The sequence below is a fragment of the Apodemus sylvaticus genome, chromosome 7 (assembly GCF_947179515.1).
Source record: "Apodemus sylvaticus chromosome 7, mApoSyl1.1, whole genome shotgun sequence".
NCBI lineage: Eukaryota > Metazoa > Chordata > Mammalia > Rodentia > Muridae > Apodemus > Apodemus sylvaticus.
The window spans coordinates 89272531-89344619 of record NC_067478.1 but is presented as its reverse complement, the minus strand read 5'-3'; the positions used below and the strand labels follow the sequence as shown (position 1 = coordinate 89344619).

The window sequence follows — 72089 nt, the reverse complement described above, 5'->3', positions numbered from 1 at the left end:
CACTAGCTGAGACTCCTAGCAGGAGGAGATATGGAGACTGAAATGGCCTCCTCCTGTAGCCAGGTGGGACTTCTAGTGTGTGTGTGGTGGGGGGGTGAGTACCCACAAAATCTTTGACCAAAAATTTGTCCTGCCTACAAGATTTACAAAGATAAAGAGAACACAGTGATCGAGAGAACAGCCAACCAATGACTGGCCCAACTTAAAACCCATCCCATGTGAGAGATTCAACCCTAGCACTATTAATGATACTCTGCTATGCTTGTAGACATGAGCCTAGCATAACTGTCTCCTGAGAGGCTTCATCCAGCAGCATATGGAAACAGATACAGAGACAGACCCACATCCAAACATCAATTAGAGCTTGGAGGAATCCTGAGGATGAGTGGGAAGTAGGATTGAGCAAGTAGGTGGGGTCAAAGACAACACAAGACCTACAGAGTCAAATAACCTGGGACCATGGGAGCTCATAGAAACTGAACTACCAACCAAAGAATATGCAGATGCTAGGTGTAGGCCAACTACATATTTGTAGCAGATGGACAGCTTGGTCTTCATACTAATTCTCTACCAATTGAAGCATGGCCATCTCTGTCACCTGCCATTGAGTCCATTTCTCACAGTTGGACTGCCTGGTTGGGCCCCAGTGGGAGAAGATGCACTCAGCCCTGCTGAAACTTGATATGTTATGGCAGGGTGGTGCCCAAGAGGCTTTTCCACTTCTCTGGATAGAGTGAAAGGGCATAATGGGGAAGAGGGATTTGTAAGGGTGGGACTGGGAGGAAAGGGGACAGTGATGGGGATAAAGTAAATAAATAAATTTACAAAAATAAAATATGAAATGTGTTTCTTCTCTCATTTAATATATTCCATCTGCTCTTCCCCTTTCCTCACTCCTCTCAGAAGGCCCTTTCTGTCTTCCCTCTCCCCTAGATCCATTCTTCTTCCACTCCCTCTTCCAAAAAGAGCTGGTCTCCAAGAGATGACACCAAAATGGAACAAAACAAGACAACGGTGCAACAATTCTATAAATGTCATCTTCAGGCTGGGCAAGACAACCCAACAGGAGGAAAAGAGACCAAAGAGTAGCAGAGATCACCCATTCCCACTGTTAGGAGTTCCACAAAGACCCTAAGTGTAAGTGGAAGCTTATGGTTTCTTTGGAAAGTCAGTCATGCCATCAGATTGCGTTTGCCAGGGCACATATGTGAGGGTGTGTTTTCCTGAAAGTGACCCAGGTAAAAGTATGTTTTGCTAAAGAAGACATATGAAGGAACATTTCATTGCAGTGGACACAGGTGAAAAGATATTTTTTCTAAAGCAAGCATGTGAAAGGACATATGATGAATTCTTTACTAATGACACTTATGTATTGTTTTTGTCTTACACTGAATAGCTGAACTCTGTCATAATTCCATGGAGGGAAATGCACCAAAAACCTTCTTATGGTGCTCTGGTAGCTTTTTGCCACTTCCAAGAACTTAGACCAACTGACAGGGTGATATCAGCTGATACAGATTCACATGCTGAGGCAAGAGCCATGCTGAAGCAAGACCGTCTCATGGAGGACATGTGATGTTTGGACTCAGTGGAGAATGATGAGGGGATTGCATAGCTAGCTTTGCAACACTTCATGGTCTCACATCTTAGCTGATCTTCACATCATTGAGAGAGGTATGGCAAAGAAATTCTTCTGGCTTAATGGATCCTGCTGATTCATGCCAATTCACTGTTCCTGCTAGGTCTGATTCATATTCATTCACTGATTCATATTTGATATCACAACACTACTGAACTGGACTGCTGTCATATTCATGAAGTGTTTATGAGTACATCGAGCAGCTTCTGCTGACTTCTGTGAACGTCTACTTTCCTGACTGTCCAGATGATATTTGTTTCAAAGAATAATTTCTAAACAGATCCATTTTATTTTTCACTAGAGGTAGGTTTTTGCCTACCTCTAGTTGGTGATGGGCAAAAAGGGAGGTGTGAGAATTTAAGTACCTTTTCATGACCTTGTAGGTCTGAGTTGTTGAGGTTTATTCATTTGTTTTTTCATTTGTTTGTTTTTGTTTATTTGTTTTGCTATATTGCTCATACACAACCATGCCCCACTGCTTCCTATTGTTTTCCCTTTCAGTTACTTTTGCAGAAGCCTACCCATTTCTTTAGCTTCCTGTTGTTAAGAACCTAATTAAGGTTAAATTAGGGCTCAGTGCGAATGTCTTCCACTAACTTGTCATTATACATGTATATATTGTGCAATGTTTAAATAAAGCTAAATATATCTAAAGCTTCAAATAGTTATCATTTATAATAAAATTTTTAAAGTATTTTCCTTTAGATCAGTCATAATTATTTGTAATCACCCTACTCTATAAGTAAACACCAAAATCCTTGCTTGTAACTCTGTATCTATTGGATAACCTCTTCCCATCTAACCATATACTTTTGCCTCTAATAAACAATATTCTAACTAGAGTTCCTATAAAGTCAAATGAATGAAATCCTGTGGTGTTCAGTTTCCACAATAAAAAAAAATCTTCCTATACATCCTAAATAAACAATGAAAATTTTAAATGTGGTAAGTACCAGGCATGGTACATTAAAGCTGAAACTCTAGCATAGACATGTACAGTCATGTAAACAAATGTCACAGAAATCATGGTGAGCTTGGCATGTAGAGGCAGACATATCTCTAAGAATTCAAGGCCAGCCTGGTATAAAAAGTGAGTTGCAGAACAGCCAGGGATGTTACACAGAGAAACTCTGTCTCAGAGAGAGAGAGACAGAGAGAGAGAGAGAGAGACAGACAGACAGACAGACACAGACACAGAGACACAGAGAAGACAGAGACAGGGACACAGAGACAGAGACACAGAGAGATACAAAGACAGGCACAGAGACTCAGAGACTCAGAGATAGAGAGAGGTCATAATGGGCTTACACAGATGAGGTTGGGGATGGATACCAGAGACAAAACAGTTTCTTAATATGTGTCAGGACCTGAGCTCATGTCCCAGCATAAAAAAATAAATCAGACTGCTAGATAAGGAATGAACATGGGAATCTACTTCTATTGAAGCAGAAATATTATTTACTGTAACTTTCAATCTATGAACATTTTCTTCACCAAAGAATTATACCTTTTGTTACATGTAAAGGTTAATTTACATAACTTACATTTTCCTAAATTATGAAGTAGGATCATGTGAAATGTGTGATGTCCTCAAAATGAAAAAAATTTAGAATGTTCAAAGTGGCTGTAATCTTTTTCTAGCATTGGTTATACATAAAACCTTCCCTCTTTATTGATTATTAAAAATCTGATTATTTTTATTTTATTTCATTTCATTGTTTTTTATTTCATTTTGTAGCCTAACTATTTATACTTATTAGGCCTCACAACCTCTCTACCAGACAATGATAAATCATGCAGATAGGATTATATAAGTTCCTGTAGCAAACTGGTTTATTTAATCAGTGCATTGGCCTTCTGGTTATAGACCCATCTCCCATAGAGCTCGGCTGAGTCAACTGATAGATATTATATTCTACTGTCCTAATGATGTTGTCATTTTTAAAAATGGCATTCTGCTGTGAATCAGCTTAATAGGCTGAGCTGCTGTCAACTCTGTTCCCAAGAGAACAAGTTCCTGTCTGTGTGCAGATAGAATGAGAATTCTAATGCTATAGGGTGAGATCAGAGCCTAGTATGTGACTACTGAACTCATGCTCACAGCCTTTGTAATAGTCTTTCAGACCTCACCTAAGAAAGACTAACCTAGCTATGGTATACTATTACTTACCCTAATAGATCTGGGAGAAACAAAGGCTGTACTCTCTATAGTGAAGTGGTTTCCAATGCAAGTCTTTCAAATCCAGGTCCTAGATACTTTTATTTCTGACTTTTAAGTAAAGTAACTCAAAATAAAGCTGGTCATGCAGAGGAGAGAACATGGGTGAGCCTTCCTGCAGGTCTGAAAACTCTCACTTTATATTCTGCTTCATACTATGCATGTAATTTTGTGAATAATATTACTGCGCTTTCACCATTACTACTTTTTTGTTTCTTTCTTTCTGCTGATGTTCTTTTCTTTAACACAGGATCTCACTGTTTAGGCCACAGTGCTTTGAATTTTAGACTTGAATAGGACTTCGGCCTCTGAATACTGTAATTAAATCTCTAAACTTCTGTGCCTACTAGCCAAAAAATACTCTGTATTTTTACAAAATAAAAAGTATTTTTGTTTGTCTGTTTATTGATGTGCATGTGTGCTTGCATGTATGTGTCCATGAGCATGTGTGCATGTTTGTGTGTATGTGTGGGTGAGTGTGCATGCACATGTGTGTGCACACACATTGCTTTCAGGAATCAGTTATCTCCTACTATATGGAGGAAGGATCTCTCTTGATGCTCTACTCCTGGGCTGCATACTTCAGGTTAACTGTCCATGAACTTCCAGGCAATCATATTCTCTCTTCCTCCCATTTCACCACCATAGGAATGATGAACTATAGATGCAGGCTGTCACCTGCAAGACTCCATTGGAGAGAATTAATTTTCCATTTGAACGCATTTGTCAATTGGAGACAGATTTTAAGTAAGGGATGGCGGTTCATGTCTTGTTTCCATCTGTACATGACTTAGACCTGTACAAGCTCTGTGTTTTCTTTTGTGCATGCATGTTTATTTTTAATTAATTTTTCATGCATTATATTTTTATCATGTTTTTCTCCCTCTCCAATTCCTCCTAGAACCTTCCAGAAAGTTTTCCCAAACCAATATGGAGCTGTGTTAGGCCACTATTTGAGAACTTCTATATAATTTCCTTTCCAGCTATTTTGAAAGACCATCTATATTTAGGGAAGACTAATATTTGGTAGTAAGTCTGGAATCAAGCTTCCCTTTCTCCTAATTTACTAACACTTCTTAAGCTAAAATAATGACAATGACAATAACAACAATAATAAGTATTATTATTATTATTTTATTATTATAACAAAAATAATAATAGGAGATTAAACTTCTTTCAGCAGTGCCCTGTTGCCAGGCTATAGCATCCTGAACATCACTGAGCATTTCCTATGCTGAAGAAAGTAAACTGTTCTGGTTGCTTATTGGCTGCTAGGATTGCGATTTCCTGTTATCAGTTAGATGTTCCCATCATTTGCCTTGTTATATACTACCCTATTTTCTCTTCCTTTACTCATTTGTGGGAGTCTTTATATTTCTACATACTGATTCTTCTTATGTACATAAGGTTCAGTTGATTCCCAGTTAATATTTTGTCATTTATGCATGATGGATTTTGTTATACCTATATTTTATTTATGCGTGATAGACTCTTGTATACCTATATTTTACTCCTCTTCTTTAATAATTTATTTGAGGTCATTATGGTCATTTAATTTTTTATATTATAATCATTATAAACAGCAGTGAGAAAATGATTAATGGTACAGTTCAGTGAGTTTGGGTAACTATATTTACCTAAGAACCCAGCCTGTCTATCCATCACAGAGCAGACAGGCAAGTTTGCTCCATGGACCAAGTCTAACTCAAAGAGAGTTTGGTACTATTCATGAGCAAAAAAGTCTTTATGCATTTCAAATATTTTAATTGAGAAAAATAAAATAAACATTAAATTTAAATTTTGATGTTCATAAATAGAATTTTGCCCAATACAATCACACACCTTCATTACAATAGCATTTTAAGCTATTGTCTCTAATCATTGACAATTGAATAACTGCAACAGAGACCTTGTGATCTATTCAAACTCTATATGGTTCTTTATGGAACAATGTCAGCCAATACCCAATATACACCCTAGGAAGTCTTTCTGTGTTTTAAAAAGAAATAGAGATAGATAGATAGATAGATAGATAGATAGATAGATAGATAGATAGACAGACAGATAGAGAGAGAGAGAGAGAGAGAGAGAGAGAGAGAGAGAGAGAGAGAGAAGGAGAGAGAGAGAGAGATTCCACAGAGACAAACACTATGAATATCATTTTAATAAACAGTCATTCTTGAAATAAGCTGCATCAAATTTAATGTGCAGATGGTTCTTTTGATAAGACCAAACCTTAACAAGATTTTCAAAGTACAAAATGCCATGTATTGAAAATGCATTTAATATCCCTATATAACAGAATGGCAATATCTAGTCTGGCTGTTCTTAAACATGCTCTGAAATTTTGAATTAATTTGTACTGAATAGAAAATTGTCTAACACCAGGATTATTTTATATTAAAACATTAAACATATCAAGGAAGTGATTGCATTCCCTGTGCATGTGAAGCAGAGAGCAGCACTGATCGATTGTCAACTGTTTGCACTGTGATCATGTGGCTGACTGGGAGCTCTAGCTAACTGCTGCTGCCTAGCAACAAAGAATGTTGTAACGTTATTAGCTGAGGGGGATATAAAATTCATTATTTGAAATAAAATTTCTAGTAAATTAACATTACCTTTGAGCCATCAAAAAGTAAAAATATTTTAAGTCAAATTATCAGAGAACCTCTCTTATGTGTATGGTTGATTTGATTGACAAGAAGGTCAAAGGCATTTTTTATCTGTTGTGGGTTTATTCTTCTCTGTTTTTTATTACAAGTGCAACCACAGTAGACAAGTTTGTACTTTTATTTGTATGGGGCCTAAGTCATTTTATACTCTGATGCATAATTCTCAAGAGGTGTCACTGCTATAAGATCTCTCTATTGAATTTTTCATTTTCTTCCCGAATGTATAATGTGCTCTCCTTGTGATTAAGAATAGCCTCTTTTAAGGAAGGAGGAGTGGCCCCTGGTTCTGGAAAGACTCAGTGAAACAGTATTCAGCAAAACCAGAACGGGGAAGTGGGAAGGGGTGGGTGGGAGGACAGGGGAAGAGAAGGGGGCTTACGGGACTTTCGGGGAGTGGGGGGGCTAGAAAAGGGGAAATCATTTGAAATGTAAATAAATTATATCGAATAAAAAAAATTAAAAAAAATAAATAAATAAAAAAGAATAGCCTCTTTTTTCATGACCACTGATGTTGAGAATAGATTGACTTGTTAATCCCCGCATACTATTAATTTTAAAAAGTATTGTATTCCTACTTTGTGGTCTTTCATAGTACATTGCATTAATTACTTGCAATAAATGGCAGAAATCCTTTATCAGACATTTTTGTTCTGTGTTTGGGTATACATAGTCAATTTTCTTAGCCATATCATATCTTGTGTTTTAAAGATGAAGTCTTTTGATGATTAAATCTAAAAAGATCATACCTACCATTTTCCTTATATTCTTCTCAATAAAAAATTGTCTTCCACCCAGACACAGAAATATTTCCTCCTAATTTTTCTGTAGTTGATTTCTATAGAGTACATGCATACGTGTGTGTGTGTGTGTGTGTGTGTGTGTGTGTGTATGTGTGTGTGTGTGTGTGTGTGTGTGTGTTGTAAAAGAGTGGGGTCAAGTTCAGCTATTGAAGGCAGAAATCCATCCAATCCGTTCCAAGGACTGAAATGTCTTCTCATACTATGAATGCATTGTACTTCCCCATTTAAATACATTCTTTAAATTTTGTCAAGGATGTTCTAGAATTTTCAATGAAAAGATTTTATCTGTATATTTGTTAAAATTCATTTTTATGATGGAGGAGTTAAGTTGTGGACTTAAGCAGCTGAAAGGGATTTGCAGCCCCATAGGAAGAACAACAATATCAACCAAGCAGATGTCCCAGAGCTCCCAGGGACAAAACCACCAACCAAAGAGTACACATGGAGGATCCATGGCTCTAGCTGCATATGTAGCAGAGGATGGCTTTATCTGGCATCAGTGGGAGGGGAGGTCCTTGGTCCTGTGAATACTCAATGCCCCAGCATAAGAGGAGGCTACTACAGTGAGGCAAGAGTGGGCAGGTGGGTGGGGAAGCACCCTTATAGAAGCAGGAGGAGTGGGGGGATAGTGGATTTGTGGAAGGAAAACTGGGAAAGGGGATAACATTTGAAATATGAATAAAATAACCAATAAATATTTTAAAATTTATTTTTAGGTACTCTGCGGTTTTGATGATGTCTTGGCGTCTTTTCGTATTTGCTGTGATAGCAGATTTAACCAAAACAATTTAAGAGAGAAAGGATTTTTTTCTATCTCACAATTGAAGGGACAATCATTGTAGGCAAATCAATGCGGCAGGAGCCTAAGGAAGCTGATCACAAAGTATTCCTTATCAGAAACACAGCAATAGGGAGTAAGTGCTTTTATCAGCTCAATTTCTCTATTGTGAACAACCGCAACACCCCCATCCTAACTCAGAGAAAGGACCAGGCAGATAAAATGGTATAACCAAGATAACCCCATAAGCATGCCCAAAGACCCATTTCTCAGATATTTCTAGATTATATCAAGATGGCAGGTGACACTAGCCTTCACAGATGTTTTTGTGTTGTGCTTAATTGTATTTCCTTTACAGTTTTGTTGCATATTGAGAATTTAGCTCAAATCATTGGTAAATTCATGGATTAAATTAAGTAGATTTGGTGGGGATAACTTTCAGTGTTTCATGTGAACAACAATGGCAATTATAAAATAGGATAATATTTATGCTTATTTTTCCCTTACTCTTCATCATCTAAAATCCCTAGTATCATATTGAATATGATTAGAAAAGTATATATGATTGCTTTGATGTACTCATAAAATAACTTCAATGTTTCCTCATTAAGTATAATGCCAGTAGCTAGTATTTTTATCCTTCCTTTAATTGAAAAAATTCATTTTTTGTTTAGTTAAAGTGTGGGCCATGAATGGGGGTGGTAGATTGGATACTACCTGGACTATGTCTGTTCAAACACCATTATGTATTTTTACATTTTTATTCTGTTGAGATCAATATTTTGAATATTTACAAACATTAAATTGAACCAATATACATCTTATGTCATAATGGCATATAGCATCCTTTGAGTATTGAAGGATTTGCTGGTATTTTGTTTAAAGATTTGCTTTTAAGTCTGTAAAATACACCAACCTGCAACGGATTTTTCAGCAAGATCTTTGTTTTTAGGTCTGATTACATAATCTCAACTGTTCCTTAATTCTCTTTCTTTAAATACTTAATTTGATATTTGGCATTACTGCTTCTTTTAATGATTAAAAGAACATATAAAGCCATTTATGGTAGGATATTGTTATATATTGTTATCTGCATTTCAAGTTGTTTATGAGAATAAAGCTATAAATTCACACTTTTCACTACATTTTGTATATAGTGTCATTATGGAAAAGCTCAATTTTCTTACATTAACATCTTAGTTACTGGACATTTAAAACTTACTAGAATCTGAAATTTCTCCTCACTTAGGCTGGGTTTCACAGGACAGAGTGCTCACAGTCTGGAAAATAAACTAAAAATATTCTCGTTTCTTCTACACTGCTACAGACAAGAGACATGTCTCATTTGTGAGTATATAGATGGAGATGTAGTGCACCATGGAGAGGCAGTATATGTGGGGAAGAAGGCAAAAATCTGTATTCAAACAGTTGAGTATTGCACTGATAAATCTAGTAAAATATATATAAGACATTCAGAAACAAAAGGACACTTTTTGTTTTTGCATCATTTTTACAGGGTAAAATTTCTGCCTAATTTACTCATAAATTCATTCAAACTTCTAAGAGACATTTATTTTTGAAAATGCAAAAGTACCAGAAAATGTAAAAGTGCTGAGGAGTTGGGCAAACAGCTCATTAGGGAAAGTCTTTGAATAAGAAGGGTCACAAGCATGAAGACCAGGGTTGGAGCTGCTCAAAGCAACTCATAAAATCCAAGTGAATCTAGTGGCCATCTTGTAAGAGCACCTTGCTGGGAACGGAGACAGGAATCCTCAGAGTAGGCTGGCTAGCTACACTAGCAAGCTCCCAGTTCAGTCAGAGATTCTGTCTCAGTACAAAAGCTCTAAATACCCAATATACAATTCACAGACCATATGAAGCTCAAGAAGAAGGAAGACCAAAGTGTGGGTGCTTTGTTTCCTCTGAAAAGAGGAACAAAATACAGAAGCTAAAATGGAGATAAAGTGTGGAGCAGAGACTGAAGGAAAGGCCATCCAGAGACTGTCCCACATGGGGATTCATCCCATAATCAGTCACCAAACTCCGACACTATTGTGGATGCCAAGAAATACTTGCCTAAAGGAGTCTGCAATGATTGTCTTCTGAGAGGTCCTGCCAGAGCCTTACAAATACACGGGCAGATGCTTATAGTTAACCATTGGACTGAGCGTGGAGTCCCCAATGGAAGAATTAGAGAAAGGACTAAAGGAACTGAAGGGGTTTGCAATCCCATAGGAAAAAGAACAGTATCAACCAAGCAGACCCACCAAAGCTCCCAGGGGCTAAGCCATCAACCAAGGAGTACACATGGCTCCAGCTGCATATGTAGCAGAGGGTTGCCTTCCCAGGAATCAATGGGAGGATAGATCCTTGATCATATGAAGGCTCAATAGATGCCCCAGTGTAGGGGTATGGAGGGTAGGGAGGTGGAAGTGAGGTGGGTGGAAGAACACCCTCATAGAAGCAGGGGGAGAGAGGATGGGATGGGGTTTTCTAGGGAGGGAAACCAGGAAAGGGGATAATGTTTGAAATGTAAATAAAGAATATATCCAATAAAAATAAATAAAAATAAAAACTGTATTATAAAAAGAAAAAAGTATACTGCATTTGAGGAAGACATTGAACTTCAACCATGAGCCATCATGATATGGCATACACGTGTATGTTCACCTGTAGACATACATTCATATACATATCTGTTAAACCACATACACATATACACATCATACCTTACATATGCAAATAATCTGAATGATAGGTATTGAGTAATTAAAAATATATAAAGAAAATGCCATATCAGAATCAAGATAAACAAAAATAAGTCTACATAGTGGTGTCAATTTACATCAGTTAAGGTCCTCATCAAGTCCATCTGATGACACTATACATGCAGGACCATGATTGAATCTCAGTGTTAATTATGTTGGACAAAGAAACCAAGAAAAGGTTACATACTTAAATACCATAAAATTTCAAAATTTGAAAAATTCCAATTTGCCAAGACAAAAGTGGATTTAATGTTGCTTAGGAATGCAGTGAAGAATAGTTGATAGAAAGGATTGCAAATTACTTGATGAACATCATTGACAGGGAGACATGTTTGTTTCCTTATTTGGAAAATGACTTCAGGGGCAAAACTGAGTCACAATAACCTAAGAGGCATTCTAAATGTACTGTTTGCTGTTTAACAGTGACATACTCAAAAAAACTGTTAAAATTTTGGTGAAGACATGAACAAGAAACTCAAAATAGTTTAGAAGATTAGCAAAGAACAGCGCAAAAGTTCACATTTAGGTCTGAAATGAAAACCACATGTACATGCATTCATTCCATAGGCATACATTTAAGTGAATTATTTAAACCCTAGGATACATCATTTAACCATAGAAAGGAAGTAGGCCACATTTTCTTTCTCATTACACATAATATTTCAAAGTATAAAGTTGACTGAAAATAAAAATGAGATACTCCCCAAATTTGGAAGTAGTGAAGTGGGGCTAAAATGAAGAAAACTTAAAAAACTAAAGACAGGACGGAGCTTAGGTACCACTACTGAGGCCTCTGGTAGGAGCCTTCAGATCCCTGCTTCGAGTACCAGAACAGCCTGGGCTCCAACACCACATCTCCAGGTCCTGCAAGAGGCAAGACGGGCCTCCGGGAGGCTGACTGGGAGGAGTCTGTCTGCTCTGGTGCGTCCAGCAGGCCCCTGCAGGAGCCTTCAGGTCTCTGCTTCCAGATCTGAACAGCCTGGGCCACAGCACTCGGTCTCCAGGAAGTGCAAGAGGCCTGGTGTGCACCTGGAAGCAGACTAGGAGCGCACAGCTTGCTCCAGCACGGAGCTTAGGTTCCAGTCCTGAGGCCTCTGGCAGAAGCCTTCAGATCTCCGCTTCGGGATCCAGAACAGCCTGGACTGCAACGCCACATTTCCAGGTACTGCAAGAGGCAAGAGGGGCATCCTGGAGGCCAGCTGGGAGGAGTCAGTGTGCTCTGGTGAGTCCAGCAGGCCCCAGCAGGAGCCTTCAGGAGCCTGCTTCGGGATCTGAACATCCTGGGCCACAGCACCCTGACTCCAGGCAGTGCAGGAGGTCAGCTGTGCACCACAGGCCAGCTGGGAAGTGGCAGCTTGCATTGGTGAGTCCAGCATTGACAACACCAACTAACACCAGTGAGAACTAGATGGCAAAAGGCAAACGCAGGAACGTCACTAACAGAAATCAAGGCAATATGGCAGCAACTGAACCCAATTCTCCTTTAACAGCATGTCCTGGATACCCCATCACACCAGTAAAACAAGATTTGGATTTAAAATCACTGGTCATGATGCTGGTACAGGAACACATGAAGGACATACTTAAAGAAATTCAGGAGAAAATGGATCAAAATCAGAAGCCCTTACAAGGGAAACACAAAAATCATTGAAAGAAATTCAGGAGAATACAAAAGCTAATAAGGAGGAAACGCAAAAATCACTTAAAGAAATACAGGAGAACTTTAGTCAACAGGCTGAGGTCATGAAAGAGGAAACACAAAAAGTTCTTAAAGAATTATAGGAAATCACAAACAAGCAAGTGATGGAGCTAAGCAAAACCATCCAGGATCTAAAATCAGAAGTAGAAACAACTAAAAAAAACTCAAAGGGAGGCAACTTTGGAGATAGAAAACCTGGGGAAGGGGTTCCAGTCCTGAGGCCTCCAGTGAGAGCCCTCAGATCTCTCCACTTCCAGATCCAGAACAGCCTGGGTGGCAACGCCACATCTCCAGGTCCTGCAAGAGGGAAGAGGGGCTTCCGGGAGACTGGCTGGGAGGAGTCAGTGTGCTCTGGTGAATCCAGCAGGCCCCTGCGGGAGCTTTCAGGTGTCTGCTTCTGGAGCTAAACAGCCTGGGCCACAGCACTCGGTCTCCAGGAAGTGCAGGAGACCTGGTGTGCACCGGAGGCAGACTGCGAGCGCACAGCTTGCTCTGGTGGCACAGAGCTTAGGTTCCAGCCCTGAGGCCTCTTGTGGGAGCCCTCAGATCTCTCCGCTTCCAGATCCAGATCACCCTGGGCGGCAATGCCACATCTCCAGGTCCTGCAAGAGGCAAGAGGGGCTTCCGGGAGGCCGACTGAGAGGAGTCAGTGTGCTCTGGTGAATCCAGCAGGCCCAGAGCCTTCAGGTGTCTGCTTCAGGATCTGAAGAGCCTGGGCAACAGCACCCTGTCTCCAGGCATTGCAGGAGGTGAGCTGTGCACCAGGGGCCAGCTGGGAAGAAGCAGCTTGCACTGGTGAGTCCAGCATAGACAAGACCAACTAACACCAGTGAGAACTAGATGGCAAGAGGCAAACGCAGGAACGTCACTAACAGAAATCAAGGCAATATGGCAACATCTGAACCCAATTCTCCTGTAGCAGCATGTCCTGGATACCCCATCACACCAGTAAAACAAGATTTGGATTTAAAATCACTGGTCATGATGCTGGCACAAGAACACATGAAGGACATACTTAAAGAAATTCAGGAGAAAATGGATCAAAAGTTAGAAGCCCTTGCAAAGGAAAGACAAAAATCATTGAAAGAAATTCCAGAGAATACAAAAGCCAATAAGGAGGAAACGCAAAAAACACTTAAAGAAACACAGGAGAACTTTGGTCAAAAGGCTGAGGTCATGAAAGAGGAAACACAAAAAGTTCTTAAAGAATTACAGGAAAGCACAAACAAACAAGTGAAGGAGCTAAGCAAAACCATCCAGGATCTAAAATCAGAAGTAGAAACAACTAAGAGAATTCAAAGGGAGACAACTTTGGAGATAGAAAACCTTGGGAAGAAATCAGGAGACATAGATGCAAATATCAACAACAGAATACAAGAGATAGAAGAAAGAATCTCAGATGCTGAAGATACCATAGAAACCATGGACTCAACAGTTAAAGAAAATGCAAAATGCAAAAAGCTTGTAACCCAAAATATCCAGGAAATCCGGGACACAATGAAAAGACCAAACCTAAGGATTATAGGCATAGATGAGAGTGAAGATTTACAACTTAAAGGGCCTGCAAATATATATTCAATAAAATTATGGAAGAAAACTTCCCTAACCTAAAGAGAGAGATGCCCATGAATAAACAAGAAGCCTACAGAACTCAAACAGACTGGACCAGAACAGAAATACCTCCCGTCACATAATAATCAAAACACCAAATGTACTAAACAGAGAAAGAATATTAAAGGCAGTAAGAGAAAAAGGCCAAGTAACATATAAAGGAAGACCTATCAGAATCACACCAGACTTCTCACCTGAGACTATGAAGGCAAGAAGATTCTGGGCAGATCTCATGCAGACTCTAAGAGAACACAAATGCCAGCCAAAACTACTATACCCAGCAAAACTCTCAATCACCATAGATGGAGAAACTAAGATATTCCATGACAAAACCAAGTTTACCCAATATCTATCCACAAACCCAGACCTACAAAGGATAATAGGAGGAAAACACCAATACAAGGAGGGAAACTTCACCCTGGAAAAAGCAAGATAGTAACCTTTCATCAAACCCAAAAGAAGTTAACCAATCAAATTTAAAAAATAATGTCAAAAATGACAAGAAGTAACAATCACTATTCCTTAATATCACCTAATATCAATGGACTCAATGCCCCAATAAAAAGACATAGGCTAACCGACTGGATATATAAACAGGACCCTACATTTTGCTGCATACGGGAAACACACCTCAGGGTCAAAGACAAACATTACCTTAGAGTAAAAGGCTGGAAGACAATTTTACAAGCAAATGGTGTCAGGAAACAAGCTGGAGTAGGCATTTTAATATCAGATAAAATTGACTTTCAACCCAAAGTCATCAAAACAGACTCTAAGGGATACTTCTTGCTGGTCAAAGGCAAAATACAACAAGAAGAACTCTCAATCCTGAACATCTATGCTCCAAATGCAAGGGCACCCTAATTCATAAAAGAAACTTTATTCAAGCTCAAAGCACACATTGCACCTAACACAATGATTGTGGGTGACTTCAACACTGCACTTTCCTCAATGGACTGATCAGGAAAACAGAAACTGAACAGGGTCACAATAAAACTAATTGAAGCTTTGGACGAATTAGATTTAATAGATATATATAGAACATTCTATCCTAAAGCAAAAGAATATACCTTTTTCTCAGCACCTCATGGTACCTTCTCCAAAATAGACCATATAATTGGTCACAAGACAGACCTCAACAAATATAAGATCGAACTAATCCCATGCCTCCTATCAGATCACTACGGAGTAAAAGTGGTCTTCAATAGCAACAAAAACAGCAGAAAACCCACATACATATGGAAACTGAACAATATTCTACTCAATGATACCTTGGTCAAGGAAGAAATAAAGAAAGAAATTAAAGACTTTTTAGAACACAATGAAAATGAAGACACAACATACCCAAATCTATGGGACACAATGAAAGCAGTGCTAAGAGGAAAACTCATAGCCCTGAGTGCCTCCAAAAAGAAAATGGAGAGAGCATACACTAACAGCTTAATGACACACCTGAAAGCCCTGTAACAAAAAGAAACTATTTCACCCAGGAGGAATAGAAGGCAGGAAATCATTAAACTCAGGGCCGAAATCATCAAACTCAGGGCCGAAATCAATCAAGTGGAAACAAAGAGAACCATACAAAGAATCAACAAAACCAGGAGCTGGTTCTTTGAGAAAATCAACAAGATAGATAAACCCTTAACCAGACTAACCAAAGGACATAGAGACAGTATCCAGATTAACAAACTTAGAAATGAAAAGGCAGATATAACAACAGAAACTGAGGAAATTCAAAAAATCATTAGATCCTACTACAAAAGCCTATACTCAACACAACTAGAGAATCTGGAGGAAACGGACAGTTTCCTAGACAGATATCCGACACCAAAACTAAATCAGGATCAAATAGACCAACTAAACAGTCCCATAACACCTGAAGAAATAAAAAGGGCCATAGAAAGTCTCCCAACAAAAAAAAAAAGCACGGGACCAGATGGCTTCAGTGCAGAGTTCTATCAGACCTTCATAGAAGACCTAACACCAATACTCTTCAAACTATTCCACAAAATAGAAACAGAAGGAACTCAACCCAACTCATTCTATGAAGCCACAATTACGCTGATACCAAAACCACACAAAGATCCAACAAAGAAAGAGAACTTCAGGCCAATTTCTCTTATGAATATTGATGCAAAAATACTTAATAAAATTCTTGCCAACCAAATCCAAGAACACATCAAAACGATCATCCACCATGATCACGTAAGCTTCATCCCAGGGATGCAGGGATGGTCCAATATAAGGAAATCCATCAATGCTATCCACTGCATAAACAAACTCAAAGAAAAAACCATATGATCATCTCATTAAATGCAGAAAAACCATTTGACAAAATCCAGCATCCTTTCATGCTAAAAGTCTTGGAAAGAACAGGAATTCAAGGCCCATACCTAAACATCATTAAAGCAATATACAGCAAACCAGTAGCCAACATCAAACTAAATGGAGAGAAACTTGAATCAGTCCCACTAAAATCAGGGACTAGACAAGGCTTTCCTCTCCCTCCATATCTTTTCAATATAGTACTTGAAGTTCTAGCTAGAGCAATTAGACAACATAAGGAGGTCAAGGGGATACAAATTGAAAAGGAAGAAGTCAAATTATCACTATTTGCAGATGACATGATATTCTACTTAAGTGACCCGAAAACCTCCACCAGAGAACTCCTACAGCTGATAAACAAGTTCAGCAAAGTGGCTGGTTATAAAATCAACTCAAGGAAATCAGTTGCCTTCCTATACTCAAAGGATAAGCAGGCTGAGAAAGAAGTTAGGGAAATGACACCCTTCAAAATAGCCTCAAACAATATAAAGTATCTTGGTGTGATTCTAACCAAAAAAGTGAAAGATCTATATGACAAGAACGTTAGGTCTCTGAAGAAGAAAATTGAAGAAGACCTCAGAACATGGAAAAATCTGCCATGCTCGTGGATTGGCAGGACTAATATAGTTAAAATGGTCATCTTGCCAAAAGCGATCTACAGATTCAATGCAATCCCCCATCAAAATCCCAACTCAGTTCTTCACAGAGTTAGAAAAAGCAATTCTCAAATTCATCTGGAATAACAAAAAACCCAGGATAGCTAAAACTATTCTCAACAACAAAAGAAATTCTTGGGGAATCAGTATCCCTGACTTCAAGCAATACTACAGAGCAATAGTATTAAAAACTGCGTGGTATTAGCACAGTGACAGACAAGTGGACCAATGGAACAGAATTGAAGATCCAGAAATGAACCCACATACCTATGGTCACTTGATCTTCGACAAAGGAGCCAAAAACATCCAGTGAAAAAAAGATAGCCTTTTCAACAAATAGTGCTGGATCAATTGGAGGTCAGCATGCAGAAGAATGGGAATTGATCCATTCTTATCTCCATGTACTAAACTTCACTCCAAATGGATCAAGGACCTCCATGTAAAACCAGCCACACTGAAACTAATAGAAAAGAAACTGGGGAAGACCCTTGAGGATATGGGCACAGGGGACAAGTTCCTGAACAGATCACCAATAGCTGATGCTCTAAGATCAAAAATTGACAAGTGGGACCTCATAAAATTACAAAGTTTCTGTAAGGCAAAGGACACTGTTAAAAGGACAAAACGGCAACCATCAAATTGGGAAAGGTTATTCACCAACCCCATATCTGATAGAGGGCTAATATCCAATATATACAAAGAACTCAAGAAGTTAGACCCCAGGGAATCAAATAACCCTATTAAAAAATGGGGTACAGATCTAAACAAAGAATTTTCACCTGATGAAATTCAGATGGCCGAAAGGCACCTTAAGAAGTGCTCAACATCATTAGTCATTAGGGAAATGCAGATCAAAACAACCCTGAGATTTCACCTTACACCAGTCAGAATGGCTAAGGTCAAAAACTCAGGAGACAGCAGGTGTTGGTAAGGATGTGGAGAAAGAGGAACACCCCTCCACTGCTGGTGGGGCTGTAAGATGGTACAACCACTGTGGAAATCAGTCTGGAGGTTCCTCAGAAAACTGGACATGAGACTTCCAGAAGACCCTGCTATACCTCTCCTGGGCATATACCCAAAGGATTCCCCGGCATGCAATAAAGACACATGCTCCATTATGTTCATAGCAGCCTTATTTATAATAGCCAGAAGCTGGAAAGAACCCAGATGCCCCTCAAAGGAGGAATGGATACAGAAAATGTGGTATATTTACACAATGGTATACTACTCAGCAATTAGAAACAATGAATTCACAAAATTTTTAGGCAAATGGTTTGTTCTGGAAAATATCATCCTAAGTGAGGTAACCCAGTCACAAAAGAATACACATGGAATGCAATCTCTGATAGGTGGATATTAATTAGCCCAGAAGCCCTGAATACCCAAGGCACAAATCGCATGACAAATGACTCCCATGAAGAAGTATGGAGAAGGTCCTGATCCTGGAAAGGATTGATCTGTCATTGGAGGGGAATATAAGGACAGAGAAAAAAAGGAGGGAGGTGATTGGAGAATGGATGGAGAGAAGAAGGTTTATGGGACATATGGGGAGGGTGTATCTGGTAAAGGGGAAATCATTTGGAATGTAAACAAAGAATATAGAAAATAAAAATATTTAAAAAAATATTACCAGAGGACCTAGCTATTCCACTCCTGCGCATATATCTAGAAGATGCTCCCACAGTTAACAAGGACACATGCTCCACTATATTCATAGCAGCCTTATTTATAATAGCCAGAAGCTGGAATGAACACAGATATCCCTCAATAGAGAAATAGATACAGAGAATGCAGTGTATTTAAACAATGGATTACTACTCAGCTATTAAAAACAATGAATTCATGAAATTCTTAGGGAAATGGATGGAACTAGAAAATATCATCCTTACTGAAATAACCTAATCACAAAAAACCACACATGGTATATACTCCCTGATAAGTGGATATTACTCCAGAAGCTTAGAATACTCAAGATATAATTCAAAGACCACATGAAGCTTAAGGAAGACCAAAGTGTGGATGCTTTGATCCTTCTTAGATAGGGTGCAAAATACCCATCGGAGGAAATACAGAGACAAAGTGTGGGGCAGAGACTGAAGGAAAGACCATCCAGAGACTGCCCCACTTGAGGATCCATCCCATATACAGTTACCAAACCCAGACACTATTGTGGATGCCAAGAAGTGCTTGCTGACAGGTGCCTGATATAGCTGTTTCCCAAGAGGCCCTGCCAGTGCCTGACAAATACAGAGGTGGATGCTCTCTGCCAACTATTGGACTGAGCACAGGGTCCCCAACAGAGCAACTAGAGAAAGGACCCAAGGTGCTGAAGGGGTTTACAGCCCCACAAGAGGAACAACAATATAAACCAACCAGTGCCCCGCAGAGCTCTCAGGGACTTAACCACCAACCAAAGAGTACACATGGAGGGACCCATGACTCTAGCCACATGGGTAGCAGAAGATGGCCTGATCGAACACCAATGAGAGGAGAGGCCCTTGGACCCACCCATGAAGGCTCATTGCCCCAGGGTAAGGAATGCCAGGTCAGGGAAGTTGCAGTGGGTGGGTTAGTGAGCAGGGGGAGGGGGAATGGGATTGAGAGGTTTTGGAGGGGAAACAAGGAAAGGGAATAGCATTTGAAATGTAAACAATGAAAATATCTAATATATATATATATATATAATTTTTGAAAAGTGGGGAGAGGGGTATGTTTGTGTATCCTTCCTTAATTAAAGAAAATATTCTTATAAAAAAACTAAAGACAGATGCTTAATATTAGTTTTGATAAAGGACCTTGATCATCAAAAAGGTTTGAAAAGTTTTGTTTTTATATTGGAGGCAGTGAATGTGTTCAAAATACATGATATACTTGAAAGAAATTGGCTACATTTTACTCAGTGCTATACACAATGAATATACACCCTTAAATATTGACAAACACTTGGTATTTATTATTAACTCATTATTAATATTCCTAACACTCATGGGTCAGGGAGTTTCTTTGTTTTAGACTCCTGAGGGATTAAGAGTATGGTGGTTTCTATATTGCTAGCAGGTACAGATATGGTAATTATTTTCTCTTTAGAGTTCAACTCCTAGCATGACAAGCCCCTAAGGAGAACAGTGGTTCACAGTTATCTTCTCTTGTCCAAACAGATCTGGATAGAATTTTCTCACAATAAGAGAAGGTTAGTAGGCTATAGGATCATTCTTCTCACTCTACTTACTTGAGTTCAGTTATTCTTATGCCAAATCCATGGAATTTTATACCAAGTCTACTCCACTATATTTTTCAGGATCTGGAGAGACATTGGACCCAGTATTTGATGACCAAGTTATTTGGTAACTGTGTGTGTTTGTATGAATACACTTCATGAAACTAAAATTAAAATCATGTGTGACCAGCTACACTTTCCCTGCTGATAATATTCAGGTGAGTCATAGCTTTGATAAGATATTGTAGTTAAAATTCTTGATATCTATGCTGATGGAACTGTTGCTTAGGTCCAGTGGAGGAGGAGGCATATGTGCATCATGACAGAGAGCAGAAAGTATAGCGCAAACAGAACACTGCTCCCATGGGCTCTTTGTCTGACCTAATCCCAAACCTTTTGCTTTCTTCCCCATTACAACCACGTTTGTGCTAATATTTATTATCAGCAGTAAATTTTCCAGCATGTTCTTGGGGTGCATTAGCACACATATTGAAGTGCTTAGTCAGGTATTGAATCCCTTTAACTAAACAGAAACTGACATGAACCTACATATTCTATATCTCCAGAGAAGAACTAAGTCAATCTTTAACACAAATATTACTAACTCTTAACACACTTAATAAACTATTGTTAAAGGTCAGAAAGGGCACCCTTCTCTATTTGCAATTAAAAATTCAGATTTCTTAAAGGCAGTCTTATAAAACTGCTGGTCATTCCTGACATTGTCTAAAACCCCTTTTCTCCACACAATTTTCCCGACTGTACCTTTCTCCCTTGATTGTAATTCTCATGTCAAATCATGGATGTTTTAAGTAAAACTACTAAAACATTTTAAGCTTTGAACATTGCCCTGACACTCATCTCTCCTTCTTCAAACACCTCCATGCCCAAGAATTACCATTATCAATGTTCCAAATATATTGAAAAATGCTAATGATCTTTGTATCTAATATCCTGTCAGGAAGAAAATGTCCAAATTATTTGTGTCAGTGGCACAGTCTACAAGAAAGTATATTTCAAACACAGATGTGTTAAATTTTGAATACAGTATTCATTCATTTTTACTGTTTAAATTAATAAAGAAAATATAATAATTAAAAAATGATAAAAACCAATAAAAGCGAAGACAACAGAAAGAAAATATGAGACTATTTTGCATATTATCGAATATCATGAGACCGGTCAGGGTGTGTGTGGAAGCCAATACATAGAGAGACCCTGCCCAAAAAGCAGAAAAAGAACACAGCAGGAACCTCCTCAGCTATGCTGAACATTCTGTCTAGACGCTGTCAGTTCTTTATAACAAATGCCCAGACTATGACTCGAGACACACAGCAATGAGGAGCAATTCAAGAGAGTAAATATGTAAATAGAAGAAAAGAGAGAAGAGGCTTGAAGCAGCCTTAATGTCCAACAGAATTCTTGGTAATGACAGTGGAAGCCACTACCAAAATGTTATTTATAGATTAGTGTCTACATGACACTGTTGTAATGTCTCTATCCAGTATCTTAGCACTGGATTTGTTCTGATGATTGAGAATACCACATTCCAGGCAGATATCACTCCTGAGTTCTAAACTCATATACATTCCTACTCCACATGTCCATTCAGTCCTGTAATTGGCAGCAAACTGTGTATGTGCAAAGCAGAAGAATTACCTTCTAACCCTGCCCTCCAGTTGGGCTTCTCAAGAGCTCACAAGCCATAGATATCATCCGTATCAAATGGATCTCACTCTTTTCTAGTTTACCATCTCTACATTAGTTGTGTGCCCAGCCACATATATCTACATAACAATACCTCTACATGAGTCCCTGAACAATCATCTCTGTGGTGCCATAATGACTATTCTTGACAGAATAAGCAGAACCCTAAGAGGACCTTGTGAAAATGTAACAGAAAGTAGAATGCTCTACCATGACAAACTCTCCCCCACAGCAGCTAACTAAAATAAGATTTAGGAGTTTTACTTGCTTGCTTTTTGAGAGCAGGACTGTGTCTCACTTAATACTGTAATTCTGGAATGTAGAAAGCCTCTCAGTTGTCTTGGGTGAGCAAATGAGTGGACCACTGCAAAAGCCACAAGCTGTATGAATTGTTCCTCTCTATAGGTAAAAAGACTGATGTTTACACAAGACAAGTGACACCTTCAGCACCACAGGGAGGAGAGGTGACCATGGCTGAAACTTAATTCAGTTCCATGTGACTTTAAATCTTGAGTCCATTACCAGCAACATGATCAAAATACGATAAAACAAGCAAGTATAAAATAGCCATTACTATAAGAGTTCAAGGTAGACTTGAAGTGTAGAGGAACCAAAACAAAAGAAATTTCATGAAACCACAAATTACCTAGTGACCAAAATTTTTTTAAGTTGCTTGAGGAAATGCAAACTATTTTGTGGTAATACGGTGGGTATGAGAATGTGAAAATAGGAATACTTCCAAAATAGAAAAGAGGAAACTTCTAACACATAAGTTAGCTTTCTTTGCCTGAGTCCAGTATGTAAGTTTTAGAGAATAAAGCTATTCATCTAAATGCTTTCTGCTATTCCTCATAGACTGTCAATACTGCAGTATTCCACTGGCCCAAACCTAGTCTTAGTAATTCAGTTATATTTTATCTCAGCCTTTGTAACTAGAGGTCTATTTTCTTATCATGTAACTGATTCATTTCAAAGAGGATGTGTTTCATTTCAAGTTGTCTGCATGCTTCAGTTGGTAGCTATTGACCTATAACAAGATTCCATTGTAAGTCACAAGGTATTTTTGCCACAGGTTAATCTTGGTATGTAAATGTGTCCCTGTGTCTTTTCTACTGCCATTTTAACACCTTAGGGTGATTTGACATCAATGGAATGTTATTTAAGCACAAAAGAGGCCATAGTGCTTTTAGTACTTAGTAAAGTGTCCAACAGACTGGCATAATGCTGCCTTAGATCACATGAAAAACAAAATTAGAGGAAAATTTTGAGAAGTAGAAATAATGAGGATAATGCAGAAGTTACCATTCATTTTGTGGTCAGAAGGAAACTGTTGTGGGGTGGGAATGTTTTGGTGGTTGTTAAATGAAATAGGCAAATACATAAGACCTGATTTAGCATTCACTAGGAAATGAGGAAATCTATATAAGCACATGTAGAGTGGGGGAAATAACATTACCTTCAAGCAAAACCAACATTCTCTAACTTCTTGTCTGTAAAGCAGATAGCTCTCTCTGCAGCCTTCATCACATAAGTGTACCTTCAGCACTCTGCCTCCCACAGGAGCACCTATGGTTTTGGTGTTTGCTTTTCTCTTTCCCACTTTCCTTCAGCACATGACAACAGGACTCCGCTCACAGCATCTTCTAACCACCATTTCTAAAAGGCCTTTATTCTCCTCACATTTCTGTGACTCATGGGTAACAGCAAAAGAAATCAAATTCAAGAACAGAAATGCAGAAGGGAGGTGGAAAGCTTAGAAGGAAGCAAAGCCCCTGTGATTAGAGTCAGGGACTGAGTGATGGAAATAGAAGGGAAACTCGAGGGTCATCAGTAAGGGAAGCTCAAGGCCAAAATCATCAGAGATGACAGCTGATGCAGACAGAACCTACCAAATGAAAGGCCATCTCTGAGCAGGTGCTCCTGCAACGTGCTTGAATAATAGTTATTCTTCTTTTACAGAAAAAGCTAGAGCTTCTTGAGTCTCATTTGCAGAGACAACATGAGTCTCACATTTAAATGTCACAAGAGGATAATAAAATGGAAACCCAATGAGTTTCACTTCTCAAGGCATATAATAAAAATGAAGTCAAATGGAATGTAATCTTGATGATAGGTGATGTTCAAACAGTACTATTAGTATGTTGAATTTTGGTTCTATTGACAAATAAGACAGTTGTCAAATTGCAAACTACTAAATACTATCAATTGATAATGTTTGCCTTTCTCCATTGAACTACTCAACTCATCACATCTGGGAGAAGAATGAGCCCAGAAAATCACTCTGCAGCATCCTTGTTTATCCTTGAGGGGTTAACAGACCAGCCGGGGCTCCAGATCCTACTCTTTTGCCTGTTTCTATTCATCTACATGGTCTCCATGGCAGGAAACTTGGGCTTAGTCTTCTTAATCAGGATTAGCTCTCAGCTTCACACACCCATGTATCATTTCCTCAGTAACTTGTCTTTCATAGATCTCTGCTATTCCTCAGTTATAATCCCCAAGATGTTGGTGAACTTTGTATCAGAGAAGAATTTTACATCCTTTCCTGAATGCATGGCCCAGCTGTTTCTGTTCTCTTTCTTTGGTATTGATGACTCTTACATGCTAACAGCCATGGCGTATGATCGTTATGTTGCCATTTGCAACCCATTGCTCTACAATGTCATCATGTCCCACAGAGTCCGCATGCTACTATCAATTGCTGTGTATGTTATGGGGGCCTTCGGGGCTACAGTTCATACCAGTTATATATCCAGTCGTTCCTTCTGTGGAACTAATGTCATTCACCATTACTTCTGTGACATCCTCCCTCTTCTGAATATAGCCTGCTCTAGAGACTATACCAAGGAGTTTTGGGTGATGATACTTGTTGGATTTAATGTTTTTGCAAGTGTATTTGCCATCTTCATCTCTTACGCCTTCATCCTTACCAGCATCCTACGAATACACTCAGCTGATGGCAGGTCTAAAGCCTTCAGTACCTGCAGTTCCCATCTTGCAGCTGTTGGAGTCTTCTATGGCTCCATTATCTTCATGTATTTTAAACCATCTACAGGTGACACAACCCAGGAAAAAGTGGCTTCTGTCTTTTACACTACAGTGATTCCCATGCTTAATCCTCTTATATATAGCCTTAGGAACAAAGATGTCAAGGAAGCCATTAAAAAGGCTGTAAATAGTGGACCATTCTCTTAGTCTGTGTAGAAAAATTATCTTTAAGTTACAAATTTAAGCATTCATGTTGTCTTTTAAATTGTCTTGAATGTAAGAATAACCATTCCAAGTTTAAGGGTCATCTCAAAATAAAATGTCTTTGAGATTTATTTTTGGTGAACGTCACTTCCCCATAGTCTCTTCTCCCAGTGTAGTCCTTGTCATTCTCCCTTGTCTCTCTAGCCTACTTTCCTACCTACTAGTATATAAATGTATATGAATAAGTGTGTGTGTGTGTGTGTGTGTGTGTGTGTGTGTGTGTACTCACCAAATACTACTAGGAAAATAAAGACAAAAACATGGAGATATGTAAAAAGCTAGGTCTATTTAATGAATTTTAAAAATTACATTTATTGATCTGTGGAAGAGGTGCGTGGCAGAGGACAAGATGAGAGAGTTGGCTCTTTTCATTTCCCATGTGGGTTCTAGAGATCAGGTCATTGGGCTTGGGGACAAACTTCCTAACCCCCTAAGTTATCTCAATGGCCTATATCCCTATTTTAAATGACAAATATATAAACATGAAGACTGGAGAAAAAAAGAATCTGAATATGAAAAGAAGAAGAGACGAAATTCAAAAGCAGTGAGAGGAGACAGAATTCTGAATATATCCTTAACAGTATAGATGTACTCTTGTCTTTGAATGAAAGAGAAGGATCATAATGGAAAAACCACTTCAATGTTTTGGACCTTGCAACTAGAATCTTAAGGTGGGAATTTCCATTGACACAGGAAATTGAAGAGGAGTCTTCCTGTGAGAGGACACATTCAGTTAACAACACTTGTAGACAGATCTTCACCAAAAACTGCCCTTTAGAGAATAGCATTTCTACAGCACCACATATTATTGAAGTTATATGTCCAGAAAAGAAAAATGCCAGTTAACATTAATATAATTACAGAAAGTGGGTATAATCAGGGTACTAAGGAGTATGTATTCTCCAAATAACTTCCATGTTTCACATAGAGCCTTTTCCCTGAAAAGAGATTGAAATCAACAACAAGATAAAAGCCAAAAGGATAAACCCAGAGTTGGAAAGAGCAGGAAGACATGAAGTCAAAATGTTGGGCTATGTCCTGGTTTTGTGCCATATTTGAAAGTATCAGAAGAGAGTTATTATATTAGGATTTAGCAAATCCACATCAATATTTTTCAAAATAGCCCTATCAACTTCAGCTGCTTTCCATGAAACTTCTTTATACTTCTTTCTTTCAGTATATAAAAAGTCTTCTTGTTTATAGGATCTTAGAAACAAAATAAATGAGGTTGCCCAACATACACCTCCTTTATGCCACTCATTTCATCAGTAATTTAACCCTAGTTCTGGTAAGAGTTAGACTTATCTTTCTGCCCATCTAGAAGATAGGAGGATCTCTGATAATCACGGGCATGTGTTTTTTACATTTTGCTCCTACATCCTAGAATAATAAATGATGTAAAGCTGCTCAAATGCTGACAGATGAATAAATAAATGAATTTCTGTGCATAAAAATATAAATAACCATGGACCTAGAGAACATCATACTAAGTGAGGTAACCCAGACTCAAAAGATGAATCATGGTATGCACTCACTAATAAGTGGATATTAACCTAGAAACCTGGATTACCCAAAACATAATCTACACATCAAATCAGGTACAAGAAGAAAGGAAGAGTGGCCCCTTGTTCTGGAAAGACTCAATGAAGCAGTATTCAGCAAAACCAGAATGGGGAAGTGGGAAGGGGTGGGTGGGAGGACAGGGGGAGAGAAGGGGGCTTACGGGACTTTTTGGGAGTGGGGGGGGCTAGGAAAGGGGAAATCACTTGAAATGTAAATAAAAAATATACCGAATAAAAAAATTAAAAAAAGAAAGAAATGCAAATTATAATATATAATGGTCATGGCCGGCCTCCACTCTCTATTCTCTCTCTCTCTCTCTCTCTCTCTCTCTCTCTCTCCCCTCTCTCTCTCTCTACTTCTCTCTCTACCTCTCTCTACCACTAACTCTCATCCCCTACTTTGAATAAACTCTATTCTATACCAAATATATATATAAACAAAATTGAAACCAATAGTATTTGCAGCCAAATGCTTAGATACATAAACTGCATTCTTCTGAGAATGAATCTGCTTGGACTCTGTTTCTTATGTTATTTTATAATTTCCCAAATGGATTTCTGTAGCTCTTGAACATTATTCCAAGACTACATGACAAGAGGACACGAGAAAAAAAGGGAAAATGTGTAACTCAGTAATTAGTAACATGAAAATTAATAACTTCTTATTAAATACCATGAATAGGTCATGCCACCCTACAAAGCCATTTAATTAAAAATATCTTCTCCCTCTACCAATCTAAATAATATTTCATTGTGTAAATGTGCCCTGTTTCCATTTTTCATTCCTATGTTGATGGACATCTAGGTTGTTTCCAGCCTCTGGCTATTATAGATAGGGCAGCAATAAGTGTGGATAATATGCACCTTAGCTATTCCTCCACCACTTCCTCAGCTATTCCTCTAAGACCAACTCTATTTCTTTTTCTACTTTTCCTGACCCTAGACCCACAGTCATCTACAAGTTTCAAAACGCATTAAATGTCTAAGGTCCTATTAAATATATAGAAAGTCTTGTTGGTGGTGGTGTTCTTATATCACTCAGGGACAGAGCAGATGTTAGTCCTTTGCTCATCCTGGCTTGATGCCTGGCTTGACAGCCAAAGCTGTCTTATAATTATGACTCAGAAATACCAAATCAAGTCAAATTCAGGCAGCACAAGAGGAGGAAAACAAAGACCTATGGATAGACATGCCACCCACAGACATGCCCTCCAGCACATGGAACAGGCGAGCCATAGACACCCACTTGCCACCATACCATGCCATGCAGCATAATTGGTCATCTAGAGGCCTGCCAGCAGCATGACCTTCTTGCAGTGGAATGTGCAAATATGTCAGATGTTAGAGAAAGAGAAATAAAACACCTTGAGCATTATGAAGAGAGATGGAGTCTCAGGGTGGAGAGGAGTAACCTCTTATAAGTGGCCAGTCCTATCACCTGGAGCCATGGTGAGGTTTCAACCCAAGCTGGCATTGAGGGCTGTGTCTGAGTCCATGGCTGAGAGAAGGCCCTGCACTTCACCTGGGCATCACATTAGGGCTGGCCCTGGTACAGCATGCTCTGGTGAGCCATCCCCAAGGGTAAGAGCATCAGAGAACTGGCTCTGCTCCTCATCTGCTGTGAGGTGGTGTGGGGGGTCAGGGGGTGCCCCCCCCACCTCTTGCTTCTAATTATTGGTGGCAGTCAAAAGTACTGGCTCTGAGGTCATGAGAGTAAATGAGCTGGCCCTGTCCTTGCCTGCTCAGGAAGTTGGGCCCTGCATCTCTTTTGAGCAGCACAATAGAGATGGCACTGGTAGAGAGGGTGCAGGTAACAGACATGATAGCAATGATAAGAACATGTGAGAACTGGCCCAGCCACATGTCTGGAGTAGTGTGGCACAGGTATTAGAGTGATGTCCTCCACCTCACTACCTCACCACCTCACTACCTCACCACCTCACGGCCTCACCACCTCACCACCTCACCACCTCACCACCTCACCACCTCACCACCTCACCTCCTGTAATACCTGGGAGAGATGACCCTGGAGATATGAGAGAAAAGGAGCTATCCTTGTTACTTCACTGGCTGTAGTACTAGGGAGAGGGGGTCATGCTCCTGGCCTAGTCAATAGAGTGAAGCTGTCCCTGATAGTGAAGGCACGGGTGAGCTAGAACTAAGGATTTGAGAATGAGAAGCTGACCCAGGCCCTCACAGGCTGCAGTACTTGGGGGAGTGAGCCCTGACCCTTGACTGGGCAGCTCAGTGGAACATGAGTGCAGGCATGGGTGCAGGTGAGCAGGCCCTGAGAGTATGAGAGCAGGAGAGCTGTCCCTGCCTCCTGACAATGGTGGCCTTAGGTGACCTAGCCAGAGCAGTGCAGGAGAGCTTGCCAGGTGATGCAGATAAGGGCGAGCTGGCAGGATCCAATGCGGGGAACTGGCCAACTACAAAATCTATATTATCTGCAAATGACTGGGACATGAGAATGGGCCTGTCCTGCTGTTCCAAAGCTGCAGGATCTTCATGGTACAAGACAATAACAGGATAACTGGGAGGAGTCCCAGTTAGGATCCTATGCTGATGGTGTCACAAAAGCCAGAATCTTGGAGCAGACCAATGATTCGTTACAATGAGCATTCTCAAGTGAAGATGTGTGGACAGAGGGATATATTGTGGGACATACTGTGACATTCTACAGTTTCCATGATGAGATGTTTTCTATATTGTTGCTGCTGATGTTTGTTTGACTACTGTGTGCCTTACTGAGGGGTTGGGGGAGACTGCAAAGGATGAGGGGACAGAGAGATGAGCAGGACTGGGGTGCATGATGTGAAACTCACAAAGAATCAATAAAAAGTTAAATGTGTGTGTGCGCGCGCGCGCATGTGCACACATGTGCGTGTGCATTCATACTCTTATGTTCCTATAAAATCAAAGACAGTGCAGATATTATCTTATTTTTAATGAGACGAATCAGTGCACTGTTACAATCAATTCCAATGAAACCAAAATCCAGTAATGTAGCCCAAAACCTAGAATTGGTCTCACACACAATCTTCTGGGCTCCAAAAAGCATGGGTGCACATAGCTTATCTCATCGGCTCCTGCTGACTCAACTGCACACTAGCCACTGTCTCTGGTGTCTCTTGGAATCTCCCATACCCTGAGTCTCCACTGTAAGTGAAGCTTCTCCTTCGATAATGAGGCCTCTCTTCAGAAACACTGCCACATTTTGCCAGCCATCTTCTGCTCCCCATGACCCCTTCCTGCCTTATATCTAAGCATTTATACATTATACATATGCATTTCAAATATCTTACTACACAAAACCCACATTAGGAAGTTATGTTTATGCATCATCATGTTGCTTGACCAATAATTACTGGATAAGATTAATAAATGAACTTCTACATGGATATTAGCCTAGAAGCTTAGAATACCAAAGACACAATGCACATTTCAAATGGTGCCCAAGAAGAAGGAAGGAGTGGCCCCCACCCTGGTCCTGGAAAAGCTCAGTGCAGCAGTGTCAGGAAATACCAGGACAGGGAAGTGGGAAGGGGTGGATTGGGGAAGAGAGGGAGGGAAAAGAGCTTATGGGACTTTCGGGGAAGGGGGAACCAGGAAAGGGAAAATCACTTGAAATGTAAATAAACAATATATCAAATTTAAAAAAATGTAACCAACATAGCTAGAGAGACAGCTCAGCAGGCAAGGGCATCTATCTCTAAGAATAACAACCTGAGGTCAATGTCCAGAGTCCATATGGTGTGAGGAGCAGACCAGAACACTCACGGTATCCTCTGACCTCCACACATACTCAGGCATATGTACACACACCACACACACAAACACACAGACACACATACACATACACACAATAAATAAATTTAAAATAATTCTAAAGTGACTGTAGATGATTTTATTAGATATTGCTGAATTGCTCTGTCACTTTTATCAACGTATGTTCTCAAAAAATTATGTATAAAGTCATTTATACTCTTACTATTGTTTTCTTTGTTATTGCACAATTAAATACATGAGATGCTTTTTTTCTGCTGAATCCAAATATAAATACAGAATATATGTACAGAATATATGGCACAGTATAAAAATACTCTTCACATGTAAGATTAGCAAACAGAAAGGGACGCACAAAAGGGACCAGCAGAAGTCAGAATCAGTTACCCTGAGTGCTTATGCTACAGCTCTTACTATTTTAAGTTTCATAATTAAGTATATAAAGTTTCTTCTTTGTTTGTTTGCTTGATTGATTGATTGATTGAGCACAGGGTTTCTGTGTGTAGCACTGGCTGTCCAGGAACTCTCTTTGTAGACTAGGCTTGCCTCATACATAGATCTGCCTGTCTGCCTCTCAAGTGCTTGGACTAAACGTACATACTACCACACCTGACTATAAGGTTTCATTTTAATGTCCCAAAATATAATGCGATTTTGTCAAAGCTATTCCACAGCCAGATACAGACTACACCCTCCCCCCTTGTTTTTGTCATTTCTTGTTTGATAATGTGTTTGGTCCCTTTTCTAGATTTAGTGTACAAGTGTATTTTGTGTGTAGTGTAGTTATAGATTCTATTTACTCATCTTTATAAAATACCATTCTTAGGTTGGTAGTCTCCTTTATTAAAAGACACATCTTCTTGCCTATTTTATATATTTCAGTTCTATGTGATGGGGATATAATAGTCTACTACACACACTGTATATGATTCAGCAATAGCCTTTTCTAAAATTTTGGTTTGTGTTTTAACATAAGTTAATTATTATTTCTCCTATATCTTTTCTAACTACTTTTCCCTTTTAAAAAGTAAGTTTTAGCATTACATACCCTAGATGTACTGCAGTCTGCTATAGTGACATAAGCTCAATATAGACTGCCCCTCTCAATAACTCTGAGCAGAATCTGTACAGAATACCAAGTGATCCAATCATGTCACAACCATGAAAGTAAATGAAAAGAGAATTCAAGTCTATCCAAATGGACTACAAACATTACTGTAAAATCAAAGTGAACGTATATAAACCCATTCTATTAGAATTAGACTCATACTAATATCAAACCTGTTATATATATATATATATATATTAATAAATCCTTAAAATTAGAAAGGTATAAAAAAGAAAGTAAACAAGGTGTTAGGAATGGAAGGGGACACCTCGAGTGAGCATCTTCCTCAGTAATGGATGTGCCAGTTAGTGGTCCATTGACAAAAGGTAAGTCTGAAAACAAACATACAACTAACATTATACAAATTCAAAAGGTTATATTTAGGAATATATGCATATACAAATATATAGAGAAATATATACATATGTGTGTACAGTAAGATTAGTGAAAAAAAGAGGTCGTGAATTTGAATAAGAGAGGAAGGGATATATGAGATTTGGGGGGAAGGAGGAAATGTTTTAATTATATTATAATCTCAAATATTAAAATTATATATACAAATACATACTTCAATGAAACAAACATCTACAAAGTATCAAGTATGCCACAAATGCTTTTAAAATCATATGAAACTAAGCACAACTTCTATCAGTTATTTGGGATAAGTCTGTGAAGAAGAGATTTTGACATAAAGCTTACTCCCCAGGAGTGTGCATCCCTTGTGTCAATGCCTTTCTCAAAGCCACCTTTACCTCCTTGTTTCTCAAGGAATATATCAAAGGATTAAGGGAAGGAGTAACAATATTATTCAACACTTGAACCACTGAGTCCAGCCAAGGACTGGAGGCAGGTCTGAGGTAAATGAGGACCACTGGGCCATAGAAGAGCAGAATAGATGTCAAGTGGGCACTGCAGGTGGAGAAGGCTCTGCGCCTGCCTTCAGAAGAACGGATTTTCAAGATGGAGATCACGATGCGAGAGTAGGAAGTGAGGATAAGGAGGAAGCACACCAGTGCAACAAGACCTACATTGATGAAGCTTACAGCTTGTGCCAGAGAGGTGTCTGCACAAGCCAGGGGTAGCACCACTGGGATGTCGCAGAAAAAGTTATCCACTTCATTGGGTCCACAGTAGGGTAACTTGAAGATGAGAAATGTGAGGACAGATGCATGCAGACAGCTCCCCATCCAGGTGGCCACCGTCATGGAGCCACACACCCATGAACTCATTATGACTGTGTACCTCAAAGGGTGACAGATGGCTGCAAAGCGGTCATAGGCCATCACTGTGTACAGGAAGCACTCAGCACAGCCCAGAAAGTGGTAGAAGAAGAGCTGGGAGGCACAGCCCTGGTAAGAGATCGTGTGGCTGTGTCCAGTGAGAGAGAGCATCATCTTTGGAGAACTCACAGAAGGGAAAAAGATATCAAGCACTGACAGGTTTCCCAGGAAGAAATACATGGGTGTGTGAAGGTTGGCGGAAGTCACGATGGCCAGCAGGATAAGTAGGTTTCCTGGAAGAGTGAGCAGATAGAAGGCCAAAAAGAGGACAAAGAGCATCTTCTCCAACCCAGCTGTATGTGGGATTCCCATCAGGAAGAATTCAGTTACTGAAGTGCAATTCCTCATTTCCAAATTCACTCACTTCTAGAAGATGAAAGAATAGACCCACTTACCTAAACTTCCCAAAGAAATAAAAGCCTTCACAGAACCGAGTAGAAACCCATTTATTATAAATACTTCCCAAAAAAGGTTTTACCTAATACTGTCACCAGTCAATATTTGATATTGAATTATCAATCCATTTATTTTTTTAACTATTCCATGAAACTTAAAGAGATGAACTTGAATTTAGAATTTTAAGCAGTGACAGTATAGAACACTGCTTACCAGCCTTCCACCTGCAGCAACCCTTTATTACAGTTCCTCATGTTGTGGTGAACCCCAACCAAAAATTATTTTCATTGCTATTCCTGTAATTTTGCTACTGTTGTGAATCATAACGTATATATCTGATATGTTGGATATCTGATAGGCAAACCCTGTGAAAGGGTCGTTCAACCTCCAAAGAGGTCACGACTACAGATTGTAAACCACTGGTATAGAGTAATTAATATTCACAGTTCTAAACACCTGAGTTCAAATGTCACATCAGCTCCTCACTCTGAGTCCAGATGGATTTGTCAAATATCTCTTAACTTAATTTTATTCTCTGTGAAGGACACTAATAATTTAAGTTACTTATCACGTATAATGTTCTAATGTGCATAAAACATCCATGCAATTCTTAACTACATATCCTTACAAAAATACAAAGTTCTAATATTCTGAATAATAGGCCTTTACCCTAAACCATGACCACACAGGGACTAGGATCTATTTAAGTGTCCTGTTGATATGAGTGACTCATAAAACTTAATTCTTTTCTTCTTTCTTTTCAGTCAGTACAACTGAAAACTGAAATCTAGCTCGTGGACACATAAGAAAACAAAAACCAAACAATATTCAGTATATAGAAAAGTCATTTACAGTTGACAGTGTTATTAACTGCTTCAGTAAAGAGTAGTTTATGCTCTCAAAAGTCATGATCCAAACCATTATTGTGGTGCTATCCGTGGGTGTGGTTGTAAAGTGCATGGCCATCACGCAGATGTTAAGTACATAAAGTGGCATGGAAATATAAACTCAGGCAGATGCAAGTAAGCATAGGCTCTTACTCCTTCCTGAGACATACACCTCAGAAGAGAAGATTCTAAGAACAGAAAGCATTCCAGAAAACAGGCACTTACACACTGAAGAGTACTATAGAATAGGTAAAACCCATGCCCATATCCTCCACCTTCTGTTATTGGAAGAGATGAAACAGAACAGCCTGACTATGAAGCCAGAGGAGTTGGGGGACAGGCTTCTTCTCAGAACAAGACCCAGATGATGAAGCCTGTAATCTGTAACACAGCAGGACTCATGCCCTGAGACAGCAGCTAGCTAGCCACTAAGGAGTAATAAGTATTGTTAGTCTCCTTTGGGATATTGTTCCCCCATGACCTGACTAGAAAATGTAGAACAGAGAGATCAATTAGCTGGGAAGACCTCCACTTTTGTTCCTTCCTTCCTTCTCATCTCTGCTTTTCTTCTTATACTCCCGAGAGTTGTAGGATGTTTCCCCTAGCAGTTGAAACACCAGCCAGCTATTTATGTAAAGTTCCTTTATTGTAAATCTCATTTTCCCTGAAGGAGTGTCATCCCTAGGGTTCAAACACTTCCATTTACTCAGTTCCTTGGGGATCCCAACTGAACAAAAAGCAGAGATTAGAAAAACACATAGAGAAAAGTGAGAAGCACCTAATATTGTACTGATTTCAAAAAGAAAAGAAAAAAAAGAACACAACTTACTGTGTAACATTTTGGTGTGGTTTTAATGAGAAATATCTCCATGAGCTCAGACATTTGCATGCTTGGTCCCCAGTTTGTGGTGTTTTATGAGGAAGTCATGGAATCTTTAGAAAGTGTAGACTATTTCTAGATAAAGTTCTTCACTTTAATTGAGGACTTTTCAAAGAGAACTTTGAAGTTTTATAGCACAATCTACTTCCTGTTCTCTCTCTGTTTCTATCTGTCTGGGAGTGAAATGTGATCAGTCTGCTCCCTGCTCTTTCTACATGCCTCCTCAGTCATGATGGACCTTATCACTTTGGAATTATAAGTTTAAATATAGTTTTTTCTCTCTACTTACTTTTATCAGAGTATTTAATCTCCATATCAGAAAAAGTGACTACTACTCTTTAATCTACAAAAACAATGTATATAACATCCCAGAACTATTTCTTTAAATGTTTGAATTCAAATCTTATTTCTTATTTGAAAATGGTTTCTATTTGCCCTTAAGACAACTATTAATTTTTACCTGGGTGTATTTTTATCATTTTAATGGACTTTATGGATACTTTGATCACACTATGTAATCGTGCCATAACTGTTATTGGGGTAACTGGATGCCTTCTGATTGGATATGAACCATGAATTACAAGAAAGAACTCATTCATGACACCTTAAATCTAGTTAAAATTTGATGGCTAGGAAGCACTTAAGCCATAAGTAGGAACGCTTTGTTGTTTGTTAATGTGATAAAACTACCTTCTAAATATTTATGTTGATGTCCAGAGATTTCTGCTATTGTCAGTCCTGGCCACAGAAACCTCTTTTTGCAATAGGCAGTGGTCAATGCAAAGATGTATAACAGGCCACAGCACTGAGAACAATTGACTGTGAATGTTCAAACACAGAATGAACATTTATATCTATCTCTCCAAACTCAGGGAACATCATGGGAGAAGAGGCAGAATAAATGTAGTAGCCAGTGGATAGCAAAGCATACTGTGAAATGCTGTCTTCTATAAATAGCAATGGATGCTAGACATGTGAACTCACAGCAGCTTGATTATCTACATGAGATAGACACAAGATCAAAACACTTAGACCTCTAGCCTGGATAAAAATGGAGCTTCAAAGATTCCATAACTAGCTAAGACGCTATAAGTAACTGAGAGCTACTACAGAAGGAGAGACATGATTCAAACATCATTTTAATATGTGCAAAGTAGTCAGAAGAGCAGATGGTATCTGGAAGGACATAGATGGTTCTCACACAGATGTGTCTTATTCTAGGTATTTCTGTGGTAAACCATGGTAGTTCAACTAGATGATTCTAAGCATGAAATTGTTTGATTAAATATTAAAAGAATAAGTTCTGGGGACTAGAGAGGTAGCTGAGGGGTTAAGAGCAATGAATGATCTTTCAGAAACCTGAGTTCAATTCCCACATGGTGGCTCACAACCATCTGTAAAAGATTCTGATTTTCTCTCTGAGTGAGACCAATCACTCATATACAAATAACTAATAATAATAATTTCTGAAATATTACAAAAATAAATAGAACATTTTGTTCCTGTCTTAATGTCTATTATTTATAATTCTATTACATTTGAGGAATTGTGCATGGTTACAAATAATGAAAACTTCTGGCTCTATAACACTCTTTACCCCACAACGTATACGAATTTATTGTCCCAGTTTACAGAAATAGAGTAATGATTATCTCCTTTTATAACACATAAGGAGAGAATCTCAGTAGAAGTTGCCATTGATCACCAAAGAACAAAATAGTCAAAGTAAACATTGTGTTAGGAGGAGAAAGACATAGCAAAGGAATTTGTCAGCAAAGGGTTGTCACAGAAAAATTCCAGCATGGGATAGCACTATCTCAGGGCACTAAGACTGGATTTCAGTTCTCTTTTAAAACAAGGTAATAGGCAAATCTATACCTGGTATTTTCAACTGAACTTTCTCTACAGACTTCCCCAGGCACATGCTGGTCTTAGGGTTGAGTCAGTCCCTGTGTTCTAGGCTAAAATCCATTAGTTGCTGTAACTACATATGAAACCATACTGTAAGTACAATGTGAGCAAATATCACATTTTAGATTAACTGCTCTGTAAATTTTTTTCTTATACAGTTTTTTTTTGTTTTCACAAGTATTCTAATTTTTAAAATCACCATTAAATGGTCAAAATACTGTGATATGGCTTCATATATTTCAAGAAAAAGAGTTAGATGAGGATGCTAAGACTGCTTAATCAATAAACCTCTTTTAGTCTTACAAATCTCAATATAAATGATTGTCTTTAGTTAATCATTGGAACTGCTAACTTCCTCAGTTAATGGTGAAATAATACTTACAGAAAAAAAATGTGTCAATCTAAGGAATTACAGAGAATGCCGCAGGATGGAAAAACACTGTGAAAAGAACAGACCTTGGATGACAAAAACATACCATGGTGTAGCTCTTGCACATGGCCCCACTTTATTGATTTGCATAAGTGCATTAGCCTCCCTAAGGCTCTGAGATGGTCTTTTAAGTTAAAGGAACCCTATTCACCTTCTCATGTTCTGGCTTCTGAACTACATTGATTTCTTTAACACCAACATTTGTGTCCTGAATATTGAGTTTTGGGTGGGGACTTGTCATACCAGGATGATCTATCAATTCCTCCTGTTTCCTGGGAGTGGGTAAGCACTTTATTATGCAAAATTTAATTTCCTTATACGAACCATAGTTCACAACAAGCAAATCAACACCCTTGGACTTTACTCAATAAGGCAGCATCTTGTCAGACAATAGAGAACATTCATGAGGATATTTTAACTTGGTGTCTCTAATACATGGATTGTTTTTCCTTCTAAATTTGCTGATTTTCATAATGATTGACAAGATAAAGACACATTTATTAACTTCTATCTTAGTTTCAAATTCCATACCTTATTAATGGCAATGAGCTTAACTGAGTGGCCAAAGTGGCATTTAGTAGAATATGGAATGATAATATTGGAAAGGAGTGATCAGAGGAATTGAGAGGAATATAAAATATTCACCGGCTTCTAGAAAGGTTCAGTTTCACAAAAAAATAATAAAACATAAATAACAATGAAGTTCACACATAGATTTTGCAGAGCAAAAAGACTCATTGTTTTGGCAAATTACAATTAATTAAAAACACTGGATTAATCTGCAAAGTCATCTCTCCAGTATTAAATGCACATATCAGCCAAAACAAACCCTGCCTTGTGAGGACTCCCAAGAACTAGGTTTGATCATCTTACTCATTTGGCAATAGTAACTCATGAAGAGAAACCCTCAAACAATATCAAAACTATATAGGGAACGATTGTTTCTATTCCTTATACCCGAAAGGTTGTATTGCTTGACTTAACACCTTTCTCAGAGCTAATTTCACTTCCTTGTTTCTCAAAGAATAAATCAGAGGATTCAAGGAAGGGGTCACAACATTATTAAAGACCTGGACAACAGAATCTAGCCAGGGACTAGAAGCAGGTCTGAGATACACAAGAATCACGGGACCATAGAACAACAGAATGGATGTGAAGTGGGCACTGCAGGTGGAGAAGGCTCTGCGCCTGCCTTCTGAGGAACGGATTTTCAGGATGGAGATCACAATACGAGTGTAAGAAGTGAGAACAAGGAGAAAACATGTAAGCGCAACAATGCCAACATTGGTAAAACTCACAGTCTGTGCTAAGGAGGTGTCTGCACATGCCAGGGACAGCACCACAGGAATGTCACAAAAGAAACTATCCACCTCATTGGGGCCACAGTAGGGTAACTTAAAGATAAGAAATGTGAGGATGCTCCCATGGACAAAGCCCCCCAGCCAAGTGCCCACTGTAAAGCAGGTACACACCCTGTGGTTCATGATGACCGTGTATCTCATAGGGTAACAGATAGCCACAAAGCGGTCATAAGCCATCACTGTATACAGGAAGCACTCGGTACACCCCAAGGTATGATAGAAGAAAATCTGGGAAGCACAACCCTGGTATGAGATGATTCGGCCTTGCCGTACTAGGTCATCCATCATCTTAGGGGAATTCACAGAAGGGAAGAATATATCAAACACTGCCAGGTTCCCCAGGAAGAAATACATGGGGGTGTGGAGGTTGGGAGAAGCCAGGATGGTGAGGAAGATGAGCAGGTTTCCCAGCAAGGCAAAGACATAGAAGACCAGGAATAAGGCAAAGAGCACGCCCTCTAGTCCTTCACTGTTAGAAATTCCCAGCAGGATGAACTCTGTCACAGAGGTGTAGTTCCTCATGCTCATGGCACAGGCAGCCCTGGAGAAGAGAAGCAAAGGCATCCATGATAACTGCTTCCTGACTAAGAGATTCCTATCCAAAGCAATAGATAAAAACAAAAATAAAACCAGTGAGGGAAAGGGATGGATCTGCTCTTGACATTCATTTAGGTAGAAAAGCTCTGCTTAATTGTACTTAAGCCAATTGCTTCAGTATGGGCGTGTAAAACTGTGACAATGAAAAGAAATTAAGAATCTTTTTTTTAATCTTTCCTTCCAACAATATGCTTTCTACTCTTTAGCACTTATACTTTATCACTTAGAAAAAAACACCTGTTGTTTATATTCAGAATCTACTCCCAATCAGGCAGAATATGGGCTGTGTCTTTAAGTAGCAACTGTGCGCTAATAGAAATAATTTCTACATTCCCATGTTCTGTCTCCTCAGTCAAGTTTCAATTCTATACTAAGACTCTCACAAATGCAAACTCCTATATCATTAATGAATCTTGGCATCATTTCTTAAAATCCTAATCAATGATTAATAATACTAATAACTTCTGCTTTGGGTTGCATGTATGTATGTGGCTAGCAGTTGTCAATTTTGATCTACTATAACTAGCATTTCATGGAAATAGTCTGATAAATCTATTCACAGTGCTTAGTAAATTGCATGTCTGTGTTCTTATGGTTTTGAAAAGGAAAAAAGTCTTTGCTATACTCAAAAGTATAATTAATGCAAAGAATGAAGAGAAAGAAGAAAGTTTCCAATGATCATTGCCCTTAGTGTACAAGCCAGGTACTGTCTGAACTTATCTTATTCAAGCTGTGTGATTAGGTGAAAATCAAAGACATGGACAGGAAGTAAAAGGGATCTCATTCCAACTATTTAGACATTAGCATTCAATACAATTCCGCATACTCATTTTCTATAAGCCTGCTAGAAGTATAAAAATAAATGGAAGCCCCATGCCTTGAATACACAGAGAAATATAAAATAGATTTCTGACCATTACTTGCCTCCATCAATTTACACCTCTGAGCCCTGACCAGCTTCATGGCTCAGAACCTCACCTACTCTAAGGAAACTGGACATTTTTCTGCCTCTTGTGGTTTTGTGAAGATTAAGTGAGATAAAACTATAATGCTGTAATTTTTGTTGGATATTTAGTAGTAAATGCATAATGGAGTCAGCATAAGTTATCTTCTAGCAAATAAGCCTGAGGTAAGATTGACTATGTAATAACACCCAAGACCTTTCAGATAATATGAAAACCTAATTTAAAACAGCTTGTAAGGAGGTTGTAAAATATTTTATTATTATTCCATTTGTTTACTTGTTTATTTAAACATATACATTTATGGAGCCTGTAGTTTAAGGCAAAACAAGATACATTAATCTTGAAAACATTATTTTCCTCTCACTTAAAAAGTGTGTTTTATGAAGAAACATTTAGCAGGTTAGATGTGCTCAGATGCTCTCTTCCTCACAGACTTCCTTGTGTAATTCATAACCAGAACTACACAGCAAAGAAGCACAGTTGCCCTCACCTGCCCCAAAGTGCAGAGTTCACAGCTGTCTTACACACACATTCAGAATCCTTCTCGCTGATGTTTGCAGACAGATCTCAATATCATACTTCATCTATGAGTGACCTAAGAAAGGATCTGATATCAAGAAAGTTATCTGGAACTTTGTCTCACCTAACCACAGAGTCTTCAACTTCCCACCAAACAGGATCTCAAGTTAGAACCTTCATAGTCACTTCTCAGAAAGACAGAAAGGGGAATAATTCTTCTGACAAGAATGTAAAATTGATCATTGTTTTAACAAACAGCAAATTTAACATTTGTGTTAATACTGTAATTTTACATCCACTATATTCAGTTATATTTAGTTATCAGTCATAAAATATCATGTGGCTAAATAAATATACACTCATTAGAAGAGGTACTCATAGATAAGGTGAGTAAGGGTAGCAATATGGATAGGATGATACAGAGATTAATTCCTAATTTTTATGATAAGTGAAAAATAGAGCCCATTTCCCAGATGCTACCTATTTCCCCTCAAGTCATTTTGACAAACACACACACACACACACATACTCATGGGCATACTCAGGAACATTCACAAAATCCATATTTCTCCCATTCATTGTCTTCTCATTGTTGTCTTAATAATAGATCAACAAATAGAGATACTTGTAATGTGCACCAGCGTTAGCACTAAGTGGTTGAAGTAGGAAGATTGTATAACCTCAGAATTTAGAGGCCAACCTCAGCAACACAGTCGTCTCATTAAAAAAAAAAAAAAAAAAAAAGTTTCCCTGTATGCTATGATTCTGATTCTCTCCCTCTTGATTTACAAAATAATCTGTTCAACACACAGGAATAGAAGAGAAAAATGCAAGTCCATAAGTAAACAGAAGCAACAAAAGCATTACACACATACCAGCAGTCAGGAAACAAATCTAATGTGGGCAGAAAGATGATCTTAAAGTTTCTAGTCGAAGAGAATGTGTTCTTAAAACAAGAATCTATTGTGCTGAAAATATCCTAGCACAGAGACAAGATGTTTCACCTTCTCTTCTTGAATCTACGATATAGATTTGATGCTCAGTTCTGCTGTTAATCTGACATTGAAGTAATGAATTTATAATGTTTCTAAATCAGAAAGTGTTCATGGAACTAGTTACTTTTGAGACAATATCCCCAGTGACCCAAACTGAAGACCCAAGATGAATGAATAATCACAGGGAATAATTAAAGGCTCTTTTGTTTTCTTACACCTTTCACCCTTTCCTAGCCTCTCCATCATTACTATACTCATGTGGAAATAATATGATATTTGTAACTTATTTGTAAATATATAAAAATCAAGGGAAAATTTATTTTTTCTTCCTTATAAATTTTGAGACTCTGGGTTCATTTTCCCAATCATACCACCACTGTTCTGATGTAGTCTTAAATATTATTAGTCATACTGCATACATGTATAGCTTTTTTGTTTTGCTTAACCTAATTTTAATTCACATTTTTTCAAAGTATTTTCAAAATTAATTGATCTACACATAGGCACTCCACTCAACTATCTCACTTTCTGAATACTACATTTTGTTTTGTTTTAAACATGTTTACAATTTTGCCAAAGCAAACAAATAAAGAAAAAACAGATAAATGGATACATATGCATGCATATATATGTAAAGTCTTTCATTTTCTATAAGTTGTCTACTTTTAAGACTGTATTAAAGATGAGCTTGCCAGTGTAGAAATCCTATAAAATTAATGTACTACAATCTAAAAGACAATTACTGTGTTAGCACCAATGCCTAGTACAGAAAATTAGACCAGTACTATATATGAATATATTTATAATATTAAAAGTTTCATAATATATTGAAATCAAAGCATTTTAATATTGTTAGTTACCTAGAGTTAAAAATACTGTTTTTATTATATAAATTATTTTTTATTATTTTCTTTGTAGAAAAAAGACAGAAGTAATGTCAAGCAAATAGATACATTGAATAAATAAACTAAATATAAGACAGTGAATGGGAGAATTATGCATTATGAGAGCTGAAAGCAGTCAGATACAGCTGGAAAGGATGTATTTGAATGTGAATGTGAATGGTGGCACTGTAAACATTTGATTTATCAAATGAAAAAAAAGTTCATATCATGTGTTTATATCTAAGTGCAGTTTTCTATATACTTGATGTTGCTCAACACAAGGAAAATGACTAAAATTAAAATAGCTGAATTAGAGATAGTTTAATTCTTGCTCATAGAACTGGATTTAGCCATTCTGCCCGGTCCTTTCTGCTAGGGCAGACTGCAAGGTAGTCTGCTTCCCTGAAGACACCATATCCTGAGCCATCTCATAAGATCTGTTGCACTCAGAGCCCTTGGTAAGAACCCTCCGAAAGTCCCAGAGCAGCTCCTGGGAGCCGAGTGGACTCAGGACCTATCACCTCCCAAAACACCCGCCTGCCGAATACCACTCCTCTCTGCCTGGTCCTTTCTGCTGGGGCAGGCTGATAGCTAGTCTGCTTCCCTGAAGACACCATATCCTGAACCATTCCCGAAGATCTGCTGCACTCACAGCATTTGGGCAACTAACACCACAGCCTGAGACATCCCAGAACATCTGCTACACACAGGGCAACTGGCATCCCAGGAGATCCCCTACTGGTATCAGAGCCTGAAGGCATCCTAGGAGATCTCCTTTACACAGGGTAACTGAGCAACTGATTGCCAACTTGTCTGCTCCCCTGAAGACACCACAGTTGACAGCATCCTACAAGTTCCTCTGTACACAGGGCAACTGCGCAACAGATACCACAGTCTGAAGACCCTGGAGCCCTGTGGCAAGCAGAGCAACTGACCCAACAGATTAAAAGCCTTCTGAGAGTTCTGCTGCACACAGGGAAACAGAAAACATAGTCCGTAGGCTCCCCTGGAGAACATCTTCACACAGGGCTTAACAACTCCTCTGAAGAACTAACAGTCTGAAGGCCTCCCAGGAGATCTACTGCAGCCAGGGGAACAGATAAGCAGCTTCTCTGGCCCTCTGAAGAGCCAACATTTGGAAGGCCCCACAGGTGGTCTGCTACTGCCAGGGCCACAGGCCTACCAGGAGACCTGAAGCAACCCAAAAGAGGCAGACTCCAGACAGAGTCACCCAGACCAGCAAACACCAGAGATAACGAGATGGCAAGAGGCAACCACAAAATCATAAGCAATAGAATCCAATATATGTGGGCATCATCAGAATCCAGTTCTTCCACCACAGCAAGCCCTGAGTGAACCAAGATATCTGAAAATTAGGAAGTTGACCTAAAATCCTATCTCATGGAGATAATAGAGTCCTTTAAGGAGAATATAAATAACTCACTGAAGAATTTACAGCAAAACTCAAGTAAACAGGTAGAAGCCTTTAAAAAGGAAACAAATAAATCCCATAAAGAAATACAGGAATACATAATCAAACAGGTAAAGGAATTGAATAAAGCAGTCCAAGACCTATAATTGGAAGTAGAAACAATAAAAAAATCACAAATGGAGGGAAACCTGGAAATGGAAAACCTAGGAAAGAGATCAGGAATTACAGATATATCACCAACAGAATACAAGGGATAGAAGAGAGTCTCAGGTGTGCAAGATACCATAGAAGAGATTGACACAACTGTCAAAGAATTTAAAACAAAAAACTGCTAACCCAAAGTCCCCAGGAAATTCAGGATACAATGAAAAGACCAAATCTAAGAACAATCGGAATAGAGGAGAATGAAGATTCCCAGATCAAAGGATCTGAAACTGTCTTCAACAAAACCTTAGAAGAAAACTTCCACAATCTAAAAAAAGAGATGGCCATGAAGACACAAGAAGCCTATAGAACACTAAATAAATGGGACCAGAAAAGAAAATCCTTTTGTCACATAATAATCAAAACACTAAACACACAGAACAAAGAAAGAATTAAAAACTGCAAGGGAAACGGGCCAAGTAACATACAAAAGTAGAACTATCAGAATTGCACCAGACTTCTCAATAGGGACTATGAAAGCCCTAAAAGCCTGGTCAGAGGCCATGCAGACTCTAAGAGAACACAAATGCCAGCCCAGGCTACTATACCCAGTAAAACTCTCAATCAACATAGATGGAGAAAATAAAATATTCCAGGACAAAACCAAATTCAAACAGTATATATTTACCAATCCAGCCCTACAGAGAATCCTAGAAGGAAAACTCCAACACAAGGGAAGTACCTACACCAAAGAAAAAGCAAGATGAAACATCTCACAACAAACCCAAAGGAGAGAACCACAAGCACATAAAGCTATCTACAAAACCAAACATATCAGGAACCAACAGTTATCTGTCATTATTATCTCTCAATATTAATGGACTCAACTCACCTGTAAAAAGATATAAGCTAACAGACTGGATACACAAACAAGATACAGCATTTTGGTACATACAAGAAACATACTTCAATAACAAAGACAGGCACTATCTCAGAGTAAAAGGATTGAAAAAGGTCTTCCAAGAAAATGATACCATGAAGCAAGCTGGAGTTGCCATCCTAATATCCAAGAAAATAGACTTTCAACCAAAAGTTGTCAAGCATGATGAGGCAGGACACTTCATATTCATTGAACGGAAAATCTACCAAGAAAAAAATCCCAATCGTAAAGGTCTATGCTCCAAGTGCAAGAGTACCCACATTCATAAAAGAAACTTTACTAAAGCGTAAAACACACATTGAACCCCACACAATAATAGTGGGAGACTTCAACACCCCACTCTTACCAATGGACAGGTTGTTGAAATAGAAACTAAATACATAGTGGTTTTTTAGAGGTTATGAACCACATGGATTTAGCAGATATCTACAGAACAAACAAAAGAATACACCTTTTTCTCAGTACTTCATGGTGCCTTCTTCAAAATTGAACATATTATTGTTCACAAAACAACCCGCAACCAATACATGAAGATTGAAATAATCTCATGCATCCTATCAGATCAACATGGCCAAAGGCTGGTCTTCAATAACAGCAAAAACAACAGAAAGTCCACATGCATGTGGAACCTGAACAACTCTCTACTCAATGATAACTTGGTTAGAGAAGAAAGAAATTAAAGACTTCCTGGAATTTAATGAAAATGTTGACAAAACATACCCAAACTTATGGGACACAATGAAAACAGTGCTAAAAGGATAATTCATAGCACTAAGTGCCCTGGCAAAGAAACTGGAGAGATCTAACACTAGCAACTTAACAGCATACCTGAGAGCTCTAGAACAAAAAGAAGCAAACTCACCCAAGAAGAGTGAATAGAAGGCAGGAAATAGGCAAACAAAATAGGGATGAATGGAATGACTTATCTTTCTGCCTATACTACCTATGTTTTGAAATTGCAAGCATGTGATGAAGATAAGTGAAACTTATAAACCAAGAAATTCATAAAAAAAAAATGTGCTAACCTAGCAAACAATCCTAAACAGAAAGATTTCCAATAGGGAAGCATTTATATAAATAGATCTGTGACTACACGTTAAAGATGTGGCTACATTTTTGGACATCCCTTCATCATATGGAGCCTAGTTTTTCTCGACATGAGTATGAATTATAGAGTGTCTGTATTTGATCCTGAAGACAAGGTAACAGAGGCTTCTGCTTAGACTATCCTTGGGCATTTTCTGTCCTGCAAGCAACTTGCAGGATGTGAATGTGAATGTGAATAAGGGAGGTGGGTAAATGGAAATGCGCATGTGGTGAGGGGAGGGTGGAGGCCTTCTGACAATAGGCCTGCACTGAGCTGCTATGCAAATGAAAGTCCATCAGAAGTCTGCCACCAGTTGGTAAATGTGACAGCAGTATCCTATTGGATCCTAGGCCAAGAACCCTATCTAAGCCATCCCCAATGCTCCTGACCACCTTTGACAATCTAAAATAATGAATTGTGTTCTAAACTGCCAACATCTTATAGCAAATTGCTGGAGTAAAATAAGTATCAAATATCACATTGTAGATAAAGTACAGAACCCAAGACCTTCCAAATAATGGACATTAAGCTAGCCACCACAGGCAATGTAGTGGTATAAACAAGGTGGGTTACACTTGCTTTAGATGTCTAATGAAGAGTAAGATCTTGTTTTTCTAAATAAATTTCTGTTTAATTTTTATGAGTCATTTAGTGAACATGCTATCTAGTTCTTCATTAAACCAGTAAAGTGGAGGTTTTAGTTTAGCACATAAATTTGCATTCGATTGAATGAATGAATATTACTTCAGAATGGGAACAACCTGAAATCACTGTTGTCTTAAGACTGTTATAATCTATAGACATTCCCAAGAATCCTGCCCAGTCCTACTCTCCAAGGTGTCATCACTACACCACCAACCCTGTGCTTAGTTTTCTGGTCAAAAGGAGAAACAGCGATGATTACACTAGATACTAAATGAAAGTGATGAGAATAATAAATGATACATGGAAAAGATTCATAGAAAACCTCCACCCAAGTTGTCATTATGCAAAATTGACAGTCCTACAGTTCTCCTAATGCAACTGGATTACATAGGAATGATAAGGGTTGAGTTTTAGGTCCCAACAGTGAATATTTCCATATCCACACTTTTTCCCACTGTAAAATAAATGTACATAGAAGCTGTGTCTTAGGACACCATGATTGACTTAGTCAAAAATGAAAAGTACTTCAAACACTGTCACAAACAAATTAATTGCTATTCTAAGTTTTTTAGTAGATGGATCTTAGTATAAGACCTATAGTTTTAAAATTAAATAATATAAACTCCAAATGATAAAGCAACCCCCATGCTCCGCTATGTTCATAGCAGCCTTATTTATAACAGCCAGAAGATGGAAAAACCCAGATGTCCTTCAACAGAGGAATGGATACAGAAAATCTGGTACATTTACACAATAGAGTACACTCAGCTATTAAAAACAATGACTTCATGAAATTCTTAGGCAAATGGATAGAATTAGAAAATATCACCCTGAGGTAACCAGTAACAAAAGAACATACATGGTATGTACGCACTGATAAGAGGATATTAGCCCCAAAGCTCAGAATACCAAAGACATATTTCACAAACCATATGAAGCTCAAGAAGGAAGACCAAAGTGGGGATGCTTCAGTCTTTCTTAGAAGGGAGAACAAAATATTCATGGGAGGTAGAAGGTAGGAAGGACTTGGGTGGAAGAGAGGAGGGGGAGGGGGAAAATAGAAGGAGGACAGGTATAGGAAGAGATGGGCATGATATACAGAGGGTCGGGAATTTGAAGAGAGGTGTGTAGCAATGGAGGATGGGAAACTGGGACTCCAGCAAGTCACAGATGCTAGAGACTCCCAGGACCCAAAAGCGATGAGATTAGCTGAAATGCCCAAAAAAGGGGAGGGAGAACCTGTACAGACCATATCCAGAGGTTAGGCAAGGGCCCTGGTAGGGGCAAGGGGCCACCCACTCATCTCTAAATTTTTAACCCAATATTGCTCCTGTCTAAAGTGTGGAGCAAAGACTGAAGCAAAGGCCATCCAGAGACTGCCCGACCTGAGGATCCATTCCACATACAGACACCAAACCCAGACACTATTGCTGATGCCAAGAAGTGCTTGCTGACAGGAGCCTGATATAGCTGTCTCCTGAGAGATTCTGCCAGAGCCTGACAAATACAGAGGCCGACACTTGCAGCCAACCTTTGAATTGAGCACAGGATCTCCAATGGAAGAGAGTTAGAGAAAGGACTGAAGGAGCTGAAGGGTTTTGCAACCCCATAGGAAGAACAACAATATCAACCAACCAGACCCTGACCCCTAGAGCTGCCAGGAACTTAACCACCAACCAAAGAGGTACACATGAAGGTATCCATGGATCCAGCCACATATGTTAGCAAAGTATGGCCTTTTCTGACATCAGTAGGAGGAGAGGCCCTTGGGCCTGCGAAGGTTCGATACCTCAGTGTAGGGGAATGCCAGGGAGGGGAGGAGGGAGTAGGTGAGTGGGTGTGTGACCACCCTCATAGAAGCAGGTTTAGGGAGATGGGATGGGGGTTTCTGGAGGATAAACTGGGAAAGGAAATAGCATCTGAAATGTAAATAAATAAAATATCCAATAAAATAAAAAGAAATTGCAACATCTTGCTTGAAATTTTGTACCTAGACCTTTCTGGAAAATCTTGAAGTTTCTGAATAGAAAATAAAAACAGAAGGAAAAATATATGCATGCCATTCCTTCCTTTTTATTCTAAAATTTACTGTTTAGAGTGATCTAGAACAAATGTCTTTCATCTGGTTTAAATAAACTGTTGACATTTGAAAATAAAAACTAATAAATAAATAAATGTCTGCTACTAGACTGCAGTTGCAGTTTCCAAGACAAATAATGTCGGTAATGTGTAGAAAATTCTGGCTCAAAAGCACTTTCTGAATTTATAGTCTCCATTCTGCTATTTTAAAACAGTTCAATGGTCACTTTCTCTTGAGAGGAAAAAAAATGTACAAATCACAGTTTTTATGCATGCAGAGGTAAGGAGAGAATACAGCTAGAAAGAAAGAAAACATATAATGTATAAGCTCCATGCAATACATGAAGGAGAAACAGTTTCATGAAAAGCTACTGAAATGCTTCAACAGGCACAGAGTACATAGAACAGAAAAGATACATCACTTTAGCAAATGAAAAATGGAGAAACTTAAGGCACAATCTAGAGAGCATTGCCAAAGATATAAATCTGAAATTCAGTCCATGTACACAAATTCAATGACATAACTGTTAAGACTCTTCTGAAGGAAGACATATATACACAGTGGGCCTGAAGTAGCTACAAAAATCCTCAGATAAGAATTTCTCCTATTCCTTATACCCTAAAGGCTGGGCCCCTTGAGATAGCACCTTCTTCAGGGCTAATTTCACGTCCTTGTTCCTCAGAGTGTAAATCAGAGGATTCAAAGAGGGGGTGATAACATTGTTAAACACCTGGACAACAGAATCCAGCCAAGGACTAGAAGCAGGTCTGAGATAAACAAGAATCACAGGGCCATAGACCAAGATGATAGATGTCAGGTGGGCACTGCAGGTGGAGAAGGCTCTGCGCCTGCCTTCTGAGGAACGGATTTTCAGGATGGAGATCACAATACGAGTGTAAGAAGTGAGAATGAGAAGAAAACATGTGAGCGCAACAACGCCAACATTGGTAAAACTCACGGTTCTTGCTAGAGAGGTGTCTGCACATGCCAGGGACAGCACCACAGGAATATCACAAAAGAAACTGTTCACCTCATTTGGGCCACAGTAGGGTAACTTAAAGATAAGAAATGTGAGGATGCTCCCATGGACAAAGCCCCCCAGCCAAGTGCCCACTGTGAGACAGGTACACACCCTGTGGTTCATAATGACTGTGTATCTCATAGGGTAACAGATAGCTACAAAGCGGTCATAAGCCATCACTGTATACAGAAAACATTCTGTGCCACCCAGAGTGTGATAGAAGAAGACTTGGGAGACACAACCCTGGTATGAGATGGTATGGCACTGCCCCACTAGATAATCCATCATCTTAGGGGAATTCACAGAAGGGAAGAATATGTCAAACACTGCCAGGTTCCCCAGGAAGAAATACATGGGAGTGTGGAGGTTGGGAGAAGCCAGGATGGTGAGGAAGATGAGCAGGTTTCCCAGCAAGGCAAAGACATAGAAGACCAGGAATAAGGCAAAGAGCATGCCCTCTAGTCCTTCACTGTTAGAAATTCCCAGCAGGATGAACTCTGTCACAGAGGTGTAGTTCCTCATGCTCATGGCACAGGCAGCCCTGGAGAAGAGAAGCAAAGGCATCCATGGTAACTGCTTTGACATCAAGGGATTCCTATCTAAAGCAATGGATACAATCAAAATAAAGCCAATGAGGGAAAGGGGACCAGTCATGAATCTGCCTTTGACATTCAGTTAAGTGATGTGCCACATTTGACCCCAACATCCTCTTGTGTTAAGTTATATAAAGATATACTTCATCTGCATATTTTCAAATGTCTTAAAGTAATCAGTGTTTGTCACCAGTTCTGTTTAGTCTCATTCAATCTGGCCTAACATCAAGTAAACTGTCATAAATCATGTAAGCATGTAAGTGTATAAAACAGAAACACATACCAGCAAATTGAAAACACATAGAGATGTTTTTCCTAATGTCTTTAGGGTAGAGCATATGTTCCTAATCCAAAATTGTATTCTGCATGAAATGGAATGGTGTGGAGGCAAGACACTGCCTCGTCTCCTCTTGAATCCAAGTTGTTGATTATACACAATTTTGCTATTAACATAGCCTCAAATGTCTGACTTTATAATACTTTCAAGCTGCAGAGTATTTATGTATATGAGTTCTTTGGAGACAATGTCCCCAATGGCTCCATCCCCAGATGAAAGAAACATGAAGGAACAAAGAGAGTAATTATCGGCTTTCATCTCTTGCCTTATTCTACTCCCATTCCCTTTTTTATGACTCTATAATCTAATATAATAATCACAAGTCTTCTTTTATTGTGCACTGAATTATTCTGCACTGAATTCTGCACTGAATTATTATCTATAGCCATCCACCATCAATAGCACATCAGAACTCATCTACATGTACTTCAGTACCCATTCAACACTTTACACTTAAGAATGACTATTATTAAATAGACCAAGAATAACAGGTGTTAGCAAAGATATGAAAAACAGAAATTTTATGCATTGCAGAAAATATAAATTAGCACAACTCTTATTTAAGAACAGTTTAGAAGATTACCAAAAATTAAAGACACACTCCTGACACTGAATTTTTCATTTGTTAGCCTGTGGGGGCTAATATGGGTATCACTGTCCTGTTAGAAGCTAACTCCATTTTATCTTTTTTGTATATGTATGTGCAGATGTTCTGTATATGTGGAATCTCTAATGATAATATCTCTTTTTAAAAAATCTCTATTTATGGAGAAATAATTACAAGTATTTCAAAAAGCTTTACTAGCATAATTTATAATAATGTAAATCTAGAGTGACTCCCCGCCGCCATCTTCACTGCCTGGTGGAGCAGAAAGGCAGCACCAGGTAAGGAGATATCCTGAGTTTAAGATCTCTGGGGGCACAAACCACCAGGGGTCTGCCTGCGATCGGCAGTTCGTCTGTGTGCCAGCCTGTTGTGGGTCCAATGCCCTAGATGGGGATTGGCACAGGGAGTGACTCCCCACCTCCATCTTCGCTGCCTGATGAGCAGAAGGCGGCACCAGGTTCTGAGATATTCTGAGTTTAAGATTTCTGGGGCGCAAACCACCAGCGGTCTACCTGTGCCCAGGACCTGGGCAGATTGGTGGTTCGTCTGTGTGCCAGCCTGTCGTGGGTCCAGTGCCCTACATGGGGATTGGCACAGGGAGTGACTCCCCGCTGCCATCCTTGCTGCCTCACAGAACAGAAAGGCAGCACCAGGTACTGAGATATCCTGAGTTTAAGATCTCTGGGGGTGCAAACCGCCAGGGGTCTGCCTGCACCCAGGACCTGGGCAGAAAGGCAGTTCATCTGTGTGCCAGCCTGTCGTGGGTTCAGTGCCCTACTTGGGGATCAGCACAGGGATGACTCCCCTCCGCCATCTTCGCTCCCTGACAGGGCAGAAGGGCAACACCAGGTACTGAGATATCCTGAGTTTAAGATCTCTGGGGGTGCAAACCGCCGGGGACCTGCATCCGCCCAGGACCTGGGCAGATCAGCGGTTTGTCTGTGTGCCAGCTGGTCGTGGGTCCTGTGCCCTAAGTAGTGATCAGCATTTGGAGTGACTCCCCACCACCATCTTCACTCCATTGCAGAGCAGACTGGGAGCACCAGGTTTACTGAGACAACCCAAGTATAACATTGCTTGAGGCAAGATACAGCAGGGCTCCAACTGCACACAAGAGGAAGGCAGTACATCAGCAGTCTGTGCCAGAGGAAACCCAGTTATCCAGTGTTGCGGAAATAGCCTTACAGGCTCACAGGAGGTTGAAGCACCAGCCAGTAACAAGAAGACCAACTAACACCAGTGAGAACTAGATGGCAAAAGGCAAACTTAGGAACATTACTAACAGAAATCAAGGCAATAGGGCAGCATCTGAACCCAATTCTCCAACAACAGCAAGTCCTGGATGCCCCAACACACCAGAAAAACAAGATTTGGATTTAAAATCACTGCTCATGATGCTGTTAGAGGAACACATGAATGACATAAATAAATCTCTTAAAGAAATTCAGGAAAAAAAACAGATCAAAAGATAGAAGCCCTTACAAGGGAAACACAAAAATCATTTAAAGAAATTCGAGAGAACATGGGTCAAAAGATAGAAGCCAATAAGGAGGAAATGCAAAAATCACTTAAAGAAATACAGGAGAACTTTGGTCAGCAGGCAGAAGTCATGAGAGAGGAAACACAAAAATCTCATAAAGAATTACAGGAAAACACAAACAAGCAAGTAAAGGAGCTGTACATGAAGAACTTCGGAGAGCTGAGAAACACCTTAAGAAATGTTCAACATCATTAATCATTAGGGAAATGCAAATCAAAACAACCCTGAAATTTCACCTCACACCAGTCAGAATGGCTAAGGTCAAAAACTCAGGAGACAGCAGGTGTTGGTGAGGATGTGGAGAAAGAGGAACATTCCTCCACTGCTGGTGGGATTGCAAGATGGTGCAACCATTTTGGAAATCAGTCTGGTGGTTCCTCAGAAAACTGGGCATGTCACTTCCTGAGGACCCTGCTATACCACTACTGGGCATATATCCAGAGGATTCTTCAGGATGCAATAAGGACACGTGCTCCAGTATGTTCATAGAAGCCCTATTTGTAGTAGCCAGAAGCTGGAAAAAACCTAGGTGTCCTTCAACGGAGGAATGGATACAAAAAATGTGGTATATTTACACAATGGAGTACTATTCAGCCTTTAGAAACAATGAATTCATGAAATTCTTAGACAAATGGATGGAGCTGGAGAACATCATACTAAGTGAGGTAACCCAGTCTCAAAAGATCAATCATGGTATGTACTCACTGATAAGTGGATATTTGACTAGAAACTTTGAATACCCAGGACATAATCCACAAATTAAATGATGTCCAAAAAGAATGGAGGAGTGGCCCCTGGTTCTGGAAAGACTCAGTGCAAGAGTATAGGGGAATGCCAGAACAGGGAAGTGGGAAGGGGTGGATGGAAGAATAGTGGGACAGAAGAGAGCTTATGGGACTTGCGGGGAGTGGGGACCCAGAAAAGGGGAAATCATTTGCAATGTAAATAAAAAATATATCAATAAAAAAATTTAAAAAAAAACTATCCAGAAGCTAAAAACAGAAGTAGAAACAAGTAAGAAATCACAAGGGAGACAACTTTGGATATAGAAAACCTTGGGAAGAAATCAGGGGCCATAGATGTAAATATCAACAACAGAATGCAAGAGAGAGAAGAAAGAATCTCAGATGCCGAAGATATCATAGAAAGGATGGACTCAACAGTCAAAGAAAATGCAAAATGCAAAAAGCTTGTAACCCAAAATATCCAGGAAATCCAGGACACAATGAGAGGACCAAATCTAAGGATTATAGGCATAGATGAGAGTGAAGATTTACAACTTAAAGAGCCAGTAAATATCCTCAACAAAATTATGGAAGAAAACTTCCCTAACCTAAAGAGAGAAATGCCCATGAATGTACAAGTAGCCTACAGAATTCCAAACAGACTGGACCAGAACAGATACACCTCCTCTAACATAATAATCAAAACCCCAAATGTACTAAAAAAAAAAAAAAGAAAGAAAGAAAGAATATTAAAGGCAGTAAGAGAAAAAGGCCAAGTAACAAATAAAGACCTATCAGAATTACACCAGACTTCTCACAAGAGACCATGAAAGCTAAAAGATCCTGGGCAGATCTCATGCAGACTCTAAGAGAACACAAATGCCAGCCAAGACTACTATACCCAGCAAAACTCTCAATCACTATAGATGGAGAAACCAAGATATTCCATGACAAAACCAAATTTACACAATATCTTTCCACAAACCCAGCCCTAAAAAGGATAATAGGGGAAAAACACCAATACAAGGAGGGAAATGATACCCTGGAAAAAGCAAGATAGTAACCTTCTTTCATCAAACCCAAAAGAAGATAACCACTCAAATATAAAATTAACATCAAAAAAAGACAGGAAGCAATAATAACTATTCCTTAATATGTCTTAACATCAATGGACTCAATTCCCCAATAAAAAGACGTAGACTAACAGACTGGATATGTAAACAGGAAACACACCTCAGTGTCAACGACAAAAGCTACCTTAGGGTAAAAGGCTGAAATACAATTTTATAAGCCAATGGTCTCAGGAAATGAGCCACAGTAGCCATTCTAATATCAGATAAAATTGACTTTCAACCTAAAGTCATCAAAAGAGACACAGAAGGACACTTCTTGCTGGTCAAAGGAAAAATCCACCAAGAATTCTCAATTCTGAACATCTATGCTAAAAATTCAAGGGTACCCTTATTCAAAAAAGAAACATTACTAAAGTTCAAAGCACACATTGCACCTAACACAATCATTGTGGGTGACTTCAGCACCCCACTCTTCTCAATGGACTGATCAGGAAAACAGAAACTAAACAGGTACACAGTGAAACTAATGGAAACTTTGGACCAATTAGAGTTAACAAATATATATAGAACATTTCATGCCCCCCAAAAAGAATATACCTTTTTCTCAGCACCTCAGGGTACCTTCTCAAAAATAGATCATATAATTGGTCACAAGACAGACTTCAACAAATATAAGAAGATCAAACTAATACCATGCCTCCTATCAGATCACTATGGAGTAAAAGTGGTCTTCAATAGCAACAAAAAGAACAGAAAGCCCATATACACATGGAAACTAAGCCGGGCAGTGGTGGCGCACACCTGTAATCCCAGCACTCTGGGAGGCAGAGGCAGGTGGATTTCTGAGTTCGAGGCCAGCCTGGTCTACAGAGTGAGTTCCAGGACAGCCAGGACTATACAGAAAAACCCTGTCTCGGGAAAAAAAAAAAGGAAACTGAACAATTCTCTACTCAATGATACCTTGGTCAAGGAAGAAATAAAGAAATCAAAGACTTTTTAGAATTTAACGAAATGAAGGCACAACATACCCAAATCTATGGGAAACAATGAAAGCAGTGCTAAGAGGAAAACTCATAGCACTGAGTGCCTCCAAAAAGAAAATGGAGAGAGCATACACTAGAAGCTTAATGACACACCTGAAAGCTATGAAACAGAAAGAAGCTAATTCAACCAGGAGGAGAAGAAGACAGGAAATCATAAAACTCGGGGCTGAAATCAATCAAGTAGAAACAAAGTGACCCATACAAAGAATCAACAAAACCAGGAGCTGGTTCTTTGAGAAAATCAGCAAGATAGATAAACCCTTAGCCAGACTAACCAAAGGGTACAGAGACAGTATCCAAATAAACAAAATTAGAAATGAAAAGGGAGATATAACAACAGAAACTGAGGAAATTCAAAAAATTATCAGATCCTACTACAAAAGCCTGTACTCAGCACAACTAGAGAATCTGGAGCGAATGGACAATTTCTTAGACAGATACCAAATGCCAAAATTAAATCAGGATCAAATATATCATCTAAACAGTCCCATAACCCCTAAAGAAATAGAAGGAGTCATAGAAAGTCTCCCAACCAAAAAAAGCACAGGACCAGATGGTTTTAGTGCAGAATTCTATCAGACCTTCAAAGAAGACTTAACACCAATACTCTTCAAACTATTCCACAAAATAGAAACAGAAGGAGCACTACCCAACTCCTTCTACAACGCCACAATTACACTGATAACAAAACCACACAAAGATGCAACAAAGAAAGAGAATGTCAGACCAATTTCCCTTATGAATATCGATGCAAAAATAATCAATAAAATTCTTGCCCACCGAATCCAAGAACACATCAAAACAATCATCCACCATGATCAAGTAGGCTTTATCCCAGGAAATCCATCAATGCAATCCACTACATAAAAAAAAAAAAAAAAAAAATAAAAAAAAAAAAAAAAAAAAAAAAAAAAACTCAAAGAAAAAAAGCACATGGTCATTTCATTAGATGTGGAAAAAGCTTTTGACAAAATTCAGCATCCTTTCATGATAAAAGTTTTGGAAAGAACAGGAATTCAAGACCATACCTAAACACAGTAAAAGCAATATACAGCAAACCAGTAGCCAACATCAAACTAAATGGAGAGAAACTTGAAGCAATCCCACTAAAATCAGGGACTAGACAAGGCTGCCCCCTCTCTCCATATCTTTTCAATATAGTTCTTGAAGTCCTAGCTAGAGCAATTAGACAACATAAGGAGGTCAGAGGGATATAAATTGGAAAGGAAGAAGTCAAACTGCCACTATTTGCAGATGATATGAAAGTATACTTAAGTGACACACACACACAAAAAAAAAACTCCACTAGAGAACTCCTACAGCTGATAAACAACTTCAGCAAAGTGGCTGGTTACAAAATCAACTCAAGCAAATCAGTAGCCTTCCTATACTCAAAGGATAAGCAGACTGAGAAAGAAATTAGGGAAATTACAACCTTCACAATAGTCACAAACAAGTATCTTAGTGTGACTCTAACCAAACAAGTGAAAGATCTATACGACAAGAACTTCAGGTCTCTGAAGAAGGAAATCTAAGAAGGCCTCAGAAAATGGAAAAATCTTCCATGCTCATGGATTGGTAGGATTAATATGGTTAAAATGACCATCTTGCCAAACGCAATCTACAGATTCAATGCAATCTCCATCAAAATCCCAACTCAGTTCTTCATAGAGTTAGAAAGAGCAATTCTCAAATTCATCAGGAATAACAAAAATACCCAGGATAGCTAAAACTATTCTCAACAGTAAAAGAACTTCTGGGGCAATCAGTATCCCATACCTCAAACACTACTTGTACAGAGCCATAATGGGGTGTCATGCCACATGGTAGGAACTTGTCAGTGGCCAAGGACAAGGGCTTTGGGCAGGAACCTGACATTAGGGCATAATAGGGAACTAGGTTACAGCAGGAATTTTTATCCTAGGGTGGAGTGCAAAGAAGTTCACATTGGTCCAGGTGAACTTCTTACAGCCTATGTAGAGCACTAGTCAGGATCCTGCTCCACCTAGGGCGGAGAAGCTCAGAGTGAAGGTTAAGTTCTTTGTACCTCCAGGTCTACAAATTCCTGAGTTAAGCAGGTGACCCACCCAGCTGCCTGAGCAGTAGAACCTAGGATCACCAGAAGACTTTCCCAGATCTCAGCCAGCAGTCTGGGGGTGGGGGGGCTTGCTCAAACTGTTAAAAGGTCTGACCTATATTAAAGTAGGGGCCTTGATCAGTAAACTAATCATCCTAGCCTCCTTCTTTTCCACCCCTTCTCCATCCATCTCTCAGCTTCTGTTCCAGCATCCCAGTTCATAGTAGCTGCAGGCACCTACAGCATACAACAATTACTACAGAGCAATAGTGATAAAAACTGTATGGTATTGGTACAATGACAGGTAAGTGGATCAATGAAATAGGATTGAAGACCCAGAAATGCACCCACACACCTATGGTCACTTGATCTTCGACAAAGGAGCTGAAAACATCCAGTGGAAAAAATATAGCCTTTTCAACAAATGGTGCTGGTTCAATTGGAGGTCAGCATGCAGAAAAATGCAAATTGATCCATTCTTATCTCCTTGTACTAAGCTCAACTCCAAGTGGATCAAGGACTTCCACGTAAAACCAGACACCCTGAAACTAATAGAAAAGAAACCGTGGAAGACCCTTGAGGACATGGACACAGGGGAAAAGTTCCTGAACAGAACACCAATAGCTTACATTTTAAGATGAAGAATTGACAAATGGGACAAATTACAAAGTTTCTGTAAGGCAAAGGACACTGTCAAAAGGACAAAACAGCAACTAACAGATTGGGAAAGGATCTTCACCACCCCTAAATCCAACTAATATCCAATATATACAAAGAACTCAAGAAGTTAGACCCCAGAGAACCAAATAACCCTATTAAAAATGGGGTACAGAACTAAACAAAGAATTTTCACCTGAAGAACTTGTGATGACTGAGAAAATGTTCAACATCATTAATCATTAGGGAAATGCAAATCAAAACAACCCTGAGATTTCAACTTACACCAGTCAGAATGGATAAGGTTAAAAACTCAGGAGACAGCAGGTGTTGGCAAGGATGGGGAGAAAAAGCAACACTCCTCCACTGCTGGTAGAAATGCAAGTTGGTACAACCACTCTGGAAATCAGTCTGGCAGTTCCTCAGAAAACTGGCCATAACACTTCCGGAGGACCCTACAATACCACTCCTGGGCATATACCCATAGGATTCAATATGTTCATAGTAGCCCTACTTATAATAGCTAGAAGCTGGGAAGAACCCAGATGTCCCTCAATGGAGGAATGGATACAGAAAATGTGGCATATTTACACAATGGAATACTACTCAGCAATTAAAAACAATAAATTCATGAAATTCTTAGGCAAATGGTTGGAACTGGAAAATATCATCCTAAGGGAGGTAACCCAATCACAAAAGAATACACATGAAATGCAATCACTGATAAGAGGATATTAATTAGTCCAGAAGCTCTGAATTCTCAAGAAATAATTAGCATATCAAATGATACCCAAGAAGAGGGAAAGAGAGGGCACTGGTTCTGAAAAGAGTTGATCCAGCTTTGTAGGGGAGTACAAAAACAGGGAAATGGGAGGGGGTGATTGGGAAATCGGCGGAGGGAAGAGGGCTTATGAGACCGATGGGGAGGGGGGAACCAGGAAAGGGGAAAACATTCAGAATGTAAACAACGAATATAGAAAATGAAAAAAATGTAAATCTAACCATTTTAAACATAGAAATAAGAATTAGGAGATATCTTTGCATTATCAGAGACTATGAGTTTGATTGGGAGGCTTTGCCTCAATGAATATGGTTGAAGACACATCATGAAAGATTCCCAATATCAACATGGGGCCTCCACCTGAAAACACGAACAACACACATACACACACACACACACACACACACACACACACACGGAAAGAAGAAAAATATAGAACTCACAGCACTGAACTTAGAGACAATGCATACTTGCAAATCCAGGCAATCTAGTTGGATAAATATTTCCTTCACTCTGACAAACCTCACTCCCATTTCCAATCTGTCACACCACCTGCTTCAGAGAATCACCAATTCATTCTCAATGTCTACATACTTGCATTTTCAAGGAATTATTTTATGTGGACTTATAAAACATGAGCTTCTTTGAACTGACTTCTATACACAGAAGTCTCAAAAGGATTTTGTTTTGCCCTTGGTGGTGGAAAATTTCCATTTGTATTTTCTAGTCATATACTAACACTGTAATTTCACTTCCATATCCCTAGAAGATTCTTGGTACAAACTTAGAACCATTTGCTGATTTCAAAATTATTAACAACATCTAGACAGGAATGCATTATTTTTGGCCTGTTGTATTAAGTATTAAACACTTACATTAGTGGTTGTAGAAAAGAATATGTATGTCATTAATTATCCAGTTCCTCATAATTATCTCAATTTATTCCCTATGGGTCACTATAAAAAGCATCATTAAGTTAGGAAAAGTCAACACCAAACCAATATAATTTATAAACACCTCTTTTTCAGTTGCTCTTATTATAAATTATATTTTGAAATTTTCTCATAAATAATTCTAAGTATTAATTCAGATCTAGTAATTACTACCCCTAATACACACACATACAGAGAGAGAGGGGGGGAGGGGGAGGGGGAGGGAAGAAGGGAGAGGGAGAGAGAGAGAGAGAGAGAGAGAGAGAGAGAGAGAGAGAGAGAGAGAGAATAGGAAGGATGCAAACAGAAATTAGCCTGTTTATCTCTTTTGTCTTCATAATTTACTTGAATTGGAGTTCTTGGCAAAACTCTGAGACATTAAATAATGTGACACAACAGCTGGAGAATGTATCATTGGTTACAGTTTTTGTTTCTCAGTATCAAATCCTTCATGCATTAAGCAAATTTCCTCTGTAAATGTTTTATTTGTCAGCCAGCCAGAATGAGGTTGGCTCATGGCACATTGTTTATAAAGGCTTATGTGTAATTCATGTACATGCCCATAATTTACTCTATGTATTCATAAAATGTTGAATCCATTCCTAGGAAGCTTCTTTGAAGATATAAAGTTGAGGCAAGATGAAATGAGCTATTACATTCAAATATTCACTTTCTGACACACTTTCCTTCACCATCTTAGCACAATTTTCATGAGTCATCCAACACAAGGCCTACATGGGTCTGCACAATGTCCTCTGCATATATATTACAGCTTTCAGGTTAGTATTTTTACAGGACTCCTGAGTGTGTGGATGAGTAGATATCTGATTCCTACACCTTCTCTTAGGCTCTTTTCCTTCTGTCAATTTGTTTTTCCAGTTTCCTTGTGATGGTTTTTGTCTTATCTTAGTATTTTTTGTTTGTTTATTTTGTTATTGTCTCTTAGAAACCATTTTTTTTCTAATGAGAAACAGAAGGAGATTGGGAACCAAATGGAAGGGAAGGAGTAGGAGGAACTGGATGGAGTAGAGGAAAGGCAAATTTTATTGTATTCAATAGAGGAAAAAATACCCCTGTTCTCATGCATCTCTCCCCAGAACAATAATGATGTGCTCCCAGTACAGGACCCACTTACTTTTTATAGTTAACATTGTTTTCAAAGAAAAACTTATAAGCAACAAAATTTACCTACTTAACATGGAAAATTGAATTATATTTAGGACATTTATAGTTTCCTGAAAATATTGCTCATACCCAGAATATTTATAAGACCATCAAGTCTCTTGACACCATTGACAGTCATTTCTAACTCCTGCTCTTTCCCCAGATAGCACATGCCTGTTGAATGCCAGCACAGATGTCTCTTCTAGATATTCATGTATGTGAATGAAGTGTAGTACCACTTCAACATAGCCTTTGAAATTAGAATAACTTTGTCAAGATTCATGTATGATATAAATAAAACATTAAAATAAATTATCTTCAACTGCTATATAGTATTATGTTTGAAGACAATACCAATTTTCATGTATCTTGAGATATGGTAAAACAACTGTCCTTACTAGAAAGGTGTCAGTACATGCCAGGGACAACACCATAGAAATGTCAGAGAAGAAATGTGAGGATGCTCCTATATACAAAACCACCCAGCCAAGTGCCCACCGTGAATCAGGTACACACTGTATGGCTCATGATGACCATGTATCACACAGGGTAACAAATAACCACAATATGGTCACAGGCCATCACTGTATATAGAAACCATTCAGCGTCCAATCCCCTATCCTTCTCGTGAGTTGGGGGAGACTCCCTACTGGACCAGAGACCATACTAGCCACCAGAACTTCATATAGGCTGTCCTCCCTCACACCTCTTCCACCTTTCTGGGGTCCCCAACACTACCCCCAAACCCTTCTCCCCTCATTTTCTCCCTCAACCAGCTTCCAACTCAGGTGGAGATTTCCTGCTGCATCAAAGGCCACACAGTCCACTAGAACTCAAGCCTCCATCTCAGGAAGAGACCCCATGCTCTACAGAAAATCATGGTAGTCACCAGAGTCCAGCCTCCAACTTGAGTGGAGACCTCCTGCTCAACAACAAACCCCACAGGCCAGAAGCCCAGGGAGGAATAGAAACAAAAAGAAAACAAAAGAAAAAAATCACCTATCCAAGAGAGAGAGAGAAAAAAAAAGCAAGAAATCAGCACCTAGACTTATAATCACCCAAATCCAGATGCGTAAACACCAGCATAAAGATTCAGGGTAATATATCATATCACAAACAGAGCCCAGCTATCCTATTATCCTATTAGAGCAATCCCTGAATAGTCCAACACAGATGAAACATAAAAAAAGACCTTAAAGATAATAGAGGTCTATGAAAGGGAAATGAATGGATCCCATATAGAAATCCATGGTGAAAAGACAAACAAAAAATTGGAGGATATGAATAAATTCTGTAAAGTCAGTCAAGAAAAAAGACAAACCATTGAAGGAAATGAGCATGGTAAAAAAAAATAAAAAAGTGCAGCTCTGTAAGAAGTGGTACAGGTTCTGCCTCATTAGGAGAAGCGTCGTCTTGAGGAAAAACAATGTCAAACACTTCCAAGTTTCCTTAAAAAAATACATGGAGGTGTGGAGGTCGGGAGAAGTCAGGATGGTGAGAAAGATGAGCAGTTTCCCCAGCAAGGCGAAGACATAGAAAACCGGGGACAGGGCAAAGAGCATGCTCTCTAGTCCTTCACCGTTAGAAATTCCCAGCAGGATGAACTCTGTCACAGAGCCTCATGCTCATGCTCATGGCACAGGCAGCCCTGGAGGAGAGAAGCAAGGACATCCATGAGTCACTGCTTCCTGACTAAGATTCCTATCCAAAGCAATGGATGCAAACAAAAATAAAGCCAATGAGGAAAGGGGGACCAGGGACGGATCTGCCCTTGACATTCAGGTGGAAATTGGATGCTTACAGCCAACCATTGTACTGAGCATGGGGACTCCAATGGAGGAGTTAGGGAAAGGACTGAAGGAGCTGAAGGGGTTTGTAACCCCACAGGAAGAACAACAATATCAACCAAGCAGAGCTCCCAGGATCTAAACCACCAACCAAGGAGTTCACATGGAGGGACCCATGGCTCCAGCTGCATATGTAGCAGAGGATGGCCTTGTTAGGCATCAATGCAAGAAGAGGCCCTTGTTCCTAGGAAGGCTCAGTGCCCCAGTGTAGGGAAATGTAAGGTTAGGGAGGCTGGAGTGGGTGGGTAAGGGGAAGCAGGAGGAGAGGGGAAGGGATAGGGGATTTCTGGGTGAGGAAATTGAAGCAGGGGGAGAGGGGATGGGATAGGGGGTTTCTGAGTGAGGAAACTGGGAAAGAGATAACATTTGAAACGTAAATAAATAAAATATCCAATAAAAAATGACTACGCATAAAAAAGTTGACTCAAAAATAACATGAAAGTGCAAATAACATTGAAGAGCAAAGTTGCCGTTTTAAAGGAATGATGGGTCAAGGGATAACACTGGCACAGCAAGTCCAGGCATGAATATGGTTGCTAAATAAATGTAAATGGAGTCCTGCCCTTCTCTGGGCATTTGCAGAGCATCAGAAGAGGACACCATCACATAAGGATAGTTGGAGCTATGGGACATTATCTTCTATAAAGGCTACAAGTGAAGAGTTATATTTAATTTTAACTTATTGTTATTATTATCGCTATTGTGTATGTATGACACATGTGATAATGTGCATATGTCATGGTTCTAGAGGTTAGTTCTTTCCATCTTTATGTAGGTCCAACTGGAATACATCTTGGGTCAGTAAGGGTATGCAGTAAGCATAGTATCAGTCATCTTGCCTGCCAGAGTCCAGAATTCTTGATTCTCACCATATTAGGAAGAAGAGCCTAAAAATTGGATAATTCTTTTCTTATTACAAAAATGTTAAAGTCATCCAATGCCATCTTTAATGTCTTGATAGAAAACCAATACTGACCAGGATATACATTTCTCATAGGACAAGGATCCCAAAATTGTGCATTTCATAAAGTGACAATGAAATAAGTTAAGTAGAACTAAATGACCAGAAATTGTTAAAATAAACATTCTAAAAGAGTGTGATGGGTTCACATAGATCAAATATGTGTTACTTTAGTTGTACATCCAGTGTTAGAAAATTGATTGTTATGATAGGTTGTCAGAAATGTTCATTTAAGGGATTTCCAATATTCAAATCAGTTCCACAGAGAAGAATATTGCCCATCTAATGGTTCTGGCATTACTTTTAGCAAAGTGCAGGCTTTGGCTTCCTTTTTATTTTTATGAGGACTCTTTCCCCAATATCTAAGACATATATTAATTCCCAAAGGAAACATCTTCTTGATATTTCTAGAAGGAAATATCTTTAGTTTCATTCATTCATGTGAAAATGAAACAACCAAAACACCTTCCCAGAAAATGCAAATGTATTTAAAATTTAAAGAAGGAACAAAGGCAGAGGACTCAGAGGAATCTCAGAGCCAGAAAATGTGAGGTAGTATCCATTCCTGGACAGAAGCTTATAAACCTGCAATGCCCTGGAGAGTAGGAGCTTAGTTAATAAAATGAATCTCTAGGAGGGATTATGATCAAATGTCCCTGGGGCACAGAAAGGTTAAAGAGTCATCAGAGAAACTGGGAGTCTCTACAGAGAATTTCCCCCAAGGCATGATAGCCCACTTTTGAAAACAGAGAAGAAATCCTAGAGGGGTGTTGATCATTCCCTGCAAAAGTCTGGAAGCTAGACTTTGATGGTTAATCACTACATTTTGGCAAATAAAAAGGTTAAACAAATGATAGTCCATCAAAGAAGAACTGGTTTGTACATGTGGATTTGGCTAAAATCTTCAGTGTTCATAATAATGTTGAAATATTCTTACCAATGTGGAATCTACAGCCAAATTCTTATCTCTTGAGCTATCAACCCCAATCCTAAGCTCTGGCTCACAAATTTATTGCTTTTATATTTTTTCTTCTGTGTCTTTAACCGTGAAGGGGAAGAACTGCTGCTGCTCATCAAGGACACAAAGGTTCTTTAAAGTTTAATGTCTGCCTAGCAATCCAAAGCATACCTCCATAACCGGTAAGTAGCCAAAATTGTGTAAACTCAGTACTTCATTCCTGGCTGGTCACACTGGAAATTCTATAATATATTCAGGTGGAACTCCTAGAATCTTCAGGGTTATTTTTTGGTTTTTAAGTCAGTTTCCATTGCTTTAGTTTTGACATAACTAATACTGTATGTTTTAATAAAAGTCTATTATAAAATGCATCAGTCAATTATGTACTTTCTCTATACACAACAGCATTTCATCTCTGAGCATTCAACCCAACTCCACCTGCCTTCCACACAGGAAAAGGCTGCTTCTGATAGGGAGGCAAGGATAAATGGTGCAGAGGCATCCTAAACACTAGGCAAGTGATGCTCCTTTTAATTGGCTTAGTCTAGATTTTTGGCCATATTTCCATTTACCTTCTATTACTTTTCACTACTATTTACATTTAAGTATATTATTTACTAGACACCCTGTCTGCTCTTTGAAAAAATTAATTCTTGTCTCAGACATCTCACCAACAGATAAAAATAATTTCTAGACTATATACACAGTTTGAATGTTTAGATTTCAAAGCAACTTGTATTGCTATGTTTCCTTCAGACTTGATACTCAAAGATGAGTTGATGTTTAGTTCTCTTTACAACTGGAACACAATTTTGATCCAGGACATGCTCAAAGTCCTGGAGTGATAAAAAAGAAATAAAGTGGATGTGCTCTCTCTCTATCCTTCTGGTCATCTCCAGTGCTTCCTATGACCAGAAAGGCAGAACACAGGAAAAAAGACAGGCACTCAGCAACATAATAATATTGCACACTCATGTCTTCCTTGTATCCACTGCTGACCAGAAAGCAGCTTCTATCCAGGAGGAAGGTTACTGTGAAATCTTCATCATCTGTGTTTATTTAATAATCAAAGTAAAAAAAAAATGAATGTGTGTGTGTGTGTGTGTGTGTGTTTGCAGGCACATGATAAAAGAAAAGGGAGAAGGCTATTTGAATAGAGGTTGGTGCTGGGAGAAAGTTATTAGCACTAGTTATTATTTGAACATATTTTCTCTAATTCTAAAAAGCAATGAATACTTGATTTCCTCCTCTTGTTAAAAGTCAATCATTTCATATAAACTTAACATTCTTTTCCTATGGCTAACAGGGGTACAAATGGAATAAGAAAGAAACCATTCATTTGAACTGCAGCATCTATATATGTATATAATAATGCTATTTTGTGTTCTCCATTAGTGAAAATTCAATGGCCATAATCCATATGAAGAAATGTCAAACATGAGCATAGTGACCACATTCTTCCTCTCAGGTATTCCTCATGCACCAGTCCTGGACAACATGCTCTTTGGAATATTTCTTGTGATTTATATTCTTACTGTGCTGGGAAACCTTCTCATCCTGATGGTGATCAGGGTGGATTCTCGCCTCCACACACCCATGTACTACTTCCTCAGCAACCTCTCCTTTATTGACATGTGGTTCTCCACAGTCACAGTGCCCAAAATGCTGATGACTTTGGTGTCGCCAGCGGGCAGAGCTATCTCCTTCCACAGCTGTGTAGCACAATTCTATTCCTTCCACTTCCTAGGTAGCACTGAGTGCTTCCTCTACACAGTCATGTCCTATGATCGCTACCTGGCCATCAGTTACCCACTCAGGTACAGCACCATGATGAGAGGAAGAGTGTGTGCCCTCTTGGCAGCAGGAACCTGGTTCACTGGTTCCCTGCACTCTGCTGTCCAGACTACACTGACCTTCCACTTGCCATACTGTGGACCCAATGAGATCCAGCATTATTTCTGTGATGCACCTCCCATCCTTAAGCTGGCCTGTGCAGACACCTCAGCCAATGAGATGGTCATCTTTGTGAACATCGGGGTAGTGGCTTCGGGCTGCTTTTTTCTGATTTCGCTGTCCTATGCCTCCATCGTCTGCTCCATCCTGAGGATCCGCACTTCAGAGGGCAGACACAGAGCTTTCCAGACATGTGCCTCACACTGCATCGTGGTCCTCTGTTTCTTTGGTCCTGGTCTCTTCATCTATCTGAGGCCAGGCTCCAGGGATGCTGTGGATGGAGTTGTGGCTGTTTTCTATACTGTGTTGACACCCTTACTCAACCCTGTTGTGTACACCCTGAGGAACAAGGAGGTGAAGAAAGCACTGTTGAAAATAAAATGTGGATCTGTTTACTCAGGATAAATAATCAAGGATGAATAGGCTAATATCTGCAGCCTCGCTGTTTAAACTCTGCTGCTAAATTCCATGGGAATTCCAAAGAGCAATTCGAATGTCTAGTCCTAATTTTTAATGAAGTGACATAATGTTTTCGTTTCTTGATAAATACTTGTAAGAATCCCAAATAAAATACCCTGTGAACCTGTCTTTCAGCAGAAAGACCATACTCTTACCTTGTTTTTGTGTTCTGAGGAATACATCAGAGAAACAGCTTAATTTTACTACTTTTCAAACACTTTCTAAAATTTGTGATCCAGTGTGATATTCTTGCAGTATGTTTTCTCCATTGAAAGAAGACCTTCAGGAATAACCTTTTATTGTATGTTTAAACATCTCAAAATAAAAATTATATATAATACACTCAGTAAAGGACATAGTATGCTTGTGCAAAAATGAGAAAATGAACATTTTAGAAAATGTTCAACAAACCAGTTTATTCCCCAATCTGTCTTTATTTCCTTTCATGAGCTAAAATTATATAGGTCTTTACTTTTCTAATACTTTGGAAACCAAGGCTTTGAGAGGAAACATGTCTGTGAATGTGACATGTGCATTGCTTGCTTTCTATTGGTCACTGGTAATACCTATCAGCTGTCCTTCCATGGAAAATTCCTGATGTGATGTTCAAATTCAAAGTATCCATTTCAGAAATGTTTAACTTTATTCTGTAAGAAAATAGAAGAGACAGTAAGTATAAAAAATAAAATAAATACCTTTAGGCAAAAAAAAAAAATCAAGTGTTTAAATTATGCTATTTCCACAAGCCACATTTGTTTGACTTAAAGTATAAAGTGTACTTTGAATACTTTCTAGGAGGTCAAATTTGCAAATTTGCACAGTAAACCCCACAAGCATATATATATATATATATATATATATATATATATATATATATATATATATATATATATAGAGAGAGAGAGAGAGAGAGAGAGAGAATTATTTTCAAAAATGTTTTATTTATATGTCACATATACTCCCTTAATACAATACATGCCATTCTTTCTAGCAGATGAGAAAGGTGGAGCTGGAAAACCAATATGGCATGTACCCATACCTTTAATATCTTTTCTTACTACATTTCAGAGAAGCTTGAAAAAGAGCATCCTATTGTGCTAGCTTGTCATTGCTACTTGAGTAACCTCTTAACTTTGTGCTGAGAAGAAATATTCTACTACTTGTGGTAGCATGGTGCACATTCATCGTAAAGAAGTGTCCTATGCACAAGGGTCTGCAATGGCAAGGGCCAGCCATATAACTTATCTAATTTTGCAAAATCGAAAGCAAATGTGCAGAAGTACCTAAACACTGGGCTGACATAGATCCTTCTTCAAATGTCTACCATCACCCTTCTTTTTTTTTTTTTTAATTTGTTTGATTGTTTGTGTGTTTGTTGTGAGTTAACATCTCACTATGTGGCCCAAGGTGCTTTGAACTTTCGGTTCTCCTGCCTCAGTCTGTAAAGTCACAGCTGTGTACAACCAGAATGTGCCTGGTGATAACTGTGCCTTAGTATATAACACCGTCTTTGAAAGTGTCCCCCTAATGTATCAGGAAGAGGAGGTTTTTGTTTTATCAATGTTTCTCATGGTGTGAAAAATGTTGAGTCACACTGTAAATTTCATAGTTAATCTATTATGACAGCTCAGCTAGAACCTCCTTCAGGTCGAGTTACAGGGGCAAGCAACCTTGACCTTCTGACCAGTTGTTGACTTATGTATCTCATCTGGATATTGAGGTTATTAGTGAATAGAAGGAAATGTAAAATGATTTGGTTTGGGTCTCTGGAGACAAACTTTTCTCTCATTAGAACTAAAATATTCCAGCATCTGGCAATTACAAATAGGGCTGCTATGAACATAGTAGAACATGTATCCTTATTACATGGTGGGGAGTCTTCTGGGTATATGCCCAGGAGTGGTATAGCAGGATCTTCTGGAAGTAAGGTGCCCAGTTTTCGGAGGAACCGCCAGACTGATTTCCAGAGTGGTTGTACCAATTTGCAACCCCACCAGCAGTGGAGAAGTGTTCCTCTTTCTCCACACCCTCTCCAACACCTGCTGTCTCCTGAATTTTTAATCTTAGCCATTCTGACTGGTGTAAGATGAAATCTTAGGGTTGTTTTGATTTGCATTTCCCTAATGACTAATGAAGTTGAGCATTTTTTAAGATGCTTCTCCGCCATCCGAAGTTCTTCAGGTGAGAATTCTTTGTTTAACTCTGTACCCCATTTTTTAATAGGGTTGTTTGGTTTTCTGGAGTCTAACTTCTTGAGTTCTTTATATATATTGGATATTAGCCCTCTATCTGATGTAGGATTGGTGAAGATCTTTGCCAGATGCTGGAAAGAACCCAGGTATCCCTCAACAGAAGAGTGGATGCAAAAAATGTGGTATATCTACACAATGGAGTACTATTCAGCCATTAGAAACAATGAATTCATGAAATTCTTAGGCAAATGGATGGAGCTAGAGAATATCATACTAAGTGAGGTAACCCAGACTCAAAAGGTGAATCATGGTATGCACTCACTAATAAGTAGATATTAACCTAGAAAACTGGAATACCCAAAACATAATCCACACATCAAGTGAGGTACAAGAAGAAAGGAGGAGTGGCCCCTGGTTCTGGAAAGACTCAGTGAAACAGTATTCAGCAAAACCAGAACGGGGAAGTGGGAAGGGGTGGGTGGGAGGACAGGGGAAGAGAAGGGGGCTTGCGGGACTTTCGGGGAGTGGGGGGGGCTAGAAGAGGGGAAATCATTTGAAATGTAAATAAATTATATCGAATAAAAAAAAGAACTAAAATATTCAAACATAATTTGATGTACAATTGAAAATCTCTGTGAATTTAAGGCACACTCACAAATTTTATGCATATGTGAAGTTTTCATTAAAAACCACAAGGTGGAAATCTGCTTGTGTTACTTATATATGGAAACCATCACCTTTCCTGGGTGTGGGTGACTGACTGACTCGCCTCATCTTTGTGGGGTGCCATGAGTTAACACGTCATCTCACACGGGCTTCTCAACTTTCTAAAACTGCACTCTAAAGCTCTAGAATGTACCTTAAAGTTCTATGGCTTCCATGCCTGAATTAAAATGTCACTTAGTTAAAAAAAAAAATTGAAGAAATTGCTGCATTGATTAATTGCTGAGAAAATAGGGCTGAACTGTATCAGCACTGGGATTAGTATAAACGTTATATTCCTTTAAGAATTTGAATCCCTATGTGTTATCTAGTTACAGCTTATAATTTTAAATTCATTTCAATTTTTCATTTGCTCGGAATATAAAGTTTCAGAGATTCTATTAGATAACTTATAAATATACCCATACTTTATTTTAGAGAGGAAGGTTAGCATATGAATGATATTCCTGCCCACAGGCCTCTGTGGACACTTTTGTAGTCTGGTGCTTCATGGGATGTTAATTTGAAGAAAAAAATCCAAGGAAATAGAACAAAATATGGTGTAATGTGGTTAAAGATTTTCTAAAGTTTCAACATTGCATATGTGGAGAAGAAACTTCAGCTGCTATGTTGTTTTCATTTTTAACATCCTTCTAAAATTATTCTTTAAAAACAATAATAATATCTCTTTGAAACATTAATACAGACATGCATATTTATAAAATTTAAGTTACTCCAATAATATAAATGACTTATTAATTTTAAAAATCAGTCCCTTTGTTTATCAGTCCTTTTGTTTTACTGGTGGTTCATATGGTCCCACTACCTCGATGCCTCATTATTTTCTTTATCCCTTATCTATTTTGAATTACATGAAGATGTCTCATCTTAAAGTGAACGTAGACAGATATTCTGAATTTCAAGTTTCTTGAGTCAGTAAATGTCAAGAGAAAATGAAATTACTCTGTATATAAATCATGTACAAAAGAAAAAATCATATTCACATACATAACAATAGCTAAGTGATTACTGTTGTTCACTGATATTACCCTGACATGTAAAAAAGAAGTAAACTAAAAGTTGTCTAAAACAATATAGTGTAAAATATACTATTATTGATTTTGGTTCCTGATAGTGTGGGATCAAAGCTTGACTATATTCCTTTCCCATTAGGAGCATCTAGAGCACAGTACTTAGAATTCTTCCTAAAGATTAAATTAAGATAATCCAGGT

The 72089-nt window shown here is 38.8% G+C and overlaps 5 protein-coding genes across 5 annotated transcripts; 2 read left to right on the top strand and 3 right to left on the bottom strand.

Annotated features, from left to right (window-relative positions):
- Window positions 1-24355: 24355 nt before the first annotated feature.
- LOC127690192 (olfactory receptor 8D2-like) lies at window positions 24356-25288 on the top strand. The gene has a single exon (XM_052189739.1). It carries the CDS (start codon window positions 24356-24358, stop codon window positions 25286-25288), a length of 933 nt encoding a protein of 310 aa, XP_052045699.1.
- A 7208-nt stretch (window positions 25289-32496) lies between these two features.
- Window positions 32497-33429, bottom strand: LOC127689949 (olfactory receptor 958-like). The gene has a single exon (XM_052189522.1). It carries the CDS (start codon window positions 33427-33429, stop codon window positions 32497-32499), a length of 933 nt encoding a protein of 310 aa, XP_052045482.1.
- A 5100-nt stretch (window positions 33430-38529) lies between these two features.
- Window positions 38530-39510, bottom strand: LOC127689948 (putative olfactory receptor 10D4). Its single transcript, XM_052189520.1, has one exon. It carries the CDS (start codon window positions 39508-39510, stop codon window positions 38530-38532), a length of 981 nt encoding a protein of 326 aa, XP_052045480.1.
- Window positions 39511-49838: 10328 nt separating this feature from the next.
- LOC127689947 (putative olfactory receptor 10D4) lies at window positions 49839-50819 on the bottom strand. Its single transcript, XM_052189519.1, has one exon. The coding sequence runs from the start codon at window positions 50817-50819 to the stop codon at window positions 49839-49841; it is 981 nt and encodes a 326-aa protein (XP_052045479.1).
- A 16159-nt stretch (window positions 50820-66978) lies between these two features.
- Window positions 66979-67908, top strand: LOC127689746 (olfactory receptor 10G7). The gene has a single exon (XM_052189364.1). The coding sequence runs from the start codon at window positions 66979-66981 to the stop codon at window positions 67906-67908; it is 930 nt and encodes a 309-aa protein (XP_052045324.1).
- Window positions 67909-72089: the final 4181 nt, after the last annotated feature.

What these genes read in the sequence shown, in the direction of transcription:
- LOC127690192 (XM_052189739.1), top strand. Translation starts at nt 24,356, where the DNA reads ATGAGCCCAGAAAATCACTCTGCAGCATCCTTGTTTATCCTTGAGGGG.
- LOC127689948 (XM_052189520.1), bottom strand. Translation starts at nt 39,510, where the DNA reads ATGCCTTTGCTTCTCTTCTCCAGGGCTGCCTGTGCCATGAGCATGAGG.
- LOC127689746 (XM_052189364.1), top strand. Translation starts at nt 66,979, where the DNA reads ATGTCAAACATGAGCATAGTGACCACATTCTTCCTCTCAGGTATTCCT.
- LOC127689947 (XM_052189519.1), bottom strand. Translation starts at nt 50,819, where the DNA reads ATGCCTTTGCTTCTCTTCTCCAGGGCTGCCTGTGCCATGAGCATGAGG.
- LOC127689949 (XM_052189522.1), bottom strand. Translation starts at nt 33,429, where the DNA reads ATGAGGAATTGCACTTCAGTAACTGAATTCTTCCTGATGGGAATCCCA.